Raw genomic sequence first — 72089 nt, 5'->3', positions numbered from 1 at the left:
CTGAGTAACCATAAGATCTTTACCTACAACTCTTGTGAAGACCATATTTTAAGTTTCGGAGGTTAAGTAGGTCAAATAAATTAATTGTTGTAAGACAGAATGTTGTGACAGAAAGGAGTATTTATAAAAGAAAAATCATATCTTATTGTAGGATTATCCAAATTGGTTGATTCTTGAACGACATAAAACTAGACCTCTATATCTATAATTCTTACGAAGACACCAAATCCTAATAAGGAATTTATCCTGTTCAAATGCAGCTCCGAAAAAAAGTATTCTGTCAAAGATAACTCATTTCACCTACCATGGAAAGATCTAGATACATTTGACATCACTCATGACATAAATTGTCCTCCATTTAACATCATCCATGACATCAATATATTCCATTAAATTTTTAGATTTTCTTTATAATTATTTTATTTATTGTTAGGTCTCTCTTTCTCACCTATAAATACCCACCTTATTTCCTTATTTTATTCATCAAGTTTTCTCAAGCAAGTCTTCTCTCTATACACTTTTTTACACATTCTCAAATATAGTTTTAGTTCTTAGTAGTGAAGAAATACTATTCCGGTGATTCATATACTCCGGGTAGTACACAAAATATTCCGGCGGGGAGAAAAGTTAGGATTCAAGAGTGTTCATTAAGTCTTTCGGTTCCGACTAAAGCTTCAGATTCCAGGTATGTAAGGCTTCAATGAGAGTATTCCTTCCACTCTCATGTCTAAATTATTTTGATTATATGATAAATTATATTTATTTTTTTAAGCTCTACTCTAAGTTATGTGGGTGTTTATCCATGAGTTCTTTCACCCATGTAGTCCAAAAACTCTTTCAATTAAGTCTTTTGATTTCAAGTAATATTTTATTATGGTAATTCTTATTTTTACTTAATAGTATAAATCATGGTTAAATTAGTTATTATTGGTCTATTTTGATGCAACATAATTTTATATGTATGAATTGATGGTTTACAAGTAATTTCTCTATTTATTTATTTAAAGGTTCTTGAAATTCATGATGGGTTGTTTAAAGCATGATTTTTAATTAATGGATTTTAAAGTATATATGTATATTTATTTACATACATATTTGCAAGTTGAAATGATTTGAACCCACCTAGTTTTACTATGTTTTTAATAAAGTTTGACTTGAAAGCTTTGACTTCAAATAAATGTTTATGAAAGCAATATCTATGATAAAAAGGGAGTCCTATGAAATGAAAGAATGATGAAATGATATGAATGATGGATTCTTTATGCAATAAGGACAATTCTTGCATATTTGAATTATCAAATGTTTTAATGAGCTATTCTACCGAATATGATGTTTGAATTCTCAAGTTATATGCTATGAATATTTTGAAGTATTAAACTATTCAGTGGGATTGACTCTGCACCGAATGAGGCATTGAGGTGGGATTCGATAAGAGAATCCTAGTAGTTACCCCTTGTCTCATTAACTATGTGCCAACATAGGAGCCCTTGTATGCTTAGGCTAATGGATCCATAAATAGCCCTTAAAGTTAAAGTTAAAGAAATGAATGAAGTTGACGGAGTTCTACCTGGCAAGTAGTCTCCCCGGCCAACGTAGGGGGTTATGTTGGATTCCATGTAATAGCTCACATGGTCTTAAATGTCGGTTATGGTTATTTTCCCACAAAATGAATATTTTAAAGGATATCTATATGATTTATTATGCATGTATTACATCATGTTCCATATTACATAAATGTTATAATGTTTCCTCAAGGTTCATGCATCCTTACATACTTAGTACATTCAAAGTACTAACGCATACTCTTTTGCCTACATGATATCACCATGTAGGGATCAGTGCTCCTCCTCATTCTCTTCCAGGTGGCTAGTTGAGACTTCGTTTGAAGACTACTTTTGGTGAGTTCCCATGTTCCGGGAACAATACTCCTTTATATTTCTAGCTTATGATATGTTGAGATATTTTACTATGGTATTTCTTCTATTATGATTAAGGGTGAGCTAGGAACTTGTCTTAGCCCCGTTAAATCTAATAGTTAGAGGTATTATTGCACATATATAAGTTGAATATTTACTATTATGATTTTCGCTTCTTCATTTATCGTCATTACCTATGAAAGGCTAAAAGAATGCTAAGAGGCTTGTTTGAGGTACTTTCGCGTTCCTCATTCGCCATGTCACGTCTAGGCCCTAGGCTTGGGTCGTGACATGTAGCCTCCTGTCTATAGATGTGGTGCACAACACACTGATAAATAAGACTCTACCAGACATGGTCTATATACACTCTAAGGACAAACTGCTCTAATACCACTTCTATCACAACCCAACCCCGTAGGCCGCGACTGGGGTCCGACCTGGACCTCCAAATTCGTACCTATCAGCTACACTTAAGTTGAACCGTGTGTGATGTGATACTATACATAAAAACCTCAATGGTTTAAAACTTTTTCCATAAACCTATAGCCTTATTTACTTGTATCTTAACAGTAAAGGGCACGTGAGCCGATGAGGCTGTCATACTATGAAAACATTTGCAATACGTCATATGATCACAACTAAAATGAGCTTACAAATAACCCACATACACATGTCTATACGAGTATCGAGGTAATCGATGCGAGTTTGGGGCCAATTGATGCTTTAGTCTTTGAAACTTAGCCTAAGATTGACTTTGGTTAACATTCAAGGTAAACGCGCTCAGAATGAAATTCTATCAGCATGGTTAGCTCTAGAATGTCGACTTTGGTCTGGATGACCTTTCGTTCATGTTCTGAAGCTTCTGGTCTCATTTCAAGCCTTCTTGTGGAAATGGAAAAAATTATGCTTAGGCGTGGGAACTATATTTTTGTCGAGATGACCTCGGATTAAAATTTTAGCTGCCATTGATTCTGCAATATTGAATTTATTGGGATATCATAGTCTATTTGTGTGCACGAGTTTCTGAATGAATTTCGAGCACCCCATCGGAGTTGGAAAAATTTCCAACACTATCTGATATGCATCAGCTAGTGTAGACCAAATTTGGTCTTTGCATTCGTGCCACCAAGGCCGCATTCACGGAAAAAAGGGTCCTTGGCCTCTATGTTCGCGGGCATGAGGCTGAGTTTGCGAAGGCTTAAGGCATTGGCCTTCGCGCTCGCGAGGTAACTTCTGCATTCGCAAAGCCTAATGGCTTATCTATATGAGTTCACGGTGGACCTTCCATGTTTGCGGAGCCTTAGGTGCTTAGCTTCCGTGTTCTCGGACCTCTTTCTCCGTGTTCGCGGAGAGCAATTCATTGGTATTTTAATTAAGACCAATGATGTGAGACAATCCCGACTCTCTTTTCTTTCTTTAATTTTGGGAGATAGGGAGCTCTAATTCTAGCGATTCCATGAGTTGGGTTCATGGGAGTCGTGACTACGTGTTGGTAGGTTTGGAAAAGCATGAAGATTATCGATTTGAGGTAATTTCTTGCCCAAAGTGGATGCTATAGCTTAGTTAGGGATTTAATGGTAAAAATTATTATTGGGTTATTTTCTCTTGTTTTGAGCATCGATTGGTGCCCTATTTTACAGTACAAGCTCAATAATGCGTTTAGAACGTTATCACGAAGTCATTTTTGGGATTTTCATCGTGGATCCCACAATACCATTTTAGACCCAATTTTGGGCCCGTCTTCAAAAAATATGATTTTAGTGTCAAGTCATTCGTATTGATGAGATTATCAACATTTTTTAGCATGGAGGCATTTGAAGTCATTTTTGGAGTGAAAAGCTACAGAAAAGTGAACTTGGAGCTCGCATGTTCAGCTTTGAGGTAGGCTACGGTCTCTTTTCTTTTGATTGAGCGTTTTTAGATATGGTATATCATAAATAACATATGGTTCAGAATATATGTGATGGGATAGGCTTGATTCCTAAAATTTTGGTACTTTGTCTGGTGTGATCCTTAGGCTAGGTTGCCTTTATAAGATTTCCAATCTAGTTGGTAAGATTGTTGATTATGCCTTAGATTGGCCTTGGTTAACTTATTTTAGGTGGCTTGTTTGATGTTTATGGTGATTGTCGAATTTGTGCCTTAGGATTGATTTTTGGATAAGACTTAGTTGATATAGCCGTTGTTGGCCGAAATATATGAGGCTTAGTGTCCTTTGTTATTGTAGTACCTTTATTGAAGCCTTGGTCTAGTGATTCCCACCTGGTTAGATGTGTGATCTACTGGAGGATCCTACTTCTGAATTTAGAGTTAGAATCCCTTATGCCTTCTTGTTGCCGTTTGGCGGGGCTAGCTATGGTTATGAATCTCGAGGTGATATTTTTCCTAGTTAGATCTTGAGATATTGATTGACTAGATGAGCACCTATTTCCTTACTTTCCTCCTCCTCGTTACCCAGTTAGGATTGAGTTCCTTTTTAGGCCTTGTTGTTGAGTTAGAGGAGTAGATTTGAGTTTTAGGCCTTGATTAGAGGTCGGTTGTATTTGTAAGCCATGTTTGCATGCTCTAGAGGGTAAGGTTTTTGTGGCGTCATTATTGTACATGATTGTGCGTGTTGTTTGGGTGCTGGTGATGGTAAGCATTGCATTAGATCATTATTTTCTCATGGATGTAGTCGACCCCGGTACATACATTGGTTATTGGCAGTGATTTGAGAAAGCTGGATTGTAACCCAAACTATTTTAGGATGGGTAGAATACCCATGATGACTAAAGAGTCTTGAGTTTGGAGAATAAAGCAAATGATTCGATTTAGGAGTTTTCCCTTAGCTTGAGTTATGGATTATCGTTGCCCTATCCGAGAAAGTACTTGTAGGCCTGGTAGAGCTTGCGGGCCTAGCTTTCTAATAATTTTGGTGCCCTTAGGTTCTTTACCCTCCTTTGACTTTTGAGGACGCAAGTCCTTTTAGTAGTGGATATTGTAATGACTCTCCTGGTCATTATCATCCTTTTACAATCTTTTTAATGTTTATAACTTTTTTGTAGCAACCCTAAGCCATATATGACTTGGTGGCACTGACAGTTCGATCGTCTGATCGTTCATTTGGGTTTTATGTTCGTTTCCCTTTTTAGAGCCCTTAGAGTTTAAACGGTTGACTTCAGTCAGAACTCTAGGAAAATGACCTCAGAACAGAATTCTGATGGTTCCATTGGCTCCAGAATGGCCAAATTAGGCTAGTAGCTTGGTCGACATGGGTATCAAGGCAATCGGTGCGAGTTTGGGGACATTTGCCACTTTAGTCTTTGAAACTTGGCCTAAGGTTGACTTCGGTCAACATTCTTGGTAAACGCACTCTGAATGAACTTTCTTTAGCGCGGTTAGTTTCGAAATGTTGACTTTGGTTGAGAATGAACTTTCGTTCATGTATCGAGACTTCAGATCTCATTTTAAGCCTCATTATGGAAATAACAAAAATTATGCTTAGATGTGGGACCCATATTTTTATCGAGACGACCTCAGATGGAAATTTTAACTACGATATTGAGTTCAAAACATCAAATTGGTGGGGGTAGCATTGTCCGTTTGTGTGTACGGAGTTCTGGATGAATTCTAAGCATCCCGCCAGAGTTGGAAAAATTTCCAAAACCAGTTGATGTGCCTCAGCAGGTGCAAACCAAATTTGATCTTTGCGTTCACCACACAAAAATAGCATTCGTAGAACCGAGGTCCTTGGCCTCCGCGTTCGCGAGGTACCTTCAGCATTTATTGAGCATGATGTCTTATCCCTCTGCATTCGCGGTGGCCCTTCTGCATTCGCGGAGGCTTGGGAACTTGGCCTCCGCATTCACGAAGGGCAATTCACTAGTCTTTTAATTAAGACCAGTAATGCGAGACAGCCTTGACACCCTTTTCTTTCTTCGATTTTAGGAGCTAGGGAGCTCCAACTTGAGTGATTCCAAGTGCGTTGAGTTCATAAGAGTCATGGATACATGTTGGAAGGTTCAAGAAAGTGTTAACATCATCATTTTAAGGTAATTTCTCTCCCAAAGGGGCTGCCAAAGCTTAGTTAGGAATTTAATGGTGAAAATTATTGTTGGGTTATTTTCTCTCGTTTTGAGCATCGATTGGTGCCCTATTTTGGGGTACAAGCTCAATAATCCATTTATAATGTTATCATGGAGTCATTTTTGGGATTTTCATCATAGATCCCACAATTTCATTTTAGACCCAATTTTGGGCTCGTCTTCGAAAAATATGATTTTAGTGTCAAGACATTTGTATTGATGAGGTGATCAATATTTTGTTAGCGTGGAGGTATTTGGAGTCATTTTTAGAGCAAAAAGCTACCAAAAAGTGAACTTGGAGTACGTATGTTCGGCTTCGAGGTAGGCTATAATCTATTTTCTTTTGATTGAGCTTTTTTGATAGTGTATAACATAAATTGCATGTGGTTCGGAATGTATGAGATGGGATAGGCTTGATTCCTAAATTTTTGGTTTTTTGTCCCGGTGTGATCCTTAGGCTAGGTTGCCTTTATGAAATTTTCAATCTATTTGGTAAAATTGTTGATTATGCCTTAGATTGGCCTTGGTTAGCCTATTTTAGATAGCTTGTTTGATGTTTATGGTGATTGGCGGATTTTCACCTTAGAATTGATTTTTGGATGAGACTTAGTTGATATAGCCGTTGTTGGCTGGAATTTATGAGGCTTAGTGTCCTTCGCTATTGAAGTACCTTTCTTGAAGCCTTGGTGTAGTGATTTCCACCCAGTTAGGCGTGTGATCTACTGTAGGACCCCATTTTTGAATTTAGTGTTAGAATCCCCTATGTCTTCTTGTTGCTGTTTGGCGGGGCTATTTGTGGTTATGAATCTCGAGGTGATATTTTTTCCAATTAGATCTTGAGATATTGATTGACTAGATGAGCACCTATTTCCTTACTTTCCTCCTCCTCGTTACCCAGTTAGGATTGAGTTCCTTTTTAGGCCTTGTTGTTGAGTTAGAGGAGTAGATTTGAGCTTTAGGCCTTAATTAGAACTCGGTTGTATTTGTGAGCCCTAATTGCATGCTCTAGAGGATAAGGTTCTTGTGGCATCATTATTGTACGTGATTGTGCATGTTGTTTAGGTGCTGGTGATGGCAAGCATTGCATTGGATCATTATTTTCTCATGGATGTAGTAGACCCCGATGCATACATTGGTTATAAGCATTGATTTAAGAAAGATAGGTTGTAACCCAAACTATTTTATACTAATTTTCGAATGGGGTCATACTACCTTTATTATTATTATTTTTAGTGGACTAGAGGCATCGAGAATGTTCTCATTTTAGGATTTTGATTCGATCGATGGGAAATTCCTGACCCTTTCTATATTGATTTAACTATTTATCTCTCATTGCGATAGAGCAGATCTTGATGATCTGATATAGATTGATATCAGACCTAGATCGGGACCAGACATGTATATAGGGGCATTTTTGAGCCCCCATGGCGATCTTATAGAGACGTATGGGTCCTACTTCCTTCCCGGGACCTTGAAGTAGGTATATATATCTTGGTATGAGGCATTTGGCATAGATGGTACTACTGGTTTTATTGCATTACTCTCATTCATATATACATTGCATATAACCAACATAGTTATTTGTACCTTTCAGTTGTATGGGATGCCGTGCGGGTTTACCTGTTTATGATTGAACGTCCTTGGCACACGGGGGCTCGGGAGGTATTGTCTTACAATTTTCGAACTTGTGGTGGTATAAAAGGTGGTCTCCTCTTTGAAGGTAGTTACTGCCTTTATTCTTATTTATCTATCTTTTGTGTAGGGATTTAGTGATATGGTCCTTTGGGCCCTTATGTGATAATTGTGTTTACTTTGGTTAGCAGGTTGTCAATTAGTTAATCCCCCTTTCGTGGTGTGTCATCGTATTTAGGTCTTCGACTGGCGCCACCAAGTGGCCGGGACTGGAAATAGGTGTATATATTTTGGTATGAGGCATTTGGAACAAATGGTACTATTGGTATTATTGCATTACTCTCATTCATATATGCATTGCTTATCACCAGCATAATTGTTTGTACCTGTCAGTAATATGGGATACTGTGTGGGTTTAACTATTTGTGAGTGAACTTCCTAGGCACATAGGGGCTCGCAAGGTATTGTCTTATTATTTGTGAACTTGTGGCGGTATAATAGGTTGTCTCTTATTTGAAGGTAGTTAATGCCCTTGTTCTTATTTATTTATCTTTTGTGTAGGGATTTAGTTGATATGGTCCTTTGGGACCTTATGTGATATCTGTGTTTTTTACTCCAGTTAGCAGGTTGTCACTTAGTTGTTCCCCCTTTCGTAGTGTGTCATCGTATTTAGGTCTTCGGCTGGCGCCACCAAATGGCCGGGACTGAAGTAGGTATATATATTTTGGTATGAGGCATTTGGCACAGATGGTATAACTGGTTATATTGCATTACTCTCATTCATATATGCATTGCCTATAACCAGCATAGTTGTTTATACCTTTCGGTAGTATGGGATGTCGTGCGGGTTTACCTATTTTTGATTGAACGTCTTGGGCACACAGGGGCTCGGGAGGTATTGTCTTACAATTTTCGAACTTGTGGCAGTATAAAGGGTGGTCTCTTGTTTGAAGGTAGTTACTGCCTTTGTTGTAATTTATCTATCTTTTATACAGGGATTTAGTTGATACGGTCCTTTGGGCTCTTATGTGATATTTGTGTTTAATCCGGTTAGTAGGTTGTCACTTTGTTGTTCCCCCTTTCGTAGTATGTCATCGTATTTAGGTCTTGGACTGGCGCCACCGGGTACGTCCTTGCTTGTTTCCTACTTTCTCTCTCTTTCTTATATTTGATGTTTCTTATTAAAGGTTTTCGGAAAAACCACACTCGAACGCTCTACCGGATGAACAACCTTTTAATTCAATGCCTGAAATGATAATCCACTATCAAGAATGAAATATACGTATCATAAGGAGTCCAATGACACCCATATTGATAGGTTTTGGAACAAGGGGTAAAATAGTTCAAAAATTGATCATTTTCAAAAGGGGGTCAAATGTAGAATTTTATTTCAAAATCAGCTTCTATACAAAAATTGGAGTTCACAGGTGAAAAACCCATAAAAATGGAGTAAGATTTGATGTAGAAATCACTATTTAAAGTTTCATGAAAAACCTCCAAAGTATGAGTTCAAAACCATGAATTGCAAAGTGAAATCACAATATAATGGAATGAAATCGAAGGATTTAGGTTATAAATACTTACCCAAATGAAATTCTCTAAAAATCAACTTTACAAATCGCCTCTCCATGCTCTTGGAAATCAAATATTGAAGAAAAGACCCAAATTCCCTTTTTGGACCTTTCACGCGTCGCTAAAGCGACCAAAGGGTTGTTGAAGCGGAGGTTCGCTTTCCCGAGCCCCGCTTAAGTGAGCCCTTTTGCTTAAGCTATGGGTCTCGCTAAAGTGAAGGTTCGCTTTCGCAAACTTGGTCTCCTTAAGCGGACCCCTGCACCAGCAACACAACAACAGTTCAAAAACCTAATTTTCAAATCTCCGATCGGACCCTCGGGAGTCGTTCGAAATCCCGTACACACAAACCATTCACTCCTACTAAATTTGTTGTTCCAGACTCAATGGAACCATTAAAATTCGAATTTGAGGTCTCCTTGATCCAGAATTTGATAAGTCGCAACTTAACTAGTTTCGGCACTTAAAATACCCACAATACCCTCGGAACCTATAAAAATTACAACAAGGCCATTTATAGTGTTAGAATCACCCCCTAAAACCATTGGAATCATCAGAAATTCAATCCAAGTCTTCAAACTCGATTTGTTGATGAAAGTCAAACTAACTCATTTAAAACTAACTTTCCAACTTGAGACCTCAAATTCACATATCAACCCCAAATCTGATTACGACAACTCCCCTAGACCAATTTCCATATTCCGGAGCTGATGGAACTAACAAAATCTCGTTCTGAGATCCGTAGCTCTTATTGGTATCGAAAATCACTTTTTCACCTCTTAATTGTATAAAACTCAAAAATTTGCTTAATTCACTAACTATTAAGACTTTAACACATTCAACCACACAAATTGAATAAATAAAACTTAGGGGCATTAATGATAGGGATAAAATGATAATTTCACGCAAATTTTTCAAAAATAACCCTCAAGGTCATTACAGCAATGATCAAGTATGGGAATAATAATCCAACACCAACATCCAATAACAGTTAATCCCGATATTTCTTCAAGTGAATCATCATATTGATCCAATTATTAATGGCATAAACCAAATCACAAACCAACAAGATTCTCATTTTTTTACCACAAGTTGTTATAACAAGAATTATTCATCAGTTAACCGTACATAACATATATATGAAACCCATCACCAATTACCATTACTCAAATCACACAATGGTATACATTATTCAATGTACTTAATAAAGTGTCAAGAGGTCCACTTGCCTCAATAAATCAAATAATCATTTCAGCACTAGGGTCTTTCCTTTTCGACGGGTCTCCAAATCAACACGATCTATTCTAATATGGAATCACAATACGAATTTGAAGCCAACAACACCTATATCAATGATTTTAAAAATAAGCGTCACATGACCAAAAATCCATTTTAGAGGGTGTGGGTTAAATCTGAAAATTTGTATAGAAATTACGCTACTCAAAGGATTGAAACTCACCGGTGAAAACAGATAGAAAAAGGATAAAAATCAATCTTAAATCACCATTTTTCTTAAAATCTAAGTACTTGAAAAATTCACAAAGTTTGAGTCCAAAATTAGCAATGAGATGGTAAAATCTTGAAATAAATAATGGGTAATAAAGACGGGGAGTTAAAATTCATCACCCAATCGATGATTCTTGAAAAAACATTTCAAAATCGCCTACACCAGGCTTACAAGACTTAAAAATGGTGAAATAGAGATGAAACCGGGGCAGAGCCCAAAAAAAAAATTATACTATTTATACATAGTTAAAATAATTTTTTCATGTATAAATAATAGATGTTGAACCTCCTTCGACTAGTTTTTGTGTCTCTTCTTTAGATTTTGAACCTCCTTATTAAAATTTTTGGCTCCTTCACTGGGATGAAACCTCAATTTTGGAAAAAGAATTATGTATAGGTCACAAATGTTCATCGCGATCGTGATCCAAAGACACAAGATCATGATGAGTAAATAAGTCAACTCACTTAAGTTGTTCATCGCAATCGCGACTGGGCCTCACGCGATGAATGGGAATCTAATCGTGTGTGATCATGACGCACACAAAAATTATCTCCGCACGATTATGAGAGTGAGTCATGCGATCACGAAAAACAAATTATCATGCACCAGAACTCAACAACCTAGCTATTTACTCAAGACACAAAATATCTGAATATACCCTCAGAATTCGTTCAAAATTTCGAGTACACAAACCAAATATGCCACCCAACTAAACTCGATGTTTTAAACTCAATGGAACCATTGGAATATGGATCTAAGTTCTCCTTGACAAGAATTCCCTGAAAGTCGCAATAAACTAATGCTTTAAAATATCAAACTGCACTCGGAACCTCTAAAAATTCAACCAAGACCTCACCTAGGCCTAGAATCACCCCTCAAATTTAAGGCTGGCAACAAACTGATTTTTCTCCGATCCAGATCAGTTTCAGTTTCGATTTGGACTCCAATAAACCCGGTATCGATTGATCGGGTAAGTACAGGTAGTGTATGGTACTAGAACATGTACTAGTACAGGTCCTGAATTTTTACCCGGTTGACCCAGATCCATTTGACCCAGTTTTAATTCGATTTTAACGGTTAGATTTTTTATTTTTTTTAATTTCCAATGGCTCTTAGCCATTTTTTGGAGATTTGAATGTTGGTTGGGGCCGGGGGGGGAGACTAATGGCTAATTTAAGCCACCCCTCCCCCACAACACCCTCTACCCCCTTAACCCCCTAGTACAATAAATATATCCCATTTTCTTTTATTTTTCTCATAAATTCACAAAATACTCTATTAACATCTTGCAATTTTTTTAATTCTCAAACTTTCTTGTTGATTATAAATTTTATATCCTGCTATTGGTTAATTGGAGTTCGAAGATTTTTTTGAAGTAATTGGCAAGCTTCAATTGGCATCTCTCAATTCTGACTTTTGGTTATACGTCTGTTTTTACGCAGACGTTTGGTACATTTGCTCCATCTTTAATCTCTTTATTTGTTTATTTATTAAGTTACTATATTTTTTTATTATATATATATTTCTCTTTTTTATTATATTTAATTATTTTAAACTTTAAATATGGATTCACAAAGAAAAAGTGGAAAACAGTCAATATTTGCCAATTTGTTTTTACTCTCAGGGGTGGAAGTAGTTCTAGAGAATTGTCATATAGATTTAGAATTAATACCGATGATTATAATCATGTTGATGAAACTTCTTTTATGTCACGTGCAAGTCCTATAGGTTTTAATTCTGAAAATGAAATAGACAATGAGGTATTAAATATATTTTATATTAATTTTGAGGAAGAATTAGAGGAAGAAGTAGAAATACAAGACCATGAAGAAGATGACACCCCTACTAGTCTAGTTATAGATTTACCGCAACAAAGTGATCTCCCCTTTTTACCTATATTTTCTAAGGCCGTGACAAGACATCCTAAAATATCTTTAGTTTGACAATTTTTGGTACAAAATCCAAGAAAAACTATTGCCCAATGCATTAAATATAAGAAAGTCATTAACCATTTGATTACGGAAACGCATAAGGGGCGAGGCGACTAATTATTTCAACTCAAGAATAGGGACATCACCTCCATCATTCTCATCATTTGGCACGAATAGAACATCGAAACTCCATCAACCGAATCATTCAAATATCTACATCCTCAACCGTCGAATTCCAATTCACGAGTGACATTTCCAATCCTCTTCACCATTTCATGAGGTCAATATATCGGTGTCCAAACCTCCCCTCCTTTCCAAGCCTCATAACACCCTTCACGTACCTCCAAACGTTCCCCCAAATGTGATCATTAGCCTACTACCATCACTCTCACAGTGACAACCATTCACTCAAGCTTATCACTCTAACTACCTCACTCATATCTAAGAGTTCTCGAGCTTACTTTAACACTTATACCCTCATCATTGTATGAGCCCTTTCCCGAAGACACACTAACCTACTCTTACCTATCTATTGCTCATCACAAGGTCTCGTCTCACTCCTTCTCCACATATTTATCCTCGACTTAGACAAGTACAACACAACTATCACAATCGGGAAGCACTCACTCTTCCTCATCTACTCTCGCTCAACTCTGTCCACTATCATCTTGGCCAACTCATCACTATCAAAAGCTCAAGACTTACTTTGGCTCATTACTCTATCATCTCCCCCTTAGCTTAAAAGCATCAACTAAAGAATACTAACTAGTCACTTAGAGCAACTCACAATTTAGAACCTCATATAACTCTATACTGTTTCACATACACCTCTTAAGCCTCTTCTCACCATATGACTTAGACTCAATTCGCTATTTACCTCTGAGGGTCACATAACCCCTCCATTCATAACACACACTCCTCGCAAGTTAATATCTTAATCTCTCGCATACGTCATGTCAAGCCTACTAAATAAAATCTTAAAACTAGAACTATCATAATCATTTATTACACCTCATTACTCCCCCAATCAACCACCATTCTTACTACTTCAGTTCTACTCCTCTAACTCCCTCTTTCTAACTCTACAATCATCCTATCAACCATAGCTCTCCATGCCTAGGATTACACTCCATCGGATGGTGACACTTATCACTTAGATACACAACTTCCCCCTCGAAGGTGACATTCAAATCAAGATGTAGGGATAAGATTCTAGGATACATCTCGCTCTGGCTCAACACACGATCAATATGAAATAGAGTACATTCTTCCTAGATCAATAAAGTTAAGCACAACAATCGGCTCCTCTCAAGCCTTATGCAGTCTCTTCACTTCCTCAAGAATTTATCTTAACTCATCAACAAGAATCTCATACTTACTGTTTCGACTACCTTGAGTATGAGGGGTAGTCAAATGGATTTGAGCAACGCACGAATTAGAAGGGAACATTCATAGAGTTAAACTCTATCGCACGAACTCAGAATATGAAGGAAGGAAAACAATTCTTAATGTCCTATAGCCTCCTGATTATAAGTGTGGTGCACAACACATCCATAAGCAAGACTCTACTAGACACGGCTTCATAGACTCCCTAGGACACTTGAACTCTGTGCTCTGATACCATGTTTGTCATGCCCCGGGAGGGTACCCTAGACGTAACCGGCACTCAGAAACCATTTCTGGCTCCCAAGCGAACCACATAGCCTGATCACACATCCGTTCATTCATTCATTCAGCGGAAAATTTAAAAATAAAGAATAATTTAGCGGGCAACTCAAATCACCCATCCAACTCAAAGAATAAAGGCCATGGGCCGACAGATCAACTAAAATATTTGTCATTTAAAAATAGTTTGACAAGAATAACTCAATCGACTCATCACTATCTAGTCTATGAAGCCTCTATCACTACTATCTAATTGGTGCCAATGACATGTTCATGGCTACCTCAAATCAAAATGAAAAGGGCTAACTCAATGCAAGAATACACAGACGGTGTCCTCCGAATGTAGGGGAGGACTCACCAACACGCTGAGTGCGAATAGATCCCCAATGATGCTCCTATTGATGATCTCTTAAACCTGTCTCTGCATCATGAAACGATGCAGGCCAAATGACGTCAGTACATGGAATGTATTGGTATGTAAAATGGCAGAATGGAACATACCTCAAGGAAGAATAGCAGCGGTCCAAATATCTCAAATTGAAAGATAAGAGAGACTCAACAAGGCATCATAAGTCTAAAGTAATAACACATTTTTAGACAAAGACCAATCATATACCATACAGTCCAATCCAATCATACACAACACAGTTCAATCAAATCATTTACAATTTGATCCCTTTCAATCATGTACAATCCGATTATATACACTCAACTCAACAATCAGCTCAAGGGACTCAACTCAGTAAATATGCAAATTAAATTATGCGACGTTTTACAATTCAACTCAAAGGACTCAACTCAATAAATATGTAACAACTCACTCAAGTGTCCTAAGTCTAACAAGAAATAGTTTAGACAAGACTAACTCATAAGCATATAGCAACTCACTCAACTCAACTGACTCAGAGCGCTATCAAGACCTAAATGGGAGTTTCTCTTAACCGACAACCAACACTTATGAGCCAGTGAAGGTACAACGAAACGACATCGTTGCCACGCACATTCATACCTTGCCAGGGCATGAACGACGAACACTCATGGATCCAATCCAACCAGGTCCTATAATGTCAGGACAAAAGCTCTCGGGGAAGCATCCGACTTTAACGGTTCAATCCCCCCTACGTTTGGCAACACAGGTATTGGGTTCGAGTATGGACTATACTCTTTCCCAATTCGGTGCTCGATACTCCTCCCATGACTCCATGCTCATAAAACTCCTCCAATCATCTCAAACAAGCCCTCACGGCTAGTTTCATGTGGAACATTGCCACCTCATCAACTCTGTTCTCATTTCAACTCAATTAACTCATAATGACGAGTCTAATTGGACCTTCTTTCAAATCGACTCCTCTCAAATCATCAAACTCTTCTCTTTAAAAAATTATACAATCTCAACTCAATGATTGCAGAAGATATTATGTACATAAAAATATAATTTCAACTCCTCAACTCAAACTCAAAATAGACACTTTAATGTAAAAATACTCAACTCATTTACAGGCTCCTCATACTCAACTCTTACTTAAACTCTTTTCTAAATCAAAGATAAAACTAATAATTCTTTAGACTCAAAATAGTGTATAAGTAGTTTATGCAAAAAGGTTCGCAATTAATTTATTTAAAGCTCCTCCTCAAAAGATCATTTATTTTCAAAAACATTCCTAAGACTCCAATCAACTCAAATTATGCACATCACATACCACAAACTCATATTAGACTCTAATCCACTTCATCACATAATATCCTCATCAATATACCTCTTCGTCAACCATTCTACATATATTAAATAAGCACCATTCACATCATCACTCACATCGTCACCAAAACATCATCATCACATCATCATCATATATTATCATTTACATCATCATCAAACATTATCATCACATCATTGTCAAGTATCATCATCACATCAATCATTAAACATCTACTCCAAAATCCTTATTTTTGTCCTATGTTCATTTTATAGAAGCAAAGGGACATTCTTAACTAATCAATTCATTCTTTTCATTCCAATCAATACATATATATACACACAACTATCCATCTCAATCTCAAGATATTTACGACAAGAAATCTCATCTTGAGTTCATGTGAATGAAACATGGACTCATACTCTCAACAAAACTCAACTCAAAAATATCGTCAATACCTATAAATCTATATACAAAGATACATTTATAGCCAAAAATATGAAAGATAACTATTTAGTAACTCAAGTCATTAAAACATCAATCAACTAATAGTACTTAAAAACATTCCATAGTTTAGGAAAACTTTCAAGAAAACCTTCTTAGAAGGTTCAACTCTTTCACAACTTCTATCCAACACATATATGGGCATATGGAAGAACTAAATCCATATTTTAGGTTAGCCTTACATACCTTGTTGGAATACTTTGAAGGAACTTGATGTTAGGTCTTCAATGGAAGACTTTAATCCTTGAAACTCTTGAAGGCACCCTTTATTGGAGATGGATTAGGAGAAGAAGAAGAAGAGAGAGAGAGAGAAACTCCTAGGGCTTTTAGAGAGAGAGTGGGGGCTGAAAAATGGTCCCAAAACGTTCAAGGATAGGGTATATATAATTAGGGAAAAGTCCAAGTTGCCCCTCTTCAAAAATCTGAAAAATTGGGCAAAAACCTTGCTGGCGCTATAGTGGCGCGTCGCGCCACTGCAGCGCCAAGCCAAAATAGGCTTAAAACCCAGCACATCTTCTAGTGGCGCGTCGCGCCAAGCCCCAAACTACTGAGGCTGTTTTCTAGCTCTATAGTGGCGCGGGGCGCCACTGGAGCGCCAAGCCCAATTTCGCCCAGGCTTGAAATTCCTGCAGTACTAGTCTGTAGTAAAATGGCCATAACTTTTGACTCCGAACTCCAAAACTTACAATCTTGGTGGCGTTGGAAAGAAGACTCAAAGACCTTTAATTTGGTAGGTCGTGGGCTACCCAGTTCTTTATATCCTAGGAGATATGGTCGTTTGAAGTTGACCCTTATTCTAACTCGTCCGAAAACTTAATCGATTGGAGTTCTTTGAACTCGACTTGGTGTTAGAGATCCCTTATGACCCCTAAACACATCTAATACACTTCAAATACTTAGGAATTAATCCTAACTCACATGTAGAATTACAAGTCCTCCGGCCCGAGTCTACCCACGCGTGAAGAAATGTTTGATTATTTGCGAAAAATTTTCCGGGGTGTCACATGTTTGTTATTTTTGGTTTACCTTATAGTTTTCCTTCACATCTCGATGTTATTCATTATATTCAATAAGTGTATAAGCCATCTTTTTAAGATTTCTCAAGAAATACCATTGAAAAACTATAATTTTCAATCAAATTTCAAAACAAACTTAAAAAACTGATCAAACATGACTTGGGGAAACTATCGGAGGAGGGGGTAGGTAAAACGATAATTTTCTGAAAATTTCAAAAATGACCTTTAGAGTCATTACATTATCCACCACTAAAAAACATGTTCTTCCTCGAACATAAAGAAGAAGAAAGAAGTTTACTCGACATTACCAAGAGCTTAGGACATAATTTCCAAAGTTGGTATTTATCTCTCCAAATAAACTCTTTCTTAAGACCGTACCATCAAAATCAACAATTAAGAACTGAAACTCCAAACCAAAATTGAAAAAAATCGCAAACCATGAGTGATTATCAAGACATGGACTAACCCATAAATCAACCTGAATCTAAACCATCTAAACCATTGCACAACCACCAAGAAGAATCTTTTACTCACGTAACCATGAGAGAATTTTAAACTAATACCCATTAAAACTAAGAGTGAAGTGAGAATCAACCACCAAACACTCATAATATACAAAATCATTACTGACCTTAGTAGAATTTCATGTTCTCAACATAGTTTTTCCATAAGCTTTAAGCTACAAAAACTTAATCTTTAAACAACACGTACTCATCAAGGGAGAACCTAACTAATCTGACTCAAAGAAAGAGATGATCAAGTAACCACCCAGTGAACAATACACCCAAGGATACAAAACCTTTAATAACATTGTTAGGATTTTAGAACAGTAGCGGTGATGGTAGAAAACTCCTGAAAACGGCAGAAATAGGCCCAATGGCTCTCAAAGTCAAGCAATCATAGCTGAAACATGACCTCAACAACAAGATAAACACCAATATTATCGAGAAACCAAAACTCCCCGTGATAGATCTCCTACAAGCACACAGGCAGTGCTATTAGTATACTCTATCTGCCTAAAATTCTCCGTTATCTTACTCAGAATACTCCCTCTCTAGTTCCACAGTTACAACTTATCTAGTTAGTTGATTCCCACCTATTTAACTTCTTTTTGCATACAATATTAAACTTGATCACCAACAAAGTTTGAAACACACTCTACTCATCAGAATCCAACATATTCACCACAACCCGACAACTAAAAATCAAACATCCGGTGCCAACGAAATATCGTGACCTTACTAATCCTCTATTCATGATTCCAAAACCATCATTAGTACCAAATTTCCTTGGCAGACATATTGTCACTCTCCGTAACTCTGAATATGACTTCTTTTTTTTTCCAAAAGAAAGATTTCCATCTATCCTAAGCCTACTCTAGGCATTCCGCGTCGAAAATTGGTTCAACCCAAGATTGGTAGCACTAATTTTGAACCAGATACTACTTTTCCATCGAGCTAAAGCTATTAATTCAGAAACCAAAATTAACTACATGTGCCCTTTACATACCATGCCTCAACCATCATTCAAACAATTGTATACTCATGTTAAAACTTAGAGAAACCCTTGATTACTCTAAGAATCTCATATACCATAACCATATAACTTTTATTCATCACCAAGTGTCTACGTAACTCATTATAATTATCTGTGTAGTTTTCATGGATCGAGCAGTATCAATCCAATTCAACCTCAATAAGCATGTAAAAATGTAAGTTCTTCCTGTAGTACACCCATAAGTCACCTACCATAATTTGAATCATCCACTCAGCATAAAAAATGAAGGATCTCCCATACATCATTGTTTGTCAACCAAATCAAACAAATTCTTTAGAAAGGTTGTTGATAAACCCTTGATAAGTCTATGTTGAATTCATCCACCTTGCAATTATCATATCTAAACCCAAAGGCGAACATCTCTTAAATCTTCAACTTTGAACCAAGGATATATACGTGATGTCTTATTCCTTCATATTTCTGAGCTTGCGTCTATATAGTTTGGTAATAATATCTACCAACTAAGTGAAATAGAGTGATTAGAATAATGGTAAAAAAAAAAGATTAACTTATGTCTATATATACGAGGAAAAACTAATATTTTTAATCAAGTGGGAAACTTTTTCTTTAGTAAAATACACGTTTTACGCATTCATTAACGAAAAAAATAAAAAATCAGAAAATATTTTTTACTTTCCTCCACGCCAAAATCTCTTCTTATTGGTTTTTTATTTCCATAACACAATTTTGCATACTTTGAACTCTTCAACATACAAGACTCTTATCCTTCTGCAAACTCATTTACTAATTCTATCATTTGATCAAAAATCCATGACATTCTACATCATAGTCTAAACCAAAAACTTCAAGTGACACACTTCGTTAGGCCTTTCGACAATTATAAGTAATAACCTCTACAACCTAAAATTTTTATAAGTCTTTGCAAATGCTCAATAATCGACATGATCAATCATTCCTTTTCTTACCAATTCATACCCTGACTAAATCTACTACCGCGAATGTAGTCTCAAAATAAAAAAATCGAATTCTGATTTCCATCATTTAAACCAATCCCCTTATCAACCAACATCAGCCCTTACCTTGAAGGTCTTAGGATATTGCATTCCTTAGCTTATCACCAACCACTTTTTCAGTGATCTCATAATATCTTTCATTAGAACAACTAAGCCATGCTAGTTATCAAATTCAAAATCATTATAGGACTCCTCACAACACTAGACAAATGTATATAGACTCCATTCTCGAAGCATACTCAATAATTTTTAACCTGACTGATGAACATCTAATACTATTATCATAACCAAAGAAAGACAGACGAAGTCATGTGTTTCTAAATCCAACTCCTCAACTCCTGAAGTTAAATTCTTAGACTTTTCAATAAGCGTAAATCTTCTTTTTCTCGCCTCCTTCTATAGGCCAAACTACATCTCACTAAATCTTTCCATTATAAGATGAATTCCTTCAATCCTTCTCGAACGGTGTTCCAACATATCATACAACTTTTTATATGACCACGCTACTCATCAAGTAGTAGCAAATCATAGCCTTAGATACCCGCAAGTCGTTACTATCATACTATATTATCAGATACATATTTCATGTTGTGATTAATTTATTCTGGACCGTCTTTGATCAAAATTATTTGTTATATTTGAATTGAGGATAAAATATCAAATATTACAATAATTCTAGAAAGTTAAGGTTCGGAACAATGCTAAAAACTATATGAAGGCATTTCAGTAAGCAACCAAAAAAATATAAAAGTCCATAGCAGATTAAGGTCTGAGACTATTACCTTGACATCACTTCCACGAAAAAGTATGTATTCATAAATCTTGTCAGTTAGAGGTACTTGAGCACCATCGTTCTTTTTTCTCTTTGTGCCAAATGATCTTACTGCAATGTCAAATCATAATTAATTTTCGGATCATAAGTCACTTCATAACAAAAGTTCAACCTAGAAAACTCTAACATGATATAAATTGTTGATAATTTTTTCGATCTTTCTCCTTTTTTAGTGGACCAAAGCTTAACCTATTTGCTTGACTTTGAAAATAGTTTTACCCAATGATCATATCATTATCATGATAGTTATGAAAGTAGGACTATAGACATAATTCAACGTAGAAATTGATTTATAATGTTACTTTGAATTTGTGAAACACAAACATGAAATTTTAAATAAAGATGATTTCTTGCTGTCTTCATCACAGAAAAATAACATTGAAAAAATATATATTTGCATTCAAGTTGATACATGAAGTACCTATAAAAAGATGATAAATATTTAAACTAACCTAATATCACATAGACAATAGTTACAATCCCCATAAAAGAACAACAAAATAAAACATCCAATAGCAACATCAAAAGATCGCAAAGCACGATATCCAATGACAGTCACAAAAGAGCGCGCACAAAATGACTTCAAATAACAACACAAATAATTTCAAAAGATCTTGCACCCAGTAAATGAGTTTAGAACATGAAATGGGAGCAAAATATGATTGATTACATATAGAAAGTACAAGCAAAAACAACAACAAAATCGTGTGGTAATTTGTGAGCATAAAAAAATTCATTAGCTCCATGAATTTTGGATGTTACGTTGCTATTCAGTGTGTGCAAATTTATATTTTCTATTCAATCAATTAAAATAATATTTATAATAATAACAAGAAACAGAAATATAGCAAAAATCAAAGTAGTTCAAATTCTGCCCTTTAAAGGGTACATGAAAGAGAAAACATTCTCTACAATTGGTCACCTACCAATGCTATCTTCGAGAGGGCAACCAAGTATAGACAATTACTACACAATTGAAGATTGACCTAGAATATCAGTTGATCTAATTTTGTAACAAAGAAATGGATATTATATACTAGAATCAAAGCTTAAGTAATGTTTCCTTCACAGAAATATAATTCTGACATAAGCTTTCATTCGAAAATAAACATACTAAGTTTGCCTGAGGATAACAATATTATCAGTAGACAACTATGCTAAGATAGTTAGTCAAACCCTGCACTAAAAATTACAAGAATCATTCATCTAATCTAGACCGCAAATAAGTCTAAGAATTTTTTTATACTAAAAATAAGAGTTCAATTTCTTACTTAATATGTGTATAAAGTGACACTTGCAGTAATACTAGCAAAATAAACATATTTTGGCATAACAGGAAAATATATAAATGTAATACAAATGAACACAACAAATACATAACACGATCAAGGAGATGTTCTTCTAGCCCAATAAGAAGGCTGTATAGTTACTACGAATGCATCATTCGTCATATTTGCATGTTGTATTATTTGAATTTTCTGAGCTGACTTGGCAATAGACCAACTATATTATAATTTCATATGCAAACTATTATATGATTTTTATCTAATTAATAATACTGATATTCATATTTTATAAAAATTGTTGTTTATAACTATTTATTTGATCGGTTCTCAATTTGGAATAATGATTTTTTTGTATTTTATATGTTTTTATTTATTTTTGCTATATATATATATAAAAGTGTGTAAATATATAGATCTATCAGATATGTATTTCTTTTATATGAAAAAATTTATTATTTATTAATTAATTTTATAATAATAATATTTATCTATTTCTATTAATATGTGTAGTATTGTATTAATTAAATAGCAATTATTTAATTTTTCATTCAAATTATTTAAATTTTAGCTATATTTATTCAATTTTATATCAATTCTAACCAATAAGATCAATTTTCACCCAATTTCAATCTCAGCTGTTAATTATCGATGATCCGACGGCTCTCATCAAAACTCCTATTTTTCTTTTATTTCCAAGCCACCATATCATCCCCGAAAGTCTCCTCCGTTCATGTTCATTTCCGAAAAATGGGGGTTTCAAATTGGCTTGTGATCAGTGCCATTATTGCCGTAACGTTGTTTTTTGCTCAAGGAGTAGGGTTACTGTTAATGGTAATCAATGGCCGGAGAAACAGAAAGAAGGCTGTCGGGATCTTTCACCCATACACCAACGACGGAGGTGGTGGAGAACGAGTGTTGTGGTGCGCCGTGAAAGCTATCCAAGATGAAAACCCAAATCTAGTTTGTGTAATATACACAGGAGATTTCGATGCTTCTCCTCACAGCCTTACTGCTCGTGCCCTTGATCGATTTGGAGTCAAATTAATCCACCATCCTAAGGTAATGCCTTTGCTTCTGGTGTGTTTAAATAAGTTGATTAAGATATATCTTGCTAAAAATTTTTAAAAATTGGACTTATAGATGTTTGTGGAGGTGGAAATATCAAAACAGAAACATAAAATTTATAACTTTTTATCAATAATAATTTGATAAATAAATTTATTATTCTCTCCGTTTCAATTCAAGTGTGTTAGCTTAACTAGACATGAAATTTAAGAAAATAAGGAAGATTTTTTAATCTTGTGATCTCAAACTAAAGATGTGTGCAAGTGTAATACACCAAATGCCCTTTGAATCTTATGGTCTTAAACATGACTTGTCACGTAGAACTGGAATTCGAAAGTTCCAAATATAGAAAGACAAATCTTTTTTAAACAGATTTAAAAAGAAAGTAAGCACTTAAATTAAAAAGGATGAAGTATATATAATGATACTTACTATGTTTTAAGGCCTAAATCATTGGACTTACTTTTCCTTACCATCTAGCCGGCACGGTTCCTTCTTTTCATTTTGTATGATAGTTTTGACTAGATAGGATTTTAAGACGTTAATTTGACTTACATATGATATCACTGATGGTGGCAAGAATATTAAAGTAATGGTGGGAAAGCTAGATTTGATAGGAAATGTCATGTTAAAGTTTAAAAGTGTAATGTTTTTTTTTGATTGTATGTTCGCTAAAAAATTTAATGAATTTGAATTCTTAAAAGTTGTGAAAGTAGTATAAAATGGGAATAGTCTCAAACATTTTGGGAAGTCACAAATAGAAGTTTTTCATATAAATTGTAATGTAACAGAGAGGAGCAGAAAAGGAGAGTATTTCCTCTAGGTTTTTAAGAAAGTGTGTCTATTTCATCCACATGCCATACTTTGTAATAGCATGTAGTGTGTAGGTGTGATGATGGCAGATTTGGTCCTAATATCCAGCATTAGGATGGGTCGATATTCCTTTCTGTGTAGCTATACAAACATCTTCCTATTTCAGTTTTGCCCCTGTTTTCCTCATCTTCTCCTCCTCGCCCCCACCCATGTCTCAAACCCCACCGCTTCTTTACAACAGTAGAGTATCAAGTGTTTGAGTTATAATGGGAACTTGCGCTTCCTCTATGTTGGATTTTCTAGACTTTAGCCCTAATAACACATTGAAATCCTCCTGCGCATTCTTAATAATAAGCTTCTAAACTATTTTGATTTGTACTTAATATTTATGTATGTTAGTCTGTACTTTGAAATATCTATATTATATATTCCTTCTTCTCCTTTCACCCGTGTAGCTGCATTTTGTGTTTCTTTTGTTGATGCTTTATCACTGACTTGTGTTTGATGGTGTAATTAGTATCACGTATAATACCCTGTACAAATAATTGTTGCATAATATCGTAGTTCGTTTTGAACTCCTAGATATTCACATTCAATGTCTTTTTTGCTCAAGATTACTGATATCCTGCACATCAGGTGGTCCATTTGCATAAGAGAAAGTGGGTTGAAGATACCACTTACCCTCGTTTCACAATGATTGGTCAAAGCCTTGGATCGATTTACCTTGCTTGGGAAGCTTTGTGCAAATATACACCTTTATATTACTTTGATACCAGTGGATATGCTTTTACTTATCCAGTTGCCCGTATATTTGGATGCAAAGTTATTTCCTATACTCATTATCCAACTATCAGTTTAGACATGCTGTCTCGTGTTCGTGGGCGCAGTTCAATGTACAATAATGATTCCTTCATTGCCAAGAGGTGAGTTCAACTACTTTATATCATCATATGCCATCTATAGGATTTCATGATAAGACGTCATTTGGGTGGAAGCTTTTGGTGGTATTACGTGGAACTAAGCACCTAAAGGTTTGTCTGCCTTGTTGAAGATAATAAGGATCTGCTATTTAAACAAAAAGGAAAAGACCCTAATTAGTTTGGCGAGCCATTTTTGTTGTCTCTCAACTAAGTGGTGCCTAGGCCTCCTACAAGAAATTGTTGATCCGCTTGTATCTGTTATCTTCCCTTTCCATTATTAACAATTTTTTCAGTTAGACTTTGTCACATATATGCGTATCTCTTTATCATATTAATGTGTTCATACACTAACTGGCAGTCATAAGAAGATATATTGGCATATTATGGCTAGATGTTACTCCGCTTCTCCATGAATGTGTGCATCTAGATGCATTAGTGGGTCTTGTGAAATTATATATTCAAGGGACTGAAGTTGACGAGATTGTAAATTCTTTGCTTTTCATTCGCTTGTATTGTATCCGTGCATGAAACTCATGAAATTGCTTTTCTGGCAGTGCGATACTATCATGGTTCAAGGTCATTTATTATGCATTGTTTGGCTGGCTCTACAGCTTCGTTGGTTCTTGTGCACACCTTGCGATGGTTAATTCTTCATGGACTCAATCTCATATTGAGAAGCTGTGGGGAATACCAGCTCGAATTAGGCGTGTGTATCCTCCTTGTGATACTTCTGGGCTTCAGGTCTGTATTTTTTACTCGTTTGGTGTTAATATTATCCCTTCTTCCTCCTCCTGATGCCTAAACTTGTTGATGTTTTCCCCCTTTTCTGTGGATTTGTTTAATTTAATATTGAGGCTAATGTTTTTACTATTAGCTTTTTCAATTTGTTTTTAGCTATAAGTGCTGTCCTGCTTTTTGGAATTTATTAAGTATATGATGGGACTAGGATGAGTGTAATATCCAGACATATTTCTCCTTTCAATCTTGTTGGACTATCATGGCTCTTTCTTTGGTGAAGATTTAAGGAAATGACATTACAGACTCCTCCTTTGAAGGTCTTACCAATTTTTGTTATAGTGTACAGAGTCTGGGTTGGATTTTAAGAAGCTGGACTGTTGCATGGCTAATATAAGCTACAAACATGACGTTGCTCTTGATAGGTGCTTCCACTGGAAAAGTCAATGAAGCCTCCGAAGATTGTATCTGTTGCTCAGTTCCGTCCAGAGAAGGTGGGCATTTTATGTGGTCCTTGTGGAAATCAAGGTATCCATACTTGTTCATGTGTTTCAAGGTATATTGCAACCTTGATGTCCTGTAAAATTATTTTTTTTCCTGTGAGTTAGGCACACCCACTCCAACTTGAGGCGTTTGCAGTTGCCATAAAAAAGTTAGACCAAGATCTGCCAAGGCCGAAAATCCAACTAGTGGGTAGTTGTAGGAATGAAGCGGATGAGAAAAGGTTGCAAAATTTGAAGGACCTAGCTATTAAATTGAATGTGGATGATGATGTTGAGTTCCACAAGAATGTCTTGTACAGGTTAGTAATACGACTCCATTTTGGTAGTCTAAAATTCTTGAACTCCAAGACATGATTTTGCTGAACTGTCTGGACCAGACTTTTCTTTCATTGCTTGAAGCTATTTTGTCAAGGCAAGAGTTTCATTTGGGATGGACTTTTTGCGTTGGTTACCTCCACCCAAAAGAAAACTAATTAAATTTTTTTAAAATTGGCTGGATATTCAGGTCATTGTAATACACGGAGAGAAGTAATATTATGCATGTGTGCAAAAAGCTAACTAGACTTGATTGGATATCTTTAGTGGTGTTAGCTCTCTGTGTGTTTAGAACGAGAATATGAAATGTTTAGGTAGATTATCCATTTCCATCACTTCAATAAATGTGGGATAAAAGTTTTATTCTCATTTTAATCTATTGTTGATGCAGTGATTTGGTCGGACTTCTGGGTGGTGCTGTAGCTGGAATCCATTCCATGACAGATGAGCACTTTGGCATAAGTGTAGTGGAATACATGGCTGCTGGCGCTATACCAATTGGTTAGACATGTTGTGTTGTTTCTCTTTTGCTCTGATTTTGATTCTGTGAGAAAACACGGGAAAATATTATTAAGATGTGTATCTACATTTCTGACAATAAGTCCTATTTATAGGTATATTTTACATAGTACATAATAATCTTTTTCCATGTGGGACACTATATACATAATATTCTAATACACCCCCTCAAGTTGGTGCATATAAGCCATATCTATCGAGCTTGTTACAATGTAACTAATACGAGAATTAATTAGGGACTTGATGAAAATATATGCTAGCTGGTCATTTGACTTCACAATTTTTTTAACATCTCTTGAGAGTGTCTTTTTTTGATCAAGTGATAGTCATTCTCAATGTGGTTGATCCTCTCATGAAATACCAAATTTGGCACAATATGAAGGGCCACTTGATTATCGTATACAAGTTTCATCTGACTGATTTCTTTACTAATCTAAATTAGTTGTTACATCCATTGCTCGATATTCTTCTTTGCACTAGATCGAACAACCATTTTATGTTTCTAACGCTTTCAGGACTTATCTCCTAAAATACAATATCTAGATGTAGAATGTCTATTAGAAGTGACCTTGTTGGATGTCTATTAGAAGTGACCTTGTTCGATTAATGTCTATATATCCAACAATCTGTTAATGCCCTTGATTCTCGAAGAGTAGTCCTTTACCTAGAGCTGACTTTCTATATCACAGAATGTGAACAACTGCATCCCAATATTTCACAGTGAAAATTCATAAATTGACTTGCAAAAAGAAATGTTAGGTCTAGTCACTGAGAGATAATTCAACTTACCAACTAGCTGCCTATTTCTGTCAAGATTACTGAGGGGCTCTAGCAAGAGTTTAGCATTCGGATACACAGCAGTACTACATCCTGTCATTCCTGTCACCTTAAGAATATCTAAGGCATACTTTCGTTTTGAAGTGACAATGATTGATTTGGAATGAGTGACCTCAATTTCTTGAAAATACTTAAGTTTGCCGAAGCCTTAAGTCTGTAAGTGTTGACAGAGATGTTGCTTCAAATTAGTGATACCATCTTGATCATTGCCGGTGATAATGATAACATCAACATAAACTACTACATAAATACACAGATTTGGAGCAGTATGTCGATAAAATACAAAGTGATAAGGTTCACTATGAGTCATGCTTAGCTCTTGAGTCACTGTGCTGAACTTTCCCAAATCAGGCTCGAGAAGACTGTTTTAGGCATAGAATGACCAACGCAATTGACATACAAGGTTAGCAACAAAATTAGGTTGCTCCATATTAACTTAATCCTCAAGGTCAGCATGGAGAAAAAACATTCTTAATGTCCAATTGTTAATGAGGCCAATGGCGAACAACAAACATGGATAGGAAAAGACAGACATATACTATTTTAGCCACGAGAGAGACAATATCATTGTAATCAAACCCAAATATTTGAGTATACCCCTTAGCAATAAGGCGAGCATTAAGCTGATCAACTTTGACTGCATAAACCCCACAACCAATGAAAAATATACCAAGGAAGAGGAAGTACCACTTGCATATAACGCAAACAATCACGTCAATCATGTCATGTCACCACCCTGTATGAAAAGGTGATTCACCTATAGACTTAGGATGAAAATCGAGGAAAAAGATGATACAAAGGCATAATGGAGTGATGACCGACAATGATAACGTAAAAAGGTATAATGGGGGTTAGTAGTACGAGTGAATCATATACCTTTTTGAAGAGCAAATGATGACTAGGAGGAGACCAAGTCCACAATAGGTACATGGTCTGGCGCAGGACATGAATCATCTGTGATAAAAAATTATTTTATGTATTAATCCTTACATCTCCGACAACTGGTGGAGTGACAGCTATGCCTGATGCTGGATGCGGACGACGATGATAAGTCATGACTTAGGAGTGGTGACACTGCGGTTGGAGATGTGGAAGTAATGTAGATTTCTCAAATAGGTAAAACCTATGAGATATCGGGATAATCAAAAGAAGATGCAACAAAACAATGAGATACACCACTAGGAAACGTAGACTTGACAGAAAAGATGAATTTGTTTGGTCGGATTAGGGTTCCGACGATTGGAATTTGTAAAAGAGTGGATAGATTGGCTCGGAATGACCGAGTAGCCCCACCAAAAAGGAAACAACTCAAAAAATTGTAGGAACATACTTCACACGTCGACATATGTGTCAGACGTGCCACTGACTTCGGAGAGCTCCAAGAGTCTCGTGAGGGCGCATAAATGGTGTTGGTTGCCGGAGCTTTCTGAATCTCGTGGAATTACTCTCTTCGTCCCAATTTATGTGACCTAGTTTGACTAGGTAAAGAGTTTAAGAAATATGTGAAGATTTTGCAATGTTTCAGAACTACCCTTAGAATAAATAAATTTTTAAATAGAAAAGTACACTTTTGTTGACTTTTTTTGTCAAGTAAGATGGACCTAACATGAATAAAATATTGATAGTGTCATTAAATATTTGCCATATAAGGAAATGTGTCATTCTTTTTTGGACTGACCAAAATGAAAAGTGTGTTGTATAAATTGGGACAGAGAGATTACTAGTTTTCACAAAATATTGGTAGAAAGTGGTGTTGATGCAGACAATCACTTGGGTCACCTGAAAATTGCAGTGACTGAACTTTCCTTTCTGAAGAAGCTGGTATTTTGCAGACCTATATTTTCTTACGAATGCTCAGATACCATGTGAGAAAACATGGAAAAAATATTATTAAAATACGGATCTACATTATTACAATCAGTCCTATTTATAGTTATATTTTATACAATACCTAATTATCTTTTTCCTTGTGGGACTCTATATACATAATATTCTAACAGACTCACTGAACTTATTTTTTAACTTCCAAGTTTGTTGGTTTCTTTCAGCACATAATTCAGCTGGTCCAAGGATGGATATTGTGTTACCAGAAGATGGAAAGCAAACTGGGTTTCTTGCCGAGAGCGTAGAGGAATTTGCTGAAGCCATCATTAAAGTCATTAAGATGCCAGAGAATGAGAGGTTGGAGATGGCTGCTGCTGCAAGGAAACGAGCCTCCATGTTCTCAGAGCAAAGGTTTTATGAAGATTTTAAGGCTGCTGTACGACCAATCTTTTACAATGATACAAAATGATTACAAAATCTGTTTCCAGAAATACAGGAGATCAATTTTGTTCACCACTGATATTAAAGAATGATAATGAGAAAGATAGAATATAAAATTGAATTTCTTCAGGAAGGTTTACCTTTTCATCCGGTAAGTTACTTGTCATGTGTGTTTACTTTTATGAAGTGCTTTGTTAAACTTTACATGCCTATGCAAATCCTATATTCTAATGTTTTCTACTATAAACGAAATTTCTGAAATAGTTTGGATCATTATTTTTGGAAAATAGTAACCCAACATGATACCTCAGTCACAGGGATCATCAAAGAGTTTCATTTTATTTTTATGAGTCACTGTATTTGTTTTTTCTACCAAAAATTTTGTCAAGTGAAATGACGTGTTTAGACATGTCATGTAAGTTAGACTTCAACGAAGATACTATGATCTCATGTAGCCATATTCTTTTTATTTGATAAGTAGAAAATGATGTAAGCAAATTTTTCACTGGATCTTGATATGCGAGCTACATGTGTACTATATAGAACGATGAGATTAGTGACCTATTTGACATGTTTGTTAAAAGTCAATAAATTCATATAGAGGGCATTTTAGACTTGTCCAACGTATCTTTTCAGATTGGCAGTCAATAACAACCGCATTAATTGTCCTTTCCATCTGCCTTTTCGCACTCTCTCTATTATCTCTTGTTTCTCTACTTCTTGTTTTCCTCTCAGACAATGTAGCCGTCTACTTGGGTTTCTGCATGAACTTGATTTGCATCTTCTGGGCTTCTGCTCAATGGTGAGTCATTCCGACACCACCTAAAGTAAATAAAGCAGAAGAAAGATGCAATCAGTTAATGAAGTTAGTTTCTGACACTTAGAATAAAGACCACGAATTGATGTTGATAGTTTGAGGAAATAGAAAAACAAAGACTTTCCTGGATTAAAAAAGAAAATGAGATAAACATTAGGTTATAAAAATGGAATAAAAGAGACGTGTACCATATAAAATGTGAAGATGGCAAATGGAAAGAATAAGATGTGTTTCCAGTGGATTGTCGCTTTTAAATTTGTAAGAAGAAAGGGTAGCTGACGTATGCATTGCTCAACTTGGCAGCATGCTAATAGCTCATAAGAAAACAAAACTTTGGAAGAACAAAAAACTTTGGTGAGAACTTTGATGAAGGGGAGAAGATAATCAATCAAACAAAAAGATTGGCTGAATAGATACTCAAAAGTCATCAACCAAACAAAAAAGTTGGCTGAATAGATACTCAAAAGTCATAAATGTAAATTAAAAACAAAAGAGTAGTTATCGGGCAGATAGTGTAAAGGAGCAGCCTGACTCCAGACCCAAGATTGAGCCGCCCTATCGCTACTATTGAAAGGCATGTTCAACCAAATATTTCCAGGAAACTGATAGGCTTGGCCTACATAGTTTCCTTGTAGCAGATGATTATTGTTATTTTGCAGTACAATAACTGGATCACTAGCAGATCTGCTCCCACTTGTCTGTACTCCATTTTCAAGTAGTGATCCCAAGTCACTCCCTCCATGCCCGGGTGATACAGAATCATTCATAGAGACATCAGATTCATGTGTTGTTGTGAAGATGGGGACAACAGAAGTACTAGGCCCTGCCGAAGCACAATGATGTTGAAGATTACCAGGGATGCCTTCAACATTCTTTTGAGAAAGCAAAGGAGATCTTAATGGATGAAAGCAATGTGCAGGTATGATACTTTTAGTCTCTCTTTTTGGCTACTATTTTTCCCCGTTTTGGTAAGAGAGGAAGGAGATAATCCTTGGTCATGAGGACTTAGAATAACTTCTTTTTGTTTCTGATTTGAGACCTTAGTTGTGTGGACTCTTTTACTTTGATGCTGCACCCGTGTCGGATTTGCAAAAAATACACTGCTTTTGGCGAATCCGACACGTACCTGTTGACATTTTTGAAGAGTACGAACAACATAATTTGAGACTTCCTTCAGTGAATTGAGTTTGTTAATCACTTTGTATTCAAGTTTTAAACTTTAACAGATATGACCTTGATAATGTTCTTATTTCGTTATTATTGCAATGATAGGTGAAAGCTAGGTGGCTGATGTTAGATAATTGTTTATAAATATAAGCAGTCAAGTACTCTTATAAGCTTTTGTTATTTCCTCTAGATTGTTGAAGCTTTAGTCCACATGCATGTAGCCGAGGCTTCAGCTTACCTTAATATACATAACACAGAAGCTTATCTGGTTATATGAAACTAGCTCATAAAGATCATATTGATTCATTGCATCAAAGAAAAAATTTAAAAATAAATTATTCTCTTATCAGCTTAAGTGATTTCTCAGGCTTTCAAGTCTAACATGTTTGTCTTATTTGAAAGAGTTAAAAGTGCATGAATATTTGATTATAGAACTGAATCATGCACAACAACAAAAGCCTTCGTATCTCAATGCACGTATTTAATTTATTTGAATCTATTAGAGTGGGACCATGAGCACAATAGCCATCAAAATGGGTATCTTCAAGCCAAAAGTCAATATTGAGCTGCAACAGAGACTTGTTTTACCTGCAAATATTTTTATAAACAACATAGTGGAGGTTAGTAGAATGTCATGACTGGCTATTAAAAGTTTTCTAGAATTGGTTTTTGAAATTAGAAATAGATCTAATAATTAGTACTTTCTTGGATTACACAAGAAGCTTCTCAGAAAGGGCTACCAATTTGTCGACATCTCTTCCTTACTATCCTATACAGAAGATGAACATGTACATAACTTAACATATGAGCAATTCTTAGTTAGCACAGAGATACTTGTGGTGCCTGTGTAGACAAAAGTAGGGAAACTGTTAAGGCCTACTTTCCTTTCATATACTTGGGGAAGTCACTTGTAAATAATGGTAAATACAAATTCTTGAGCCTGTCAATATGTGGTGATACTCACGGCCAATTCTATGAACTTGGGATTTATTTTTATATTGGTGGAAAATTAACTGCACTTTTTGTCTCCTTTTGGATTTTGTTTCTTTTTATGGGATTAACCAGTTCATGCTTGGGTAAGGAGAATTATCTCAATTTCACTTCCTTGCTTGGTAGCAATGAACATTTGAAAACATGTTAGTCATTATTTAAAACTAAGTTAGTCATTTGGTTGGAAATAACTTCTCCTCTCTTGAAGAAAGAAGGTGAAATTATTCTCGATATGATTTGTAGAGAAACATTAGGGGTGCATATGTCGTTATCTAACTATTGAAATATAGGTTATTGCATTAATCACATTAGTAAGCAATAGAAAAGATATTCTTGAAATGCAAGATTTGGAATTGAAAAGAACCAGAAAATAAAAAATATTTTGAGTAGAAATCACATAAAGAATGAACTCAGATTGTTTTATTCTTTTAAAATCAATTGATATCAAAAGTATGAGGGCCAAGTAGGTCTCCATCGTCCAGAAATGGGTATTTTGGTCATTTTTCTTTTTTACTGACCTAACAACTAGATTTTTTCAATTTACTTGGAGGAATTTCTATAATTTTCTCTTCAATCTTTTCTGCGTTCCTGAATCTCTGGTTTTATCAGCAGCACAATCGGTTAGATTTCCATGAGAATTACCTTCTTTTTTTGAGACTGAGATTTAGGGATCATGCCCTATTCTAATTTATCTCTATCTGTTGTTTGTGTTGCATGTTTCTTCTCCTTCCTCCTTTTTTTAAGGATTTTACTATAGTGCCTTATACGACAAAAATTCACTTGGTCTCTTTATGTGCACTCTCCAATGGGTTCTTTCTTCATAAGACATTTTGGTCTACAACCAACACAAAGAACAATGTCACTGAGGTCTACAACAATTCGTATTTTTTTGTTCTTTCAATGTGAACTATTGCATTTTTTTAGTCTACTTTTATTCATCACAGTCTCAATTTTTTTTCCCCAAATGTTAATAATTTGATGAAGTTATCATGTTTTTATCAGTTTATGTAGTAGTACTAAATTACTTCTGTTTGGGACACAAAAGAAGAGGACCTAAGCAAAGAAAGGTTATTGGACTTTCTAGTTCTGTATTATGATATTGATAACAATTAAGTTAAGTCGTTGCGGTCACTTGGAGACATTTGGAGAAGAGAACTGATCAATCTAAGGACAACTTGTGGTTATAATTGGAGACTCCATTTCATCTTCTTTACTTTTAGATTATTAGTGAGAGTAAGTTATTTTCATCTATATTTTTTTAAAATTTACAGGCATGTAAGCTCTATCCTTATATTATCTCTCTATTTGCATGTCATTGTTGATGTATTCAATAGAAATTGGATAAGGAATGGGACATGAAAAAAACTTATAAGGTCTATGCTATTGTAGCAGGTGTTTGATATGATCCTGCTGCTTTGCTTAACCATGTACCGAAAAAGATGAACAACAATACAAAAGACTATACGTTCATGTGCAAAATGTCGCAAAGAATGTGTAAGTAAGTACCATGGCTGTTATGTTACCTTCAACCGATGTTGGTTTCTCGTTTCTGTCCATATGCTCTCTATGCATGTAACAAGTTGTTTGTATATAAAGTCATTTTAATCCTAATAGGTAATTACTTCAATCTTTAGTAAATCAATACATTTTCTCGTAATGTGTTTAATGTTCTGCTCTAATGAAATAGGATGAGGAACATGCTATTAGTTCTAGTTTGGATTGATTATCCGACCTTAATCATCATTCGAGTACCAATGATTTCAATGGGGAGGGGATATTGTAACACCTTAAAATTTTTAAAGTCCAGATCAGGTCATGAGAAGCTGAAAACATTCAAGTCTACATAAAAAATTGAGATTTATGGATAGCATTTACGAGCCATAATAGAAACTACGGATTGTAGATGCAATCCATAGATTAACTTCAGATGTTGGAATTTTTGGTCTGAATTTACAAATCGTAAATACTTTTATAGGTCTTCGATAAACTCGTAGATCATGTCCTTCAACTTGATGTTTGTTCTGACTTTTATGGACCTTGTTTACGGTCCGTAGATGGAACCATAGATTTTAGAAAGGTCTCATAGAATGAACTTCAGAGAGTCAATTTTAAGTCTGATTTTCATGGATTCAATTACGGGTCGTAAATCTAACTACGAGTTGTGGTTTGAGATCGTGGAATGAACTTTAGAAACTCAATAATTTTCCTGCTTTCTACGGACGACAACTATTGCCTGTAGATCAAACCACGGAGTAGATGGGTCTTATAGAAGCTGCCAAACAACTTTTAGGTCGGTGTTCTTTTGGTCTTTTCTCATTCTTCCTTAACCTAAGCCACAATGTTTTAGCATTCTAAAAAGAATATATCACACCAAAAACTTAGTCTTTTCATATTTTTCTACCCTCTCAACTTCTCTAATCTCAGAAATAACCGTAAGCAGGGCAAAAGGCTAGGATTTCAAGACACCAAAATAAGTTCTTCATTATAGTCTCAATCTCTCAAGTATGAAAGGTTTCAATGAGGTGTCATTTCACCCTCATGCCTAAATTGTATTTACAGATTCTACAAGTTTTCTTTTGAAACCAAGTTAGGATTTTACAAAATTTCACAATTTTTCATATAAGATCATGCGCTTGTCTATTTTCCTCCCGTTTATGAATCTCATCAAATCGACTTAAAGTGATTTTTATGGTTTTTCATTTACTCTTATGGTTTTAAGTATGAATTTATCTTGTTACGAACTTCAATTTATGTACCCATTGATTTGAATATGATCTTGAGCTTAATCTCACGCTTGATTTCAGATAGATAGATAGTTTACTTATTTATAAGCATTAGTAGATATATAGTATTTTGGGATAAATATTTAGCACTGAAAGGTTGCGGGTTAGAAAGTTAAAGTCTTATAACTACGTGTCATCGTAGGAATATCGAGTATGCTGGTGGATCCACATAGATAGTTCTATACACTGGCAAGGTATAGGGCAATCCTTCCAATTGAGATTATAAGTTGGACATCATATGCTGATATGATGTTTCAGGAGCGGCTCAAATATATTAGTTGCCTAAAGCTAAATTCAAACAGAGATCTTAAATTTTAATTTTTTTAAATAAAGTTTATTATAGTTGATTCATTAATCTTTCTTGAGATATATAGTATTATAGATTTTCCAAACTTCTAATAATTCTTTCTCCCTTATATGAAAATTTTATATATTTTTTAATAAATAATACTCAATATTTTTTATTATTGCTTTAAAAATGAGGCCATTAAATTAGGGGGCCTAAGGCTAATGCCTTTTTTTAAGGCTTGTCGAGCCGCCCCTGTGGTGTTTGTTGGTTGTAAGAAACTCCCTAATAAAAGTATTTTTCATGCTATACTTATAACTTATCATTGTGAACTTTCAGATATGACACCAGATATATATGTTTGAGGCAAGGCCTCCCAAAAATAGATTCATTTTATGCCTATGAAAGTAAATCCTCGTATGATACTTATGCGTTGATTTCAGAACGTCTTTCCAGTTATTTTACTGTGTTTATGATCATTGATAAATTGAGAAGTTACTTCAAAAGTCACTATGTTAATTGCTTAAATTAATAGATACATTCTTATCCAAATGATTTATAGAAGCCATGAAATATACATACATAAATATAAGTAGTTTATGTGTTGAGCAAATAAACAACCCACTAATTCAATGGATTTATGACAACGTACTGATTATTAAGTATCAAATCTTATAAATAAATATTGAATATGGTGCTATCAGATGCCATATATTAAAGAATGGGCTCTTTTATGCCAATTGTTGCATATAATTGTCATACCCGTACCAATTATATTTTATTTTTGTTCTATTTTTTTTTCTGGGAATGAGAATAAGGGATATAATTTACAAATAATTAATTTTCAGTTCCTGTAATTAAAAAATAGTTCATTGTTATGCAATTTCAAACTTTAGAGATAAATCGCAACTCGTGACTAATTGTGGAGGAAAGAGCCTTTGGTTGGATTCGAACTCTAGACCTAAGAGTGGAAATATTATTTACAAGAATTTTAATCGAAATACTTAAACAAGATATTAAAATTCATTCTCAAATTCTTAAATCGAGTGTAATGGAATGATGAATTTATTAATACAAAATATTATTGGATGTATGATGAGCATGCTTGAGCTGGTAAGCTGTCTTTCTTGAATAATGATAGATTAGTAACTGCAAATGTATTTTTATATGTCACTAGTTTTGATGTCGTATATGAAATAGACCTGACACAATTAAAAAAGATAATAATATTGGGACAAATAACATCTCAATGTTTTAAACCATGTTATTGGTCTGGATGTTGTAGTGTTGGTCAATCTGTACACGATTTGTATCTCTGGAATTCAGATGAACCAATTTTGGATCTTTGCCCTAATTTATATTCAACTTAATATGTTTCCAAAAATAAATAAAAAAAACAGAAGAAGAAGCTACATGTGAGCAAAAGAACAAAAAAGTTTTGTAAAATAATTAAAGTTGAACATGTGCTACACATCTGTCTTTCTACTTATTTAAGCTTCTCTTACTTTTATTAAGCGACTAACCATTAAACATTACTCTATTCGTTTCATATTATTTCACTTTTATCAGTTGACTATTTCAAATATTTTTACTTATCATTTTAATATATAAAAAAATTATTTTTTTATATTTTATCCTTAATATTAATACTTTATTCAAATATTTTTCAAGACTTAATATTAAATATTAATTAATAAAAATAATATGATAAAATAGTTATATCAATTTTTTTAATGAGCTTTTCAACTCAAATATAATAAAGGGGGGGGGGGGGGGGGGGGGGTTGGGTTGAAGAATTCTAATACTAGCTGACAAGCTAAGAATCGACCATTTTACAAAAAAGTATCCTATATAAGTTCACCTAATTATTTTTTCGAAAAGGTTCAAAAATGCTTTTAACATATTAAAAATAGTTTAGAAATGTCATTCTTTTATATATTGGATCAAAAATGTCCTTAACATATAGAAATATTAAAAATAGTTCAAAAATGTCATTCTTTTATATATTGGATCAAAAATGCCCTTAACATATAGAAATAGTTCAAAAATGTCCTCATTCCACCTATTGGATCAAAAATGCCCTAAACCTATTAGAAATAGTTCAAATTTGTCCTCCTTCTACCTAAAAGTATGTTTATCAACTATTAAATGGCGGAACCCATCGGTGCCCCCCTAAAGTTGGCACCAACTTTAACTTAGACACCTCAACTAAACTTTGTTCATTTTAGACACCTCAAGTAAGGTTTCGATGTGTCATTTTGACACTTTATGCTGACTTGACACATTGCGTGTGCTGCACCCATTTTGAGCGCGTGAAGACCATTTTTTTTAAATATATATATATATATTCTTGTTCTTCTCCATTTTCTAGATGTTTTCTTCCATAACTTTGGACCTTGATTTTGTAATCACATTGTCATTGCCTTGATCTAGTTCTTGTTTTTCTTCTATTGTTAATTAGTAACTGATTTTTTAAAAGGGTATGTACAAAATTTGTGGGAAAGTCTTACGCTTGATTAAAATTCTTAATAGAATATGATCCAGATGCAAAAAAGCAAAGAAAGGTGTAGAAAACCGTGATTCGCCAAGAAAGCTTCATTCTTTGATTTGGGATTCAGCTGCTATTATCTTGCAAATGCCGTAAAGTTACAAGCATTGCAAAGGGCAAAACATAGAAACCCAAAGAAATGAGATTTCCAATTCTCAAGCCAAAAAAGGAGAAGTCATGTGCAAGGGTGCCGTTAAGGATCGTGGACCCATTTTTTTAATTATTATTTGGATAAAAAATGTCACATGTCATCAAGTTAATGACCCACTTTTTTTTCTACTCAAAAGTAATTATTTTAAAATTATTTTTGATATATGTCACGTGTCTTTATTTAATTGGTCACTTTGACACATCATCGGCAAGTGTATTACACACACTTTAGATATTTGGGTGATTGTAAAAAAAGTGTCAAAATGACACATCAGAACCTTACTTGAGGTGTCTAAAATGAACAAAGTTTAGTTGAGGTGTCTAAGTGAAAATTGGTGCCAACTTTAGGGGGGCACCGATGGGTTCCGCCACTATTAAATACTATTCACGTAGAAGGGTCAAAAATGCCCCTCAACTATTTAAATTAGTACAAAACTATCTTCCATCCACCTTTCGGCCTCCAAATATCCCTGACATCAAATTTTTGGCTCAAAAATACCCTCAATATTAACTCTTTGTCTCATATTTGCCATTATTTTTAACAACTCTCCTAACGTAAAATTATTAAATATTTATTTATTATGTTGTCTAATCTGATTGGTACAAATTTAAACCATTCTCAAATAAATAACAAAAATCACATATGATTCATATTTTGACCTAATACGCTTGAAAATAATATTTAAAAAATATTAATTTCATGATTTTTTTTATTGTCCTATTTTAGATTAATACCCAATTCATTATAACTCAATTCATAATTGGGGATCCATCTAAAATCCGCACATGAATGTCCATTAAAAAATATTATTATATTTTATTAACATAATTTTTTTTTATTAATTATCCAATTGTCTTGTTCATTTCCTCTTTTTATTCTTTTTTAATCTCTTATTATTAATTAGGATATCAGAGACTCAAACTTGAAATGAACCTAGATATTCATATTTCTTTTAATTTATATTATTATCATGGTGGGGTAAGGGTGAGGATAGGAGAAAAAATTATTTTTTATTCGTTTATTTTGAATTTTGGATACACACAAAAGAAAAGAGGCCATTAAATTATCTTCTATTGACCTAATTATTTTTATATGAATGTCCTCATTATTTTCTTCCTTTTTCTGCCTTATTTTGTCATAAGTTTAAAAAAATTAAAATTTAAAATTGTGGACAAGATTCCAAGAAAGAAAAAGTGAAAGAGAGAGGAAGTGAAGGAGTGGGAATGTGATTTTATTATGTAACGGATAAGGACCTAAAATACCCTTAACCATGGAATTTGGTACAATATTGCTCTCCCATCCACCTAATTAGTGTGTGCCGTTAAAAATAAGGGTATTTTTGAGCCAAAAGATTGACTTCAGTGGTATTTAGGAGTCGAAAGGTGGACGGAGGGTAATTTTGTACCAATTCAAATAGTTGAAGGGCATTTTAGGTCCTTCTCCATACTATTTAATATGTCCGCTTTTCAAGCGATCTGAATATATTTTATCAATACATATAATATTTTTATAACATCAAAATGTTTTTAAAAATTCTTTTTAGCCTTCAAATTTGAATATATTAAAACTCAACTTTTTAATTCATTTTACTTCTATAAGCATCTTAGTCATATATTTTTTCCATTGTCTAACAATTTTAGTCTTTTAAAACTACTGAAATTTTTATATAAATTATGTTAACTGATACTATATTTACACTCAGAAAAAAAATTCAACAAAAATTATCTTTTCACGGGCATACATAATGAAATTCTCCTTCTTCATGACTAAAACAATGTTTTTATACAACATACATTCAGGTTAATTCACACGTTAGTTCATATATTTTATTTAAAGCAAATACTTCTATTAGATAAGACAAATAAGCAAGAATTTTTTTTTTTAAAAAATACAAATAAAAAAAACTAAATAGTTATCAAAGTATTGTTAAAAAATTTATTGACATATATAATTAGAATTAGTAAATTTTTGAGTCATTTCTCATATGGTAAGGGGATTTTTTATCTAATAGGTAGAGAAAAGGGCAAATTTAAATTATTTCTAATAGGTTTTTAATCCAATAGATTGAAGAAGGACATTTTTGAACATTTCTAAAACTTTAAAGGTATTTTTGACCCAAAAGGTGAAAGGAAGGACAAATTTGATTCAATCGGTGGAAGGAGGACATTTTTGACCCATTTCTAATACGTTAAAGATATTTTTGAACTTTTTCCCATTATTTTTTTAAAAAAATTAATTAACTATCAAAATTTTTACCCAATTGATCAAAGTTTGTGATTTTTCACTTTATAATTCCTCGCCATTTCCCCCTTCCCTATCCCTACCCCTACCCCTATGTAATAAAAAAAATCAAAAAGAAAGAAGGGTCAAATGATTAATATTTTCGTTTCATTTCTTCTAGATTTTATGTCAGGGATTCGACCAAATAAAAAAAAGAAGGGTATTTTACTTAAATCTTATAGTGAAAAAGTTTAATTACAATTTATCTTAATTTTTTTGGTAATTAGCTGAATTCTCTTTTTTTTTTCTAGATTTCTAATATATGCGAATGACGCTGATTCATCGCAATTTGATAAATAAGTCCTTTTCATGATACATCGCTAGTTGATACAAACCAAACATTGTAATATTAATAAAACTTATGAATCAGCTTATAACACCTAATATATCATGAACACAATAAAAATAACAGTAAAACTTATATTTTACTGATACATTTTGTGTTTGGTTTGTATCAACTAGCGATGTATCATGAAAATGACTTATGTATCAAATTGCGATGTATCAGCATCATTCCTATGTATCAGAAGAAGGATTTTTGAAATTTTTTCAAATGATAGAGAATAATTGAAAATATAAGAATATAAGGTGTGTAATTTGATAATTTAGCTAAAATTTAACTTGATTCTATTTATTTTTGAAAATGTCTTGAGTTTTGAAATATACCACTAGGGATGGGAAGATAAAAACAAACAAATTAAATATGGAAACCTTGCTATGGTTCACAAATTACAATTATTTAGCCAACTTTATTAGGCCCTTTACGTGCGAAGAAAATAATCAGCATTGATTTGTTAAACAATGGCAAAATTAAAGCAGAACCAGTTCATAAGTAAAGTAATTAAAAAATAAAACTAAATTAAGTAGCATCAACGATTGCGTGTAGTAGTCTATCAAAATCAAATACTTGGATTCCAAATTCCTAGCTACTAAATATATACTTCATTGGTTTTCTTTTACTTATCAGTTGTCACATTTCACTTCATAAAAGTCAATTTGACTAATTTTTGAAGCTAGATTGAAGTAGATTAGTGTAATATCTTAAATTTAAAATTTGAAGATTTGAAAACTGCATAAAAAATATTATTAATTATAATTATTTTAATAATTTTTAAAATATTAATAAAAATTCAAATAATTTAACTTTCGAGAAATGAAATATGACAAATAAAAATATATTTGATAGTTTAGTGATAATGAATATCATTATAATGGGAAGTGGGAACTAATTTATTTAGTCAATGTTAGAGATCCAATGCTCATAGATCTACACCGACTAATTAATTTAGTCAAATATTAGACTTGATTTTTCTTATTTTGAATAAATATAATCCCTAAATTATCGTCAAATACATGTGTCAGCTTGGGGTTGACGGAATTCCAGTGGTCGTTTATTTATTTATTTATCCATCTATTTTCTTTTCTAAACAAAAAATAATAATACTATTCCTAGTTCCCTATTTTATTTTATTTTTATTGGTTTTAGGGTCATAAAGAAAGTTATTGACTTACGTTTCATGGTTTTGGACCTTTTATTACTAGCAAAATCTCATCGAATAGAGTAGTTGATTACTAAACAGAAGAATTTAAATTTAATGTACTGAAACTTTTAAAAATATATTTACACGACTACTTATTAACTTATCAAAAGAAGAAGAAGAAATATTTAGTTATTAAGAATATAAAACTTTTGATTTAGTTATATTTGATCAATTTGATACTATGTAAGTACTTTATTTAAAGTCCCTATTCTCTGATAAAAAAGGAAATTTATTAAGAAGAGAGTCAATGGGGATCAGTTACTGATTCATTTTTTTTAATAATAAGTTGCTTAAAGCCGAGGTCTTTCTTAAAGCCGAGGGTCTTTCGGAAACAACCGCTCTACCTTTTAAGGTGGGGGTTAGGTCTGTGTACACTCTACCCTCCCCAGACCCCACATTATGGGATTATACTGGGTTTGTTGTTGTTGTTGTTGTTGTTGTAAGTTGCTTAAAGAATATTCTTTTTTTAAAATTTTAAATTTTTATTAGATTTTTAATTTGTTGAGGTATTTTGAATTTTTTTTCTACAAAATGTTTTCAAATTAGCTATTTAAAACCCGCTTATTAAAATGATTGAAAAATATTTTTTAAAATTTTTCTTTCAATCTTTTTTCCGCATCATTTTTTTTTTTGGTTGAAATTTACTTGCATTTTGAACATAATAAATCCTAGTTTTAAAATAAATTTATTTTTCTAAATTTTAAATTTCTATTTTTTTTAGTTTTGTTAAGAAATCATGGTACGATGGCAAAACAGGAATAATATGAAGAAAAGAGAGTGCAATCTTCATACTCCAAGAATAGCTTGTCTAATTTCACTAATAATATTCCGTCGATATATAAAACTCTCTTTTTTTTTCCATAAATGACCATACTCTTTTTTTTTCTTTATAAATTCACTTTACCTCCTTAAAAATTCAAAACAAGTGACAAGATACCTAAAACATTGTGCATATAAACAATGTCACTTCATCATACACTTTTTTGCAAGTTGAAAGTTGAAACTATACTTTCATTACTTCCTTCATTTTCCTTTTTTTTTTTTTTTTTTTGTGTGTGTGTTTGTTACTGGTAAAAGTGAACAACTTATTCCTGAACTTGCTTCATCCTAGTGTTAACACATTCTCTTTAGTGTTTAACTTTTATGTATCAATTGTATAAAAAGAATTTTTATTCTATGAACTCAATTTAAAAAAAAACAACTTCTGGTAACCTATCTATAAAAAGTGATATTAGCAACTAGTAAAATAAGACAGCTTTCGTGGTATAACAAACTAAAATATGGATTTTTCCTATATTGACTCGGAGTGTTTCCACAAATAGATAATTGTGAAATTATATCCTTGTATAAATAAGAGGTATACATAGTGGTCCTCCAACTTTAAATAGAAGGACATGATTTTCATATTAAAAGAACATAAAATTATAAGTAAATTTATAAAGGGTAACAAAATTAATTGACACCTGAAGTATTGTCTCAGAAATAGAACTTAGTTTCAAATTTTGTTTTTAATACTGTTGAAGATGATCCCTACTATATTCACATTGTTGGTCCAAGGCTCACTTTCAGTTCCTTCTTTTCTTGAAAATGCACAATTAAGCTCTTCACAATTTGAATAGATAAAAATGTTTTTGCAAGGTTATTTTATGTGTTATAAGCATCTCACGTATAGAATTATAAATTTCTTGCAAAAATAAAACTAAATTTATAGAAAAGACTTGACTAGCTTCATATTCCATGTTTAAAACTTCAATGTTTCAAATGGACTTTAGTGCACCCATCATTACTGTCTTAATCATGGTTTTGGTGCCATTATAAACGTGGATACACTTGATTGAGCCGTTGCATCGAAATTAATACTTTTATTAATGCCTAATTATTTCACTGATTCCCAAAAGAATTAATTAATTATTCATTTAAAAAATGCTCAATCATATAGAAGAATAAGTTGTTTGGAAACACTGACTAACCTTTTCTCAATTGTATAGTAGGAGCCCGTTTGAGCTTAAAAGAAAGTAATTTTTATGTATAAAGTGCTTTTAGAATTTTTAGGTGCTGAAAGTTATTTTTATAAATAAACAATTGAGTGTTTGAATAAAAGTGTTTATGCTGAAAATAAGTTGTTGATGTGTTTGGCAAATGTGAATTTTAGGGCTAAAGAGGATACTTTAAGAATTAAAATAAAATATAAGGGATATAAAAGTAATTTTTATGGTAAAAAAAATGACTTTAAGTCCTTCAAAAAAAAAGTTAGGATTTTCAACTTTTTTGGATGGCTTTAAGAACTTTATAACTTAAACTTAACATTTTAAATTGGTAGCCAAACACCACAATAAGCCCATCCAAACGGGCTCCAGGTTGTCTTTTCACTTTGGAAGAACCAACCAGGAACAAACACATAATATACTTGTACCAATTTTTAAGAATTTAATTCCCCACTTGATAATATTCTTTTTGTGTTTCGATAACACGTCTTTCAACTTGTATTTAGAGTCATTGCGTTTTGGTCGTTAATTAAACTTATTATTCCGTTGTTCATAAGATTGCTCCATAGAGTTTAGCTTGTATATATAGTGTATAGTTTTTTCTAGATTGTGGTAAAATAAGCTCACAACAATATGTATAACTATTCACAACAAACTCGATCATGTTATAACCTAAAAAATAGAAAGAAAAACTTGCTATTACAATTTAACGAACATTTGATTATATCTTTTTTCTTTTGAATATTATGAACATATATAAATTAAAATTTTCTCTAAATATATAAATAATTTAAGTCATATACACTAACCTCTTACTCTCCCGTCTGTTTTTATTTATCAAATTTTGACTTGGCTCACCTATTAAGAAAACAATGATTAGTAAGTGAGTTTATCATTTTATCCTTATTAACTGATAGAATCTTAAATATATTTACTCACTACACTTTTCAAAGACATTAACTTAATATTACTCCCTCCGTCCAACAATACTTGTCTACTATTGACTTTGCACAAATCTTTAGAAACAATAAATAGAAGAGTAATTTTATTATATCATCCTTTGAATATAATAAATACAATATCTTGAAAAATGTAATAGGGAAATGACTACTAATTAATGATAAAGGTAAATTAGAAATTAAGTGTAAATTATCTTTTGATTTCATAAATTAGACAAGTATTGTTGAACATCTATTTTTAGTATAATGGACAAGTAAAAATGGACGGAGGAAGTAATAAATTGAGGATATAAAAAAAAGAAAAAAATTGTTCTTTCTTCCTTGATTTATTAAAAATGACAAAGTAAAAAAGAAAAATAAATTAAGAAATATTTGAAATACAAGAATATTTATTTTCCATAATAAAACAAGTTTCCTTCTTACCAAAAAAAAAATCTTAAAAGTCATACTAGTATATAAAAATGTTGTGGTGACATATGATGAAATTTCTCCCACCAATTTCCTAATCTTCTTTTCTCCTCTTATTGACTTTACTCTACTTTCCTTTGTTCTTCATCTTCTTCTTCCTTAGTTCCTATTTCAATTTCTTGATTTCTTTTTTGACGTTTTCCTCTCCTCTCTTCTCCACTCCCCTCCATAGCCATCTAAATTGAAGGACAAGATTTTAGCATCCATAATGTTGCCATCTGAAAATTCTTCTCCTAGGAAGACATTCAAGAAACTCAGAAATTCCTTCCATTTGATCAAATCTCAAGTTGGATTTCATCACTGTAAATGGTTTTTGCTCATCATTCTCATTCAAGTTACCTTCATTCTTTTCCTCGCCGGAACTTCCCCTCCGGCCATTTCCCTCCGACAACACCACCAGCACCAGCAGCAGCAGCAGCGCTTCCAAATCTCGAAACCTCAAAAACAGAGCATTCACCAACAGAAACAGAGCAAGGACCAAGTTCAAATCTTGCAAGATTCAAAACCCAAAAACAAACGGTTAGAACAAGCTAAGGAGCCCCACAATGAGTGTGAATCCGGGAGAGTTTATGTATACGATCTTCCAACAAAGTTCAACAAAGATCTTTTAAACAACTGTCATGATTTAGACCCATGGAGTTCTCGATGCAACGCGGTTTCAAATGGCGGTCTTGGCCCAAAAGCAACTGGACTCGACTCAATCGTACCGGAGAATCTCCTGTCAGCTTGGTACTGGACAGACATGTACTCCGCTGAAGTCATTTACCACGAAAGGATTTTGAACTACAAATGCAGAACATTAAACCCCCAAAATGCTACTGCATTTTACATCCCCTTTTATGCAGGGCTTGCAATTGGGAAGATTTTATGGTTCACCACGGCTAAACAACGAGATCGCCCTAGTGAAATCATGTTAGAATGGGTTAAAGATCAACCTTATTGGAATCAAAATCAGGGTTCGGATCATTTCTTGATGCTCGGTAGATTAACATGGGCATTTCGAAGAAAAACAGATGATGATTCCGATTGGGGCACGAGTTTTCTCCGAATGCCATTGATGAAAAATGTTCTCCGTTTATCTATTGAAAAGAATCCGTGGGATGATTTAGAGGTTAGTGTTCCTTATCCTACTGCTTTTCACCCACAGTTCGAAACAGAGATCAAACAATGGCAAGATTTCGTGAGGTCGCGTAATCGTTCTAGCCATTTTTGCTTCGTGGGTGCTGTGAGGAAGAAGATCAAGAATGATTTCAGAGAAGTGTTGATGAATTACTGCAAGAACGAAACTGGTTCTTGCAAGATTGTGGATTGTTCCGTCGCGCATTGTTATGACGGAGCACCAGCAATTCTTGAAGCATTTTTGGATTCTGATTTCTGTTTACAACCAAAAGGGGATGGATTTACAAGAAGATCGATGTTCGATTGCATGATGGCAGGTTCAATTCCAGTGTATTTTTGGGAAGGAAGTTTTAAGACTCAATATGAATGGCATTTGCCTTTACCATCAGAGGATTATTCAGTATATATGGATCATACTGAAGTTAGAAATGATACTAAAATAATTAGAAAAGTCCTTGACAAGTTTACTAAAGAGGATGTGAGAAAAATGAGAGAAATTTTGATTGATGCTATGCCTAAGTATTTGTATGCAAGGTCTAATCAGGGATTAGGGACTAGTAATGATGCTTTTGATATTGCTATTGATCAAGTTTTGAAGAGATTCAAGAAGCAAAGGGAACAACAAAAACAAATCTTGGAGAAATCAAGAAAAGATGAAAAATCTATAGAATAAAGCAATAAGAAGGTACATTACTCAACAGGAATTTCAACCTCCCATTCTTTTACTACTTTAAATCAATTATTCTTTTGTTTTGTTTATTATAAGTTCAAAGGGAGCAGCATAATTAATTAGAGAAGTGAAGATGTTAGATGAATAAGAAATTGCAGCATTACTAGTAAATTTTCGTCATTGATATAGACTCCTTTTTATTTTTTCCTTAGATGTAAATTTTCATTCATTGATATAGATGTTACATGAGACTTTGTTGAGTGTCCTTGTAATTTCAGTAGTAGGAAGATAGAATTCATTCTGACAATCTAAGCAGTGCTTTGTCTTTGAGTAGAGACTGAAAAGCATAATGAAACTGAGGTAATATTAACGAGTTATTTTCCTGAAAAGCCATGTTATGCTCCTGGGGAGAGGGATGCGGGAAAGTGGAGTTCTCTCACCTGTGCTCACTTATGTTTTATAAGTCAAATTGCATTTTCAATTGGCGCTCAACAGATTGGTCCCAAACCTCTGAAATGCGAGGCAGATTTAACGCTACACCTTTCCCTTAACGCCTCCCTATGGCGGAGCTCAGAATCATAGGATGCACACCGCTGAAGTTGCCGCCATGAATTAAGAATTGAAAGGGTTGAGGATAGAGTTTCTTTTTCATTTACGGGGTAGTTGGCAAGAGCTATACCAGCTTACGGTTATTTTAGAAACATACGCCATGACGATTGGGTGAGTAGTCAAATTAGGCCAATGGTCTTGCTCCGTTTTATACTAAGAGATTATGGTTATGTCTAATTTCATTATAGGGCTAGTACACCGAGCAACTTTAAATTCTATTTTGATAATTACCTACTTAAATCACTCTTGTTTTCCCCCGATATCTTCAATATATTTCATGAGTTAAAAGTTACGGCATGTGATGATGTGAAAACTATTTTCTCTTATTTTTATTTTTTGAAGATAGGTGTTATATTAAATTATCTCACTGCTCCTAATATTTTTGCAGTTAAACATACTTATATAAATATTACATGTAACACAAGCATATTTTCCGTTAAGGGGGGGAAAAAGGATGGAGTACTATTTTTAATCGGTTATTTGTTTTATATATTTTTTTGGCTTTGATTTGATAAAATATTTAAATATCCTTTTAGCAAATTAGTTATTAACGTTATTATAATACATTCTTGTATCTACAATTGCTTGACTAATTAACTAAAAATGAAACAAGAATCCAAACCGAAAATATCGCCGCAGTCGTGATTTTAAAGGGGGGAAATATTACCTTGCAAAAAGGAAAGTTAAATCAATAAAATTAATTTATGTGCATCTCCTTAGATTACGGAATCCTAAGGTTTCTCTAATTCTAAAACATGTCAACAGACAACTTGCAAATTTTGTTGACTTCCCCACTTAAAGAAAAAAAGTACTATATAATTTTTTAAGAATATTCTTACTGGTTCTTTGAAGTTTTTTATTTTTATTCTTCTATCTGGTATTTAATATCTATATTGAAATTTGATTAAATTCGGATTCATGCCAAAAAGTTCCATACTGGTTCTTTGAAGTGGAGAGAGTACTACCTTGGTAAATACTTATTTTTGTCGGACATTTACATTAAAGAAAACATTTCGTCTGTTTCATATTAATTTTTATATTATTATTAAAAATATTTATTTTAAATTATTTGTCAATTTACACATTAAGATAAAATTGATTAATTTTTTTATTCTTAAAATCAATTCTATTTAAAAGTATAAATATTGTAAAAAAAAATTACAAAAAACTTTCTGTTATAAAACACACTAACTTAATAATTAATTAGACAGAAATATAGTGTATGAAAGAAAGAACGGAAGATAGAAAAGAGGAATTGCCGTGTATGTATATTCTATGCTTTCTTTGTGTTCTATTTTCTTTTCTTTTCATTACAAGAATGGCCGAGAATGGTCATATATATATAGTAATAGGAGGAGAAGACAAGTGAAAGAAAGTTGTCAACTTGCTAATTAGTGGATCTAGAAATGACATTCATTCTGCTAATTAGTGGATCTAGAATGGACATTCACTACTTCTTAACAATCCCCATTGGATATCCACAAAAAATGTGCCTCATTGAAACCTTACTAGAAAAATCCAGTGGGAAAAAGCCTAGTGAAAGAAAAAGAGTACACATATCTGGTAATACGTCTTGAGTGCTGCCTCATTAAAAACCTTATTAGAAAAACCCAGTGGGACAAAACCTTGGTTAAGAAAAAAAGAGTGCAACACGTATTTTACTCCCCCTGATGAAAACTTTATTTGATATTTTGGAGATGACACATTCCAACCTTATATCTCAGCTTCTCAAAAATTGATGTTGGTAATGCCTTTGTGACTAAATCTGCAAGATTATCACTTGAACGAACTTGTTGTACATCAATATCACCATTCTTCTAAAGATCATATGTGAAGAATAATTTTGGTGAAATATATTTCGTTCTGTCTCCTTTTATGAAACCACTTTTTAATTGAGTTATGCACGCGACATTGTCTTTGAATATAACTGTGGGTACTTTAACATTATTTTTAAGGCCGCATCTTTCTTTGATGAACTGTATCATCGATCTCAACCACACACATTCTCTACTTGCTTCATGAATTGCTATTATTTCAGCATGATTTGAAGAAGTAGCAACAATAGACTGTTTTGTAGATCGCCATGATATAGCATTTTTTCCGTGTGTAAATAGATAGCCTGTCTGAGATCAAGCTTTATATGAGTCTGATAAATAACCTGCATCTGCATAACCAATAAGGTCTACGCAACCTTTCTTAGTATAAAACAAACCCATATCAATAGTACCCTTCAGGTATTGCAAAATATGTTTGATACCGTTCCAATGCCTTCGCGTTGGGGATGAACTATACCTTGCTAGTAAATTAACAAAAAATATTATATTAGGTCTAGTTGAGTTAGCAAGATACATAAGTGCACCAATAGCACTGAGATATGGTACTTCAGGACCAAGAATTTCTTCATCCTCTTCTGGAGGTCGAAATTGATCTTTTTCCACTTCAAGTGATCGAACAACCATTGGAGTAGTTAATGGATGTGCTTTGTCCATGTAAAATATTTTAAAAAATTTCTCAGTCTAGGCAGATTGATGGACAAAAACTCCGTCTGTTAAATGTTCAATTTACAGACCTAGACAAAATTTTGTCTTTCCAAGGTCTTTCATTTCAAATTCTTTCTTTAGATATTCAATTGCCTTTTGGAACTCTTCAGGGGTTCCAATGAGATTTATGTCATCAACATAAACGGCAAGTATAACAAACTCTGATTCCGTTTTCTTAATAAAAATACATGGACAAATGACATTATTTATATAGCCTTCATTTATTAAGTACTCACTAAGGCGATTATACCACATATGCCCTGATTGTTTTAAACCATATAATGATCTTTGCAGTTTTATTGAGTACATCTCCCGAGACTTATTACATACTTCAGACAATTTTAGTTCTTCTGGGATTTTCATGTAAATTTTATTATCAAGTGAACCATAAAGGTAAGCTGTAACTATATTTATTAGATGTATTTCAAGATTTTTATGTATAGCTGGTTTGATGAGATATTGAAATATTATTCCATCTATAACAGGTGAATATGTTTCTTTATAGTTGACCCCGGGTCTTTGAGAGAATCCTTGTGCAACAAGGCGTGCCTTGTATCTTACAATTTCATTTCTCTCATTTCGTTTTCGCACAAAAACCTATTTATAGCTAACTGGTTTCACACCTTCAGGGGTTTGGACTACAGGTCCAAAAACCTCACATTTAGCAAGTGAGTCTAATTCTGATTGAATTGCCTTTTGCCATTCTACTCAAATCTTAACCTTCTTCAGGAGGTTCTTGTGTAGTATCATCTTTATTTTTTTCACGCTTCTCTTTTTAGGATTTTAATCATTTGAACCCAATGGTCTACCACGCTTCTAGCGTGTTTGAGATTCTGAAGCTATGACACTTGTAGATTGTCCTTTTGGGACATCAATCCGAATAGGCACATTCACTGTAGGGATATGTGACTTAGTTATTCGTTTCAAATCAGTAAATGCGTCTGGCATTTGATTTGCTATTTTCTGTAAGTGGATGATCTTCTGGACCTCCTGCTCACATGTGCGGGTGCGTGGATCAAAATGAGATAGTGATGAAACTTTCCACGCAATTTCTTATTCGAGTTCCTTTTTCTCTCCCCCTAATGGTGGGAAAGTTGTTTCATCAAACCGACAATCTGCAAATCGAGCAGTGAATTATGAAGCATGAGTCAAACCCAACATATATGCCAACCTTCGTTGAGGGCCCATCTTTGTACGTTGTGGTAGTGCTATAGGCACGTATACCGCACAACCAAAAATTCTTAGATGGGCTATATTTGACTCATGTCCAAATACTAATTGTGAGGAGAGTATTTATTATAATGTGTCGATCTGAGATGTACAAGTGCTGCTGCATGTAAAATAGCATGACCCCAAACAGTAATTGACAATTTTGTTTTCATTAGTAGAGGTCTTTCTATCAATTATAGACGCTTTATAAATGACTCTGCAAGGTCATTTTAAGTATGAACATGAGCAACAAGATGTTCAATTTTTATCCCAATTGATAAGCAATAATCATTAAAAGCTTGGGATGTAAATTCTCCAGCATTATCAAGGCGAATGAACTTAATTTGATAATTTGGGAATTGCGCTCTCAATCTTATTATTTGTGCTAACAACTTCGCAAACACCAGGTTGCGAGATGATAACAGGCACACATAAGACTATCTAGATGATTCATCTATTAGGACCATAAAATATCTAAACAATCCACTAGGTGGATGAATAGGTCCACATGTATCTCCATGTATACGCTCTAAAAATATAGGAGATTCGATGCCAACCTTCAGGGTCGATGGCCTGACAATTAATTTGCCTAGATAACAAGCAGCACATGAAAATTTATCATTCGTATGAATCTTCTAGTTCTTTAACGGATGTCCAGTTGAATTTTCAAGGATTCGTCTCATCATTATTGATCCAGGATGACATATTCAATCACGCCATAACACAAATGTATTTAGATCAATAAACTTCTGGTTTACGATCATATGTGCTTTAATTGCACTATTTTTTGCATAATATAGGCCAGAGGACAAAGGTAGTAATTTTTTCAAAATATATTTCTGGCTTGAGACACTCTTGGTTATACCAAGATATTCAATATTCATTTCATTTAGTGTCTCAACATGATATCCATTTCTGCGGATATCTTTAAAACTTAACAAGTTTCTTGGGGATTTAGAAGAGAATAGTGCATCTTCTTTAACGATTTTTGTCCCCTTGGGCAGAATTATAGTAGCTCTTTCGGAGCCTTCAATCATTTTTGAATTACCAGAAATTGTAGTAACATTTGCTTTTCTCCTAAGCAAGTTGAAAAAATATTTCTCGTTTTTAAAAATAGCATGAGTTGTTCCATTATCAATTACACAAATATCCTCGTGATTGATCATTGATCCAAACAAAATTTGAGGCATATCCATATTTTTCTTCAATAAGAAATAAAATAAGTATTAAAACAACACAAATTTTATTTATTTACATGGACTATAAAAATACAAACATAATATTTAATACAGATAAATAAAAAGAAAAATTATTTACATATTGTTAATCTTATCGATATTCATATTTTCTTCTGGAAAATTAAAGAAATCAGCTACATTCAAATGCATAGGCTCAATATTATCCTCAGAGATAAACTTAGTCTCTGGATTATTTTCTGTCCTTTTCAAGGATGCCTGATATAGTTGAACCAAGCACTTTCACGATTGGCAAGTCTGCGACCAGTGCTCCACACCTCCACATCTACGACATACACTTTCTGAATTTTTCTTTGGTAAAGCTTCTGGCTTTTTACCCTGCCTTTTATATTGCTGATAATTTCTCGGTGCCAGCCGAGTATCATGATTATAATTTCTTTTTCACCCATGACCACGACCACGATTGGGGCCATGACCTCTTTCTCGTTGGTTATAATTTGCCTGATTCACTTTTGGGAGTGACAAAGAACCAACGGGCCGACTATCATGATTTTTTATTAATAATTCATTATGTCGTTCAGCAATAAGAAAGTAAGATAGTAATTCAGAATATTTTGTAAAACCTTTTTCGTGATATTGCTGTTGTAGGAGCATATTCGCGGGTGGAAATATGGAGTATATTTTTTTGAGTTTATCTTGCTCAGTGATTTCGTCTTCACATAAATTTAACTGAGCTATAATTCTAAATAAGACAGAATTATATTCAGTTATATTTTTGAAGTCCATTAGTCTCAGATTTAACCAGTCATGACGTGCTTATGAAAGTATGACCAACTTCAGGTGGTCATATCTTTCTTTTAAATTTTTTCACAATTTCAGGGGATCCTTTAATGTAAGATATTGTAATTTGAGCCCCTTGTCAAGATGGTGGCAGAGAAAAATCATAGCTTTTGCACGATCTTGATTAGATGTCGTGTTATCATCTTTGATGGTGTCTGCCAGACCCATTGATTCTAGATGAATTTCGGCATCTAGTGCCCATGAGGAGTAACCTTTTCCAGAAATGTCCAGAGCCACAAATTCAAGTTTTGAAATATTTGCCATTTTATGAAAATAAAATTAAAAAAAATTCTTACCACTTTTTGTTACCTTAAAAAAATAGCCGGAGCCTTGTGCTGATAACGTGTTATAAAACACACTAACTTAACAATTAATTAGACAGAAAGATAGTGTATGAAAGAAAGAACGGAAGAGAGAAAAGAGGAATTGTCGTGATGTATATTCTATGCTTTCTTTGTGTTCTATTTTCTTTTCTTTTCATTACAAGAATGGCCAAGAATTGTCATATATATATATAGTAATAGGAGAAGAAGACAAGTGAAAGAAAGTTGTCAACTTGCTAATTAGTGGATCTAGAAATGACATTTGCTAATTAGTGGATCTAGAAATGACTTTCATTATGCTAATTAGTTGATCTAGAATGGACATTCACTACTTCTTAACACTTTCATTATTAATCTTGATATTAATGGATAATGCACATAAACAATGTATTAAAAAAAGTCAAAAGGATAATTAGTAAATATATTCTTCTTATTTTTGATTTTTTAAGAAAGATGGAAAAGAAAAAAATGGACAAGTAATATGACATGAAAAAAATATAATTTATTATAGTCAAGTTATTTATGATAATTTAACTATATGAGTTTTACACTTTTTTTTCTTCCATCTATTTTTTCTCCTCTCACACAACATGGGAAACCTATTTTACGAAAAAATAGATTCTGAAGGTAAAGATGGCAAAATGATTAAGCTTGAAAATGATCCCTATAGGTATATAATACACGAGTTCGTGCTAGCATAGGCTAATATGTGTTATTTTTTTTGTTTCAATTTATGTGATATATATAAAATTTGGAGAGTCAATCAAATTTTAATATGATTTTTAGACATATTAAGTTGTCAATTATTGTAATTTATGATACTTTTTACAAAATTAGTGGGTGAATTTAAAAAATTAAATCAGAAATCCTTTTCATTACCTGTGTCCAGTTGTCAAGATCCACCAAAAGAAGCTTGTAAAGTCCATCTGGATGGTCTCTTCTTTTAGTTTATTTATTTTAAAGGAATAATTTTCGAAAGTTCCTTCGAATTTTTCTTCAAATACTAACTTTTTTTTTTGTTGTTGTAATTTACACTTCCTTATCTTCTTTTAGTTATTTAATAACAATTCCTTGTAGCTATTATCATCATTAATATAAATAAAAATACAATTCGACTAATTTGCCTTGTTCAAATTTATTTATTTTCTTGAAAATAAGCCATAATAACATAACATGTGAACGCCACTTAAATTAAAATTATGTTTACTCATTCAAACGCCTTGTCCAAATTTATTAAACTCTATTAAGTAATTAATTTTATAAAAATTTTAAACAAATGAAAACCTAATTCCGTTAGCTATGACATTTTTTTTAGTGGCACTCAAGAAATTGATATTGAAATACACTAATTTTTGAAGAAAGTGGTTGAATTTTCCACCCACGTTATATATTACCTTGCAAATTCGTTTGCTCTTTTTCTGACCCCTTCTCATTGATTTATTGGAAAATTCAAATACAAATAAAGAGAATACGCTATGTAATATTGAATCTATTTGCACAAGCTAACACCTTTTGAAGTATGTCTACAAAATTAATTAAACGAAAAATTATACCAAAATGAAAAATTAAAAAATTAGTCAGAATAATAACTCTTTACATTAATAAAAATAGGTTAAATGAATTGTTGCACGAATTAGGAGTTTTTCACAATAACAATTTTTGCTAAAAGAATGAACATTAAATCATTTGATTATATACAAAGGTTGCTCAAGATGCCAAAAATATTACATGTGCTAGTGGATGGAGATGACAAATATTTACAGCCAATATACTAGTGTCACTCTTTTAATATAATAACAATAACATCAAGAATGACCTTAAAATAGTAATTAATTAAAGCTTTATGTTTTTGGTCAAATTAATTAACAACTTGGTTAGCCCTTATTGTGGACTAGAGGGGATGAGACTGAGTGGGTGGCTGGGAGAGGTATAAAATATGGAATTTTTGGTACATATTGTGGTTGTTTTAGTGCTTGTTGACAAATAAACAAGTGATATAATTACATTATAAATTAGTTGAAAATTTTAGCTAATAAAATAAAGTCAGGATTATATTTGTCAAGTGGTCTTAACAATATTACTCCTATAAGGATATTGGTGTCGACTTAAAGTGGTTACATTTTAGTGGTCAATTGGATTTGTTGTAATGTCTAGTACACTATTTAACTACTTTAGATCTCTCAGGGAAAACTTAATTGTTTAATTATTGTACTTAGAAGTCATATTAGTTATTAACCATGGTCTTTTGAAGGTTTCATTGTTTTACCAACTCTCCCAGCCAACAACCTGCTAATCCTAAGTTTGCAAGCATCTTGATCACATCTAAATCCTTCGTATGTATATATATATATTACTTGCAACAATATGATATACACCCCTAATTAACAATTGAAAAATGTCCAAATATATGCATGCATATGTGACTTTGTTTGTATCATTCAAAATTGATAAGGTTTTCTATAGTGAAAAATTGTTAATTTATTTGAGACGAAAAATAACGATGAGAGCTTTCATGTACTAATAGATAAACGGACAAAATTTTACTGACTTTATAAAGATATACATCGTAGAAGTGAAGCCCAATTGGTTTAGGGGAAAATATAAATTATTACTGCATTGTAGCTTAAAGCCATAAGCAATGAAATATCTATGGAATGAAAAAATGTTAGAGAGCAAAAATACAATATATTGCTTGATAACGCTCAATTACACCTCTCGAAAAAGATATAGACGATTGTTAACAGTATATTTTATACAATTAAGAGTTGGGGTCGAACCCACAGGGAATAGGTTGAAACAAGTTATATTAGCTATCACTATTCAGTTGTAATTACTACTTTCCGAAAATAATCTTGCATGAAGTAAAAGTGGGGGGTTTGATTTTAGTTTAGAATAAGTAACAGTGCAAAGACAAGTAAACAAGATTAAAATTGTAAAAATATGAAGACTAGAACAAGATTGTGTTCTCCATGACTTGTAAGTTAATAGGCTAACCGTATTCATGATATCGTTCATTGTATTGCATGCAAAATCTAGCGAGTTAAGTAACATCTAATTCACCTCCGGTCCTTCTTAGACGTATCTCATTCATCTCTTCCCGGTTTCAGAATGTATACTATACTAACCCTCAGCCTGGATCTCAGAGTACTATCTCCTCCCGGTCTCAAGTAATTTAGACGAAGTTTATCCCTTCTTTCGAAGTCAGACTCTTCGAATTTCTGTTGTGAAATTCTTTTCCTAATCACTACTTCCCTCTCGGGCAAGCAATGAATAAGAGCAAGTTCTTAATGCGTGCACTCACTAAGAAAGACTTTTGAATGAAGAAATCACAATACATGCAAAAATAATTCACGAATATCAATCCTACGTTTGCCCATTCTAGTTAAGTCATCATGGTTCTCACAACCCTGGTTGTGGGTTTAGTTGCTCACACTTGCAAGTAAAAGAATAAGAATTTGTGAAGAATTCATGAATTAATGTCTACGCAGGTGAAGAAGTCAATCTTGAATCAATCACACGAATCACAAACCAAGGATGAAAATCGGAATGATATTCCAAGAATCAATCTTCAAAAGTAACTAAGTGTAGCTTCACCATGTTCACAAAGTACTCAAAAACTAGTCATAACACTGAACCCTAAAAAAAAATATTATTCGGGTATTTATAGAAATACAAAACCAAATCCTAAATCAACTAGGAAAATTAAAGTCGGCACGTTTCATGCTTGACCACTATGGACCGTACTGGAGTTCACGGTTCGTGGTCATTCTCCGATAGCGTTTAACTGGGGCTTCATTACTGTGTAGCTCTTCACTTCTTTACGGGCAATCCTCACGGCCCGTGGTGATGAGTACGGTCTGTATTGACCTCCATGTTGATAGACTTTGCCAATTCTCCTACATCTTCCCTCAGCCTTCACGATCATCCAGCACGATCTGTAGTGGACTCCACGGCCCATGATGGGTTCTGTGGAGTTACACTTGGCCAAAATTTATACCATTAGCACCTTTACAAGATCAACAGTACGACACCCACCATGGCCCGTGCAAGGCACTACGGTCCGTGGTGGGTTCCGTGGGGTTGTACTTAGTACCTTCAGCACAACTTCCTTCTCTCATCATCTCTATGCCCACCACCATGGCCCATGCAAGGTACTATGGTCCGTGGTGAGGCTCGTACTCCTCAATACTCAACAACACAGTACTAAGACCCACAGAATCATCAAAACTTGTGCGCGACTTTGTTTTCCTGCAAAAACAAATAAAAACCCTTATCATATCTATAGAAACATGCTTGCAACGCATACTAATTCACCGTTTTGAGCATCGAAAATGTCGTAAATACGCGACACATCATTGCTCATATATATGTATCATCAAATGTTGAACAAGTTTAATTTACTTTGCAAATCTTCTTTAATCAAATGAGAAGGCCGGTAAAATGAGCTCATATTTTGTTAATTCGCCTAATTCATTCACCTCTTTTTTTTAATGAGTCGGATGAGAGATATTCTAGATGAATAAAATTTTCACCTTAGCCCGTGGAAGTTCCTTAAAAATTAGGAAAAAATAATTTCACTAAGGGAAGTGGGGAAAATTAGCTGCATAAGTGATATTTTCAGTTTATTGTCTCCTCTCCACGCACTCAATCTTCCAATCCCCATCCCTTGACCATCCCTCCCTTGCCATCCCCGAACCCCCACTCCCATCACATCCAGTTCTATAGTGTTTCACTATATAATAGATAAATGCTTTTGGAATAATATTTTTTTTGCTTATTTATCAAATACTAAAAAATAAGTAAAAGAACTCACTTATTTTCCAAGAAAACATTTTCTAAATAATTATTTTTTGTGAAAAATATCTTTTCTCATACCAAATACACCCATAGTGTCTTCAAGTTTGAAATGTAGGGTTCAAAGTTTAGGATTATTATTCAATAATAGGCTTTAAAATATGTTTGGTCAAGCAATTTAGAGGTTATAAGCATGCAGGTAGAGCTTGACACCATGTGACTAAAAATGAGAGATATAATATACTGATTAGTTTACATTTTGATGAGTATAAAACATACACCACCAATGAATGTGGTTCTTCTCTCACCCGAATGGCGCCTACGTGGTCCGAATTGGATCCTATGCCGCGCAAAATTTAATTAGTCAAACGCGGATATTGAACAATGAATGGAAAATAATTAAAAATAAAATATAAAACATATAGTATACATAACTAATATGTGCCTATATGTAGGACAATATTCAACTTTAATAAATATTTTATTAAAAAAGATCTCATGGTGATTTTTCATCCATAGTCTTCAATCTTTTTCAATTAAACATGTTTTGGATGCCTATTTAAATTGTTCATTCTATAAAACAGATTAGATTAAAACGGTGCTAGGTAAGACTTTTATAATTTGAGAATATTTATTAATTGCCTTGGCTCAGTATTTGAGGCTGGGAGTTAATTAAAAAGTTCTTTTTAATATATGTCTCAGATATATTATCAAGATTAAAGTTCCAGAATTATCCACTTTTCAGATTATTTACATTTTGAGAATAGTTTACAGTAATTATAAAACACATATGTGTGTCATTATAATTATTAATTTATTTTGTAGTCCAAATTGGTCACCTATGATCTTAGTGGTAAGCGTTAAATCTATTTTGATAGAAAGTTTAATACTCCAGTGTCCCCAATTGAAAAAGATTATGTGTGGAGATTTATTAAATATTTTAAAGTTAATAATAAAGTCCAATTTATTGCAAATTGGATGTCTATTTCTATGTGGGTCCCACCCACTTGGAAAATGCATAGACAAAATCAAATTGCTGTACTTAGAAAAGTGTGCAACTTACATACCTATTCTACCTATATATATGTGTGCCATCTTTGGTATTAAGATACACACAGATACAAAAACAATAATACACGACAATTTCTCTCTGCCTTTCTTCTGTCTCTCTTTTCTCCTTTCATTATATCTCGTTTTAATTATTTTGCTATTTGCTAAGTTATGTTATTTCATAACACATTATCAGCACGAAGCTCTGCTATTTATTCAAGGTAACAAAAGTGGTAAGAGTTTTATTTAATTTTATTTTTATAAAATGGCAAATATTTCAAAACTTGAATTTACTGTTTTTGATATCTCTAGAAAAGGCTACTCATCATGGGCACTTGATGCCAAAATTCATGTAAAATCGATGGGTCTGGCAGACACCATCAAAGATGATAACACGGCATCTAGTCAAGACCGTGCAAAAGCTATGATTTTTCTCCGCCACCATCTTGATGATGGGCTAAAATTATAATAGCTTACATTAAAGAATCCCCTGAAATTGTGGAAAAATTTAAAAGAAAGATATGACCACATGAAGTTGGTCATGCTTCCACAAACACGTCATGACTAGTTAAATCTGAGACTAATGGAATTTAAAAATATAACTGAATATAATTCTGCTTTATTTAGAATTATAGCTCAGTTAAATTTATGCGTAGATGAAATCACTGAGCAAGATAAATTGGAAAAAAATACTCTATATTTCTACCCGCGAATATGCTCCTGCAGCAGCAATATCGCAAAAAAGGTTTTACACAATATTCTAAATTATTATCTCACATTCTTATTGCTGAAAGACATAATGAACTATTAATGAAAAATCATGATAGTCGGCCCGTTGGTTCTTTGCCACTCCCTGAAGTGAATCAGGCAAATTATAATCAATAAGAAAGAGGCCATGACCCCAGTCATGGTCGTGGTCAAAGAAGAAATTTTAATCATGATACTCGGCTGACACCAAGAAATGATCAGCAATATAAAAGGCAGGGTAAAAAGGCAGAAGATTTACCTAAGAAAAATTCAGAAAGTGTATGTCATAGATGTGGAGGTGTGAGGCACTGATCGTGGACTTGCCGTTCGTCAAAACGCTTGGTTCAGCTATATCAGACATCTTTGAAAATGGCAGAAAATAATCCAAAGATAAATTTTATCTCTGAAGATAATATTGAGCCCATGCATTTGGATGTAGCTGACTTCTTTAATTTTCCAGATGAAAATATGAATATCGATAGGTCTAATAATATGTAAATATTTTTCTTTTTATCTATATTAAATATGATGTTTGTATTTTTCTAGTCAATGTAAGTAAATAAAATTTGTGTAATGTACCATGTATTAATACTTATTTTATTTCTTATTGAAGAAAATATGGAAATGCCTTAAATTTTATTTGGATCAATAACCAATCACGAGGATATTTGTGTAATTGATAGTGGAACAACCATGCTATATTTAAAGACGAGAAATATTTTTCTAACTTGTTAAGAAGAAAAGCAAATGTTACTACAATTTTTGGTAATTCAAAAATGATAAAAGGCTCTGAAAGAGCTAATATAATTCTATCTAAGGGTACAAAAATTGTTATAGAAGATGCACTATTTTCTTCTAGATCCCCTAGAAACTTGTTAGGTTTCAAAGATATCCGCAGAAATGGATATCATATTGAGACACTAAATGAAATGAATATTGAATATCTTGGTATAACCAAGAGTGTCTCAGGCCAGAAATATATTTTGGAAACATTACCAACTTTGTCGTTTGGCTTATATTATGCAAAAATTAGTGCAGTTGAAGCACATATGATCGTAAACCAGAAGTTTACTGATCCAAATATATTTGTGCAATGCATGATCGAATAGGTTATCCTGGATCAATAATGATGATACGAATTCTTAAAAATTCAACTGGACATCCATTAAAGAACCAGAAGATTCTTACGAATGATAAATTTTCATGTGTTGCTTGTTATCAAGGCAAATTAATTGCCAGACCATCGATCCTGAAGGTCGGCATCGAATCTCTTGGTTTTTTAGAGCATATACATGGAGATATATGTGGACCTATTCATCCACCTAGTGGATTGTTTAGATATTTTATGGTCCTAATAGATGCATCATCTAGATGGTGTCATGTGTGCTTCTTATCATTCCGCAACCTGGCGTTTGCGAAATTATTGGCACAAATAATAAGATTAAGAGCGCAATTCCCAGATTATCCAATTAAGGCCATTCGCCTTGATAATGTTGGAGAATTTACATCCCAAGCTTTTAATGATTATTGCTTATCAATTGGTATAAAAATTGAACATCCTGTTGCTCATGTTCACACTCAAAATGGCCTTACAGAGTCATTTATAAAGCGTCTACAATTGATAGCAAGACCTCTACTAATGAAAACAAAATTGTCAATTACTGTTTGGGGTCATTCTATTTTACATGTAGCAGCACTTGTACGTCTCAGACTGACACATTATAATAAATATTCTCTGTCACAGTTAGTATTTGGTCATGAGCTAAATATAGCCCATCTATGAATTTTTGATTGTGCCGTTATATGTGCCTGTAGCACCACCACAACGTACAAAGATGTCCCCTCAACGAAGATTGAGCATATATGTTGGGTTTGACTCACCCTCTATAATTCGATATCTTGAACCGTTGACTGGAGATTTATTCACCGCTCGATTTGCATATTGTCGGTTTGATGAAATACTTTTTCCGCCATCAGGGGGAGAGAAAAAAGAACCCCAAAAAGAAAAAGAAATTGCGTGGAAAGTGTCATCACTATCACATTTTGATCCACGTACCCGCACATGTGAGCAGGAGGTCCAGAAGATCATCCACTTGCAGAAAATAGTCAATCAAATGCCAGATGCATTTACTTATTTGAAACGAATAACTAAGTCACATATCCCTGCAGTGAATATGCCTATCCGGATTGATGTCCCAAAAGGACCATCTACTAGTATCATAACTTCTGAATCATAAACACGCCTGAAGTGTGGTAGACCATTGGGTTCAAAAGATAAAAATCCTAGAAAGAGAAGCGTGAAAAATAATAAAAATGGTACAACACAAGAACCTCCTAAAGAAGGTCAAGATTTGAGTACTCCTGATATTTCTGAAGAAATCAGTGAGCCCGAGACTCAACTGAATGAAGAACTTTCAATAAGTTCTACCGGTGATGAGATAAATCTAGATCGATCAAAAATTACAGTGGATAATATTTTTGCATATAATATTGCAATTAACCTCATGAAAGATAGTAAAAATCTTGAGCCTAAATCCGTTGAAGAATGTCGATGTAGATGTGATTGGCCAGAATGGCAAAAGGCAATTCAATCAGATGTTTTTGGACCTGTAGTCCAAACCCCAGAAGGTGTAAAACCAGTTGGCTATAAATGGGTTTTTGTATGGAAACGAAATGAGATAAATGAAATTGTAAAATACAAGGCTCGCCTTGTTGCACAAGGATTCTCTCAAAAACTGGAGTCAACTATGAAGAAACATATTCACCAGTTATGGATAGAATAACTTTTTGATATCTCATCAGTTTAGCTGTACATAAAAATCTTGAAATACATCTAATGGATGTAGTTACAGCTTACCTTTATGGTTCACTTGATAATGAAATTTACATGAAAATCCAGAAGGATTAAAATTGCATGCATCATGTAAAAAGTCTCGAGAAATATACTCAATGAAACTGCAAAGATCATTATATGGTCTGAAATAATCAGGGCGTATGTGATATAATCGCCTTAGTGAGTACTTAATAAATGAAGGCTATATAAATAATGTTATTTGTCTATGTATTTTTATTAAGAAAAGGGAATCAGAGTTTGTTATATTCGTCGTTTATGTTGATGACATAAATCTCATTGAAACCCCTGAAGAGGTTCAAAAGGCGATTGAGTATCTAAAGAAAGAATTTGAGATGAAAGATCTCGGAAAGACAAAACTTTATCTAGGTCTGTAAATTGAACATTTAGCAGAAGGAATTTTTGTCCATCAATCTGCCTATATTGAGAAAAATTTTAAAAGATTTTACATGGACAAAGCACATCCATTAAGTACTCCAATGATTGTTCGATCACTTGAAGTGGAAAAGGATCAATTTCGACCTCCAGAAGAGGGTGAAGAACTGCTTGGTCCTGAAGTACCATATCTCAGTGCTATTGGTGCACTTATGTACCTTGCTAACGCAACCACGCCTGATATAGCACTTTTTGTTAAATTGCTAGAAAGGTATTGTTCATCCTCAATGCGAAGGCATTGGAACGGTATCAAACATATTTTGCGATACTTGAAGGGTACTATTGATATGGGTTTGTTTTATACTAACAAAGATTGCGTAGACCTTATTGGTTATGCAGATGCAGGTTATTTATCAGACCCACATAAAGCTCGATCTCAGACAGGCTATCTATTTACACATAGAGGAACTGCTATATCATGGCGATCTACAAAGCAGTCCATTGTTGCTACTTCTTCAAATCATGCTGAAATAATAGCAATTCATGAAGCAAGTAGAGAATATGTGTGGTTGAGATCGATGATACAGTTCATCAAAGAAAGATGCGGTCTGAAAAATAATGTTAAAGTACCCACAATTATATTCGAAGACAATGCCGCGTGCATAGCTCAATTAAAAGGTGACTTCATAAAAGGAGACAGAACGAAACATATTTCACCAAAATTATTCTTCACACATGATCTCTAGAAGAAAAGTAATAATCTTGCAGATTTATTCACAAAGGCATTACCAACATCAACTTTTGAGAAATTAAGATATAAGGTTGGAAAGCGCTGTCTCCAAAACATCAAATAAAATTTTCATCAGGGGGAGAAAAATACGCGTTGCACTCTTTTTTCCTTAACCAACGTTTTGTCCCATTGGGTTTTCCTGGTAAGGTTTTTAATGAAGCAGCAATCAAGGCATATTACCAGATATGTAGACACCAGCTTTATGGATATTCATGATAAATATGTATATTATATTTTGTAATTTTTTTTATATGGACATCCAAGGGGGAGTATTGCAAATTGAATGTCTATTTCTATGTGGGTCTCACCCACTTGGAAAATGCATAAACAAAATCAAATTGTTGCACTTGCAAATTGCTGTACTTAGAAAAGTGGGCAACTTACATACCTATTCTACCTATATATATATGTGTCATCTTTGGCATTAAGATACACACAGATACAAAAACAATAATACATGGCAATTTCTCTCTACCTTTCTTCTGTCTCTCTTTTCTCCTTTCAATATATCTTCTTTTAATTATTTTGCTATTTGCTAAGTTAAGTTATTTCATAACACAATTGATGAAATATTAGAGAATACTCAACTAGAAGGATATCTTTTTTTAATTCAATGTGGAAATATGCTAAAACCAACAGCTTGGCTGATTTGGTTGCGTAACACAACTGAAACCACAAGTAATGAAAAATCTATTTTATCAAATGGTAATAATTAACAATATATTTATCTTTAAATGCTTCCTTTTTGTGTTTTTTGTTGAAGTCTTTTAATTTTATTGTTTATATATTGTGCACCTACTAGCTGTTAATTGCTGCCACAATAATGGTGTTTTCATAGGGACATCAAGCCCGATAATTTTAAAATAAATTTTATTTATTTAACTATTACCTCACTTTTTAAAGAAATTCTAGAACCTTCTTTTGTTTGATGTGTTATTTTTTCTCATTATTTTGAAACGACAATTCCTTTTAATTTTCACCTTCAATTATTTCTGAAGCATAAACGTGTGCAAAGAGAGACGGATATTTTTTCCAATGTATAATAAGCATTTCTGCATGTTCTAATATTTATTGGTATCATAGTTTATAATTGGTTTGAACTGAGAAGTTTAAATTCTCATATTCTGGATTCATGCATCATAACTAGACTTCTATTACTATTTACTTTTGGTTAAGTTTCTAAATTATTTGGGAAAAACGGTTGTATGTAAAAAATAATATTTGAGAAAATTTCTCAACAATTATAAATCACGTTGGTGTCTCATCATAAATTTTTTATTTATTTTATAGTATTAAAATTATCCATCGATGATTTTTATTTCTATTTAAGTGGTATACGTGAAGTATATTATGGAACAAAACTTAGTATCGAAATGTCCCATCTAGGAAAAGAGCACGTTGGGAGATTCGCCAAACATTTTATTGATGAGAATAGCGAGCAATTAATCTCGATATTTGTGGAAAACCAATAGAAAGGACTTCTTTACAAACGCGATGTGGATGGACATATCTTTGCACCAAGTGATTGGTGGATTTGTGTAATTACCTATCCCCGTCGTTAGGAATAGGCCAATGAAAAAGGATTTCAGGCCAGAAAACTTAGGTTGTAACTTCAAAAAATTTTAGCCTAGGTCATACTTAAATGAATTCTGAGCAATGTGAGGTCTAGGGTGATCATATGAATGATGGGAAATTAAATCTCTGATTTATTTGAATAAGCTAATAGCCAAGATGATACGGATCATTTACGGCTTCACGGAATCTCATTCGGTCGAGAAAAACTCTAGGAATTAGATTTGGCCTGAAGGTATATTTTAATACATCTTAGGGAAGGAATGTGTTGTTAAATGGGGGCTTGGAGCTCAAACTCCGAGCTCACTATTTCTTCATATTCTTCTAGAGAAAAATGGGTCCCGCCCGAGCAGGACAGTCGCGACTTAAGTTGGAAAAAACCCTAAAAACATTCTTTTTATGCAAAAATAGTTCTAGAATGATAGGAGACGACCTAGGGTGATTTCTATCGATTTTCCATGGATTTTCAGGCTTAAGGTAAGGATTTTCCTCCCTAAATTCATCTTTTGATTTCTAAAACCTAGAAATATGGTTGATAATCATTGGGGGAGGGCTTGAACTGAAACTAATGGTGGGAAATAACCCTAGAGTGGGGTTAGGATCATGAATTTTAGCCTTGGGTAAGAATTTAGTTATAATTCTTATGAATTAGGCTATTTTATTGATCCTTGTGTATATGTGACTTGTTTTAGACCGAGAACTGACAAAAAGAGCTCGAAAAGGAAAAACTCTTTCACTTTAAGATTGTTGAAGCTCGAATTCGAGGTAGGTGATGATTTTGTTTCCCATATGTGTTTCATATACTTGTTAAATTGCTTCATGATATGCATATGTGTATATGAATAGGGAAAATTACTAGATTATATGTTAAATGATCACTTGCTGGCCTATTTTATGATGAACCTGTTCTTGGTGATGTAATGATGATTAATGAATGAAACTGTGTTTGTTGGTATGTTGGGATCGGATGTCACGTTCTGACATACATTTGGATCGGGTATCACGTTCCGATACAACTTGAGTGTATATAAGTCCCATGAGAGGACCCATATGTGAAATTGCATAATATGGACTTGGATGAACTGTGATCTTATTTTATCGAGTTTACTTGTCTATGATTCGTTTACTAGCTAACCGCGTGATCTTATCAGTACACTATTGATTTTGTGTACTGATACTACACTTGCTCTGTTTTTGTTAAGTATAGGGCATATTCAGCCGGCTGCGGAGAGACCTCGCCTAGAGGAGTAGTTATCTTGTTTGAGTCCAAGAGTGAACTATAATGTCATGCTACCGTGGACTCTCTCATCTATTCTAGTTCTTTTTTCGGGCCTTAGATGTTCAGACATTTTGTTAACTCTTAATGATTTTTTTTGGGAATTGCATTCCCTTTCTAGACTTGTTTACTTCAGAATTTTGGTACAATGACTTTCAGTTCCTAGGATGTTTTTACTTCCGCATGTTTGATGTTAATAACTAAATAATTTTTGAGTTTATTGGAACTTAATAGTTATTTCTTGATTTAAACCTGCTTTCGCATCTTTAAATTTTTGTATACATTGCGATTTTGTTGTTGGGCTGTTGAAAATGGTTCTCCCACCAGAGGGTTAGTGTGGGTGCCAGTCACAGTGGGTCAGAATCATGAAAAAGTTAGTATCAGAGCCTAGGTTCATTGATCTCATCGTACCAAAATGAATCTAGTAGAGTCTTGCGGAATGGCACAGAGACATCTGTACTTTTCTTCGAAAGGCTACGAAATTATAGGAAAAGTTTTATTGTCTTCTTTTATTCGTGATATAACTTGATTCCAATCCAAATTGGTATCTAATTGCTTTCACTCTATTATTCGCAGATGATTAATACTCATTATAATAGTGTAAGGCCCGTAGATCCAGTGAAGCCAGAGGAAGAGCCCGTTGTTCGAGGGAGAGGCTGAGGTAGATGTAGGAGAAGGAGGCGAGGTAGGGGCAGATGAAGAGCAACACCTGCCAGAGTGGAGGTTCCAATTAAGGAGATGCTAGTAGGTGAGTCCCCTCCTGCTTTCCAGAACGAGTTAGAGGGAGAGGTAGAAGTTGGAGAGGAAGAAGAGCATGTTGAGCAGGAGAAGGGCACCTAGACTGGGGCTGATGGTATTCACCCTCTGGACCCTATATTAGCTCAGCAGATTATGGTTTTCTTGAGTGGGTTGGCTGGCACCAGATTCCCACCATGCCCGCAGCCCCAACTCATGTTACTCATCCTATTGATATTGAAGCTCAGCTAGCATATGAGGTAGTAGGCACTGATGCCTTCTTCAGACCACTCATGGATCCAGTAATGACCGTTACTGAGCATGACATGCTCACCAAGTTCCTAAAACTCAAACCTCTAGTCTTCTATGGTACTGAAAATGAAAATGCTTATGAGTTTATTCTTGATTACTACGAGAGGTTACATAAATTGGGTATAGTGCACCAACATGGAGTGGAATTTGTGATATTTCAGTTGTTGGGTGAGGCCAAGCAGTAGTGGAGGGTTCAGTTTTATGCCTTCTTCCTAGAAAAGTATATATCCCATACTTTGAGAGATAGAAAGAAGGATGAGTTTATGGCACTGGAGTAGGGAGGATTATCAGTAGTTACTTATGAGGTCAAGTTTTATGCGTTTTCTAGGTATGCTACTCAGCTGGCCACTACAGAGGAAGAGAGGATCAAGTTGTTTATGAAGGGGTTGAACCCCGAGTTGTAGGTACTGTCCGACCATATGACTTCATCGAGTAGGAGTTTCAATGAAGTCATGGAGCTTGTGAAAAAGGTGGAACGTGTGAGTAGAGATGGGCAGGCCAAAGCTTTAGTTAAGAAGCCCAAGAGCGCAGGTAATTTTTAGGAATCCTATTCTAGAGAGTCAGGCAGGCCGGTAATTTCAGCCTGGTCGATTCAGCCAGCGCTGCCTCCTTCTTCTGGCAGTTTTCAGATACTCCACAGCAACATCTGGCCTATGAGGGTCAGAGGGCATCATTCCTGAGTATCGGGTCATCTTTTGATCTTAGGTGCTTTAATTTTAGAGAGTCAAAACATATACGGAGGAAGTGTCCTCACCCCCGCGGGACAGTTTCAGCACCCTAGCTGGCTAGAGTAGTGGTACCAGCGGCTGGGGGAGTAATAGTAGAGGACCTCCACAGAGTAGGTGAAGAGTAAATCCAAGAGGCCGTGGGGGCCAAGGTAATGGTAATACAGGTCGAGGAGCAGCTCATCCAGGCAGGGAAGTAGCCCATCAGGATAACCGGGCTAAGTTTTATGCTTTTCCAAGCAAGATCGAGGCAGAGACGTCTGACGCAGTGATCACATATACTATTCTTGTTTGTGACTAGATGGCTACTATTCTGTTTGATCCGGATTCTACTTATTATTGTGTTTCTGTGAAATAAGCCTTGGGATTTGATGCAATATGTGATATACTACATGCCCCTATTCATGTTTCTAACCCTATTGGAGAGTCAGTCATAGTCACCTTGTGTATCGTGTTTGTTCCGTTGTGTTTATGGGATACCAGACTTGGATTGACTTAGTGATTTTAGACATGACAGATTTTAATGTGATATTAGGCATGACTTGGTTGTCCCCCTATTTTATTGTACTTAATTGCAATGCAAAAACTGTGGCTCTAGATATCTCGGAGAGGGAAAGGTTAGAGTGGGAAGGGGTATACAAGCCTAAGCCAACTAAGGTCATATCTTTTCTCCAGGCTAGAAAAATGGTGGGGAAGGTTTGTTTGGCCTATTTGGCCAATATTTGAAACATGGATGTGGAGTCCCCCTCTATTGAGTCTATTCCAATAGTGTATGAATTTCTGAAAGTATTTCCTTTAGACTTGCCTGGTATACCTCTTGACAGAGATATATATTTCTGCATTGACTTAGAGCTGGGTACTTGTCCAATTTTCACTCCTCTTTACCGTATGTCTCCGACACAGTTGAAAGAGCTTAAGGCTCAGATCTAGGAGCTTCTTGATAGGGGGTTCATTCATCCCAATGCTTCATTTTGGGGTGCTCTGGTGTTGTTTGTCAAGAAAAAAGAATGGTAGTACGAGAATGTGCATTGACTACCAACAACTGAACAAGGTTACCATCAGAAATAGATACCCTTTGCCTCATATTGATGATCTTTTTAATTAGTTACAAGGTACATTAGAATTTTCAAATATTGATCTCAGGTCTGGGTATCATCAGTTGAAAATTAGGCCCGAAGATGTGCCGAAGATAGCTTTTTGAATCAGGTATGGGCACTACAAATTTTTGGTGATGTCTTTTGGACTGATCAATACACCTTCGGCCTTTACGAGTTTGATGAATGGGGTGTTCAAGCAGTTTCTGATAGTGTTTATAGATGATATATTGGTATATTCAAAGATTGAATGAGAACATGCAGACCATCTCTTAATTGGCTTAGGTATTTTAGTAAGACAAAAATTGTATGCAAAATTGTCTAAGTGTGAATTCTTGCTGCCTTTAGTGGACTTTTTAGTCTATGTTGTTTCAAAATAAGAGGTAATGGTAGACCCACAAAAGATTAAGGCAATTAAGAACTGGGCTCGGCCTAGTTTCTTGACTGAGGTCAGAAGTTTTGTGGGACTATCATTTATTATCGCCAGTTCGTGAAAAACTTTGCTTCTATTGCTACTCACTTGATCATACTGACTAAAAAGGAGGTGTCATTCAAATAGACTGACAAGTGTGAAGAGATATTTCAAAAGCATAAGACTCTTCTGACCACAACACCCATTTTGACCCTGTTTATCAAAGGTAAAGACTTAATTGTTTATTGTGATGCTTCACATTTCGATTCGGATATTGTGTTAATGCAAGATAAGAATGTTGTAGCGCATGCTTTGTGACAATTGAAGGTGCATGAGAGGACTTACCCAACTCATGACTTGGAGTTGGTAGCGATAATGTTTGCCCTAAAAATTTGGAGGCATTATCTATATAGCGTCAAGTGTGAGGTATTTACTGATCACCGCAACTTGCAGTATGTGTTCACCCAGAAGGGCTTGAATTTGAGATAGCGCAGGTGGATGGAGTTGCTCAAAAATTATGGTGTTACTATCCAGTATCATCCAGATAAGGCTAATGTGGTGGAAAATGCATTGAGCTGGAAACCGGTTAGCATGGGCAGTCTAGCCTGTTTGGGAGCCCTTAAGCGACCCTTGGCTAGAGAAATTCAGGCTTTGGAGGCCAAGTTCATGAGGCTAGTCATCTCAAAGAAAGGTGGGATAATGACCAGAGTTAATCTAAGGCCCACTTTTATAGAAGAGATCAAGACCAAGCAGTTT

General features: G+C 34.0%; 2 protein-coding genes across 5 annotated transcripts; both read left to right on the top strand.

The window, feature by feature from the left end:
• The first annotated feature begins 22868 nt into the window (after positions 1–22868).
• Positions 22869–34844, top strand: LOC129892162 (GDP-Man:Man(3)GlcNAc(2)-PP-Dol alpha-1,2-mannosyltransferase-like). Of its 4 annotated transcripts, XM_055967719.1 has the most exons (10): positions 22869–23206; positions 24662–24948; positions 25500–25686; positions 26106–26174; positions 26289–26482; positions 26890–26999; positions 29903–30270; positions 30855–30921; positions 31596–31855; positions 34486–34844. In XM_055967719.1, exons 1-7 carry the CDS (start codon positions 22895–22897, stop codon positions 30145–30147), a joined length of 1404 nt encoding a protein of 467 aa, XP_055823694.1. In that variant the 5' UTR covers positions 22869–22894; the 3' UTR covers positions 30148–30270; positions 30855–30921; positions 31596–31855; positions 34486–34844. The 4 variants fall into 4 exon arrangements, with proteins under 4 accessions (XP_055823694.1, XP_055823692.1, XP_055823691.1 ...); XM_055967717.1 differs by lacking the exon at positions 30855–30921; XM_055967716.1 differs by having other exon boundaries at positions 30855–31855.
• An 11235-nt stretch (positions 34845–46079) lies between these two features.
• On the top strand, positions 46080–48789 carry LOC129893255 (xyloglucan galactosyltransferase XLT2-like). Its single transcript, XM_055968765.1, has one exon. The coding sequence runs from the start codon at positions 46303–46305 to the stop codon at positions 47884–47886; it is 1584 nt and encodes a 527-aa protein (XP_055824740.1). The 5' UTR covers positions 46080–46302; the 3' UTR covers positions 47887–48789.
• The last annotated feature ends 23300 nt before the right edge of the window (positions 48790–72089 follow it).

Source organism: Solanum dulcamara, chromosome 6 (genome assembly GCF_947179165.1).
Source record: "Solanum dulcamara chromosome 6, daSolDulc1.2, whole genome shotgun sequence".
NCBI lineage: Eukaryota > Viridiplantae > Streptophyta > Magnoliopsida > Solanales > Solanaceae > Solanum > Solanum dulcamara.
The sequence above is the reverse complement of the archived record's forward strand: the minus strand, read 5'-3'. Positions and strand labels throughout refer to the sequence as shown.

Coding starts and splice junctions, on each gene's coding strand:
- LOC129892162 (XM_055967717.1), top strand. CDS start 22,895: ATGGGGGTTTCAAATTGGCTTGTGATCAGTGCCATTATTGCCGTAACG. Junction 25,687..26,105: donor GTGATACTTCTGGGCTTCAG/GTCTGTATTTTT, acceptor TGCTCTTGATAG/GTGCTTCCACTGGAAAAGTC. Junction 26,175..26,288: donor CTCAGTTCCGTCCAGAGAAG/GTGGGCATTTTA, acceptor CCTGTGAGTTAG/GCACACCCACTCCAACTTGA.
- LOC129893255 (XM_055968765.1), top strand. CDS start 46,303: ATGTTGCCATCTGAAAATTCTTCTCCTAGGAAGACATTCAAGAAACTC.